Here is a 72,089-nt window from a genome sequence, read left to right as displayed (position 1 = left end):
AAGTTTAAAAAATAAAATAGATATCCATTTTATTTTTTATACATTGTTATATAGTGTCGGGTTGTGGTCCCGTGGTTAGTGTCGCGGACTCTTAAGTCAGAGTTTCTCAATTCAAACCCACTCTTTCACAATTTGATACCTATTTCTAATAATGATCCGCTTAGGCTCACCACAGAAATAATATGAAATTGAAATATTTGTGTTAATGATAATAACACAAATATTTCTCTTTGAAAAAAATGTTTATACATGGAAAATTTTTTCCATTTTTTAAATATGAATATTTTTAGGAATTGTAACAACAACGCGAGTCACACATGCTTCTCCAGCTGGAGCTTATGCCCACACAGCTGCAAGGGGGTGGGAGACTGATGCTGACCTGAAGAGTGCAGGGTTCGACCCCTTGGCCTGCAGAGACATCGCACACCAGCTCATCCACGGAGATCCAGGAAGCAAGTTCAAGGTCATCCTCGGAGGTGGTAGAAGAACGATGTTGACAACTACAACTCTGGACGAAGAAGGAAAATATGGAAGACGCACTGATGGTAGAAATTTGATCACCGAATGGCAAACCCAGAAGGCTGCTACCAATCGACCTTACCAGTATGTGTGGAACAGGAATCAGCTGTTGAACATTAGTGCCAATACTGAATACTTGATGGGTTTGTTTGAATCAGACCACTGCCTGTACAACCTGGATGTCAAAGATGATAAAGAGCCTTCTTTCGCAGAAATGGTAGAGGGAGCAATTAAGGTTTTGTCTAAAGACACCAATGGTTACTTCCTCTTTGCAGAAGGTATGTGTACAAATATGAAATTTTGAGGCTTAATTATTAATTTTTGTTTAAAATCAATTATTTTTTACACTCACTGTATTTATTTGGAAAGCATAATCATTAAATTGTAGAACAATATTCTCTGCATTTTCATGACATTCTTTGTGGTTGAGCAATATTATTAAAACTGATCTGATATTGATTGATAATGTGTAAGAAAAACTTATTCCTTTTAATAGTTTCGTATTTTTTAAACACGAAAAAAAACCACTATTTTTGAGTACGTCCAATCATTATTCAAAAATATTTGTTTACGAGCTATCTCAATTAAGATGAATTATTGACAAATTAATATAGAATTCTGGGTCTGTGCATAAAGTTATTACTTCAATAAGCCCGTGGAAGATCTTAAACAAATGCCCAGATTTTCTATGTTTCGATATTAATAAAAAGTCCTTGATCTATTTGGATTATTTTGCAGGAGGTAGAATCGACCATGCTCACCACTCTACGTATGTTAAAATATCCCTCGATGAAACAGTCGAGTTTGCCAAAGGGGTAACCAAGGCTCTGTCCATGGTCAACCTTACGGAAACATTGATAGTGGTGACGTCAGATCATGCGCATACCATGTCTCTGAATGGATACGCCAGCAGAGGAAACCAGATCAATGGAGCGAGCACAGGATCAGCGTCTGATGGACTCAAGTACATGACTCTCAGTTATGCTAATGGACCAGGATACAGGAAGGAAGTCAATGGGAATAGAGTGGATGTCGCAAAAGAGAACTTTAGTAAGTTATGGGTTTAATGCGAGTATAATAAGTGTCTCAATTGAAATGAAACATATATTGTTCTTTTCATATGAAATAAGGTATCACAGGGCTAAGGAAATAACATTTGGCTGGCTTCTGGCAAGTGATCACCATCATATTCTTTTGTAAAGTTCACCATTCGTACGCTTTGGCGAAAGCTTTAAAAAATTGTACGAGTATGGATTTCTTCTTCTTTCACAGGATGTTTCTTCCCAATGTCCTTTCTCATATACTCGTACGAGTAATGTCACTTACCATGATTTCCTTCGATTATGCCATTTGTGTCGAAGCTGCATCTTAAAAGCTTTTTTTGAATGGGTGTGTTGCATTTAGTATTTACCTTGCATATTATGTACAGTGTTTATAGATCATCAATTGATTTTTTTTATTCTATTTAAAACATAAATATTTTATTTTTATCTGTGTCGGGAACAGGATGGATAATCTAGTGTGGGCTAATCAGATACTTATCAGCATTTGCTCATTGCTGGGAGGAAACAACGTAAAACTCCTCAGGAGAAGCCGGACTGCTGACTGTCGTCAACAGACCTTCCATTCCACTAGAAGAGGGTTCCGCATTTTGTGTCCTAGCTTGTTTTATGGTACCAATGTTCTTCACTATTTTTATCATGTATGATACCATCTCTCTTGAGAATTCCTTATGAACTATCATGGATCTGATGGTAGGTCCTCACTCGGGCTCTTGCAACGCGCTTATTTCAAAGGCTAAGAATGAAATAAAAGATTTTTGAAATTTTTGCAGACGCCGATAGGTTCCGATCGCCAGGACTAGTACCACTGAGTTCAGAAACCCATGGAGGGGACGACGTAGCCGTGTTCGCCAAGGGTCCTTGGGAGCACCTCTTCTCTGGAGTGTACGAGCAGTCGTCCATTCCACACATGATCACTTATGCCACATGTCTTGACAAATCTCTGAGCCATTGTGACTAAGAACAAAAAGAAAATGGTATATTTCACAGTTGCTATGTTTTTCTGAAAATGTGTTTTGTTTTAACTACTTTTATGTTAAATACAATTTATTCTGGTGGTTTTGTGAAATTATTAATTTTATACTTATGAATATTAAAAAAAAAAGTATTTAACCTTTTTTAACCACTTTTTTAATTTTACTTTTCTCCAACCTTGTCTTCTTCAGTTCACACTTTATAAAATCATACATAGAACCATAAGATCGAAAACATAGAAACACATCTAACTTAATGAAACAAATACCGAGTTGAGTCAAAGGATTCATTATACATAAAGTCATTAAATGCCGAAACTATGAGTGAAATAAAATAAATTTTAGAATGAAGAAGAAATTAGTATAAACGTATGAAAATCGTTGGTAATGAGAGGTTAGTACATCCCACAAATGTGTACGATTGAGTGCAATACTTTTTATAAACGACTGCTATGTCATAGATTTCGTAACGCGAGATTTATTTGTGTAAGATTACTAGTAATGCTTTTATCGCAATATAGATATTTAGCGTGTGTGTATTAAAATGATGTAAGTATAATTAAATATTATGTGTGATAAGATTGATCAACTACTTTTTTTTATAAATATACTATTTTTTTTTTTGTATGTATATAACGTGGTAATATTTTCCTTCGTAAATTGGGTGTAAATAATATGTAAAGTGAGTGTTTCATAATAAAATAAACAATGTGTTGCTTTGTAATTAAAGTTTATAATTAAAGTTTATTCTTAATTTATCTTTATAATATTTTTCTATCTATCTATCTGATTCTGACAATTCAGAATATTATATTTTTTCTATCTGATGTCTTTTGTTTTATTCAGTGCGACGCATGCGACACCTGGTGGTAGAGCTGTTTTATGTAGGTACTATTTGTAAGTAGGTACCTACTCAATAAAGTGTATAGGTAGGTACCTAGGTATTTTATTACAAGTATACATGTATATGTATGCGAGGTCTGTTCGAAAAGTATCTGACCATAATTTTTACTGGCAAAACAAATAACGATTTAAGGACGGAGCTTAGATGACCGTTTGTAGGTATACCTAATGCTCGTGTTAAATTTTTTCACGACCACAGCGCCACTCAGCCGCTGCCACGCCGTTAACGAGTAAGCACGTGTACGCTATTGTCGTCAGATTTTAGTTTTGACAGAAAAAAGATGCACAACGTTACTGCATCAAATTTTGCTTAAAGCTTGGGGATTCTCAAGTGGAATATATCCGCTAAATAAAAAAAAGTATTTGGCGATGATGCAAAGGGCACCACACAGATGAAGGAGTGGTATAACCGCTTCAAGGATGGCCGCTCATCAGTGGAGAGTGAAACACTATCCGGTAAGCACTCGACATCCACAAATGATGTTGTCATTGGTCAAGTAAGGACTCTAGCCATGTAAGATCGACAAATCACGATGAGAAAACTTGCTGATGTGGGCATTGGTGTTGGATCCATTCATTCCATTTTAACTGAAGATTTGGCCCTCATAAGGGTCTCAGCAAAATGTGTGCTAAAGTCGTTGACAATTGAGCAGAAGCAACTTCGTGTGGAGATCGTACAGGAAATGCTGGACTGCGATCAATGATCCCAACTTTCTCATTATGCTTCCTGTGATTTTTGGCTTCATCTTTAGCTAAAACTGCATTTGAAAGGGACTAGATTTCAGACCAGGGAAGACGTCATGAAAATTGCGGCGGACGACCTGCGTGCCATACCAAAAGAGGCTTTCCAGCGTTGCTTCCAGCAGTGTCAGAACCGTTGGGAACTAGTCCAAGGGGACTACTTTTAAGGGGATTAGTGTCATTTAATTGTATTTCAATTAATGTTGTTTTTATGAATAAAAGTCGGATACATTTTGAACAGCGTATGTATATATATATAAATATATATATATATATATATATATATATATATATATATATATATATATATATATATATATATATATATATATATATATATATATATATATATATATATATATATATATATATATATATATATATATATATATATATATATATATATATATATATATATATATATATATATATATATATATATATACACAAACATATAATCTTCCTTCAGAGGTAATCAAACAACAATGTATCGTAACACTTACTCAAATCTAATTTCTAACACAAAGAACCTTTTTGGAACCGCAAAATTGCCTCCCTCACAATCATCCTAAACAGAATGGTCCTAATCTAAAAACTGAATAAAGTAACCACTTGTTTTTCAGAAGTCGTCATGTGATTCGGTCTTTTAATTCGATTGCCCGTATCTACTTTCAGATATATCTGTGTTTTCATTTTATTTCCCAATCGCTGATTTATTGCGATTATTTTTATGGATGACTCTGCTCCCTTGAATATAATAAAATTGATAAAAGATAAATTAATATTTTGATAAGATTTTTTCTGAGCAAAAGCTGCTTGATTTGGAACATTGTCACAAAAGCCATGGACAAGCTAAGAGCTGTTGCTTTCTTATCGTTAATTGTTTTACTAAATGCTGGCGTCATCGAAGATGATAGTAAGTTAAATTCAAATAAATACTTTTTTCACAACATTTTGAGTGTGCCCAAATACCTGTTCACAAATCTGGATTATCTCCAACTATCGGAGTTATTATTTATTGATTTGGCGTTAAATTTGTATAACTTCATTTGAGAATACATGAGAAACGCCAGAAACTATAATTTCCATTTTTATTATTTTAGCTTATAATTTGACCAGATAATTTATTTACGACATTTTGAGAGTGTCCAAATATTTGTTCACAAATATGGATTATCTCCAATTATAGGAGTTATTTTTCATGAAAAATAACTCCTATTTATGAATTAATTTTTAAATCAAACACAGATTTTTTGAGTCTACAAAGTTGTATTTTATTAAAAATACATTACAAACTAATATTGTGCTAATTGTTTCACCTAGTTATTTTAAAACGTTCGTTTGAAAATGCCATAACTAGGAGAAAAAATTGTCACACTATTAATTTTGATGTGTTTTTAATAAAATACAACTTAGTAAACTCACCAATCTGTGTTTGGATTTAAAAACTTTTTCATTAATAGGAGTTATTTTTCATGAAAAATAACTCCTATAATTGGAGATAATCCAGATATGAGAACAAATATATGGACACTCTCAAAATGTTGTAAATAAATTATCTGGTCAAATTATAAGCAAAAATAATAAAAATTAAAATGATATTTTCTGGTGTTTCTCATGCATGTGATTATCATGTGTCAATATTCTCTAGATCTAATGAAAATTAAATTTTTAATTAATATTTTACGTAGTGAATACCACTATTTCTTAAAATCTACTGTGACACGTGTTTCGATGCATTCCGCATCATTTTCAAACACCGCGGTGTTTGAATATTGTGAAACACCGTGTTTGAATATTTTGAAACACCGCGGTGTATGTTTGATACGGTGCACCGTATCAAACATACTGTATTTGAAAATGATGCGGAATGCATCGAAACACATGTCACAGTAGATTTTAAGAAATAGTGGTATTTACTAACTAAAAAAATTATTAAAAATGGATAGATTTTACCACAAAGTGACTGCCGAATCAATTAATGGAAAAAGTAAATTACTATCAATTAGATTCATAGAAAAAATTATAAATGTAAAATTAATTATAAATACCCAAATACACGATATCATCTACCTGTTCCAAAATCTCTCCGTTTACCAATATTTCACATTCAGATCTGCATTCTTCTCTTTCAAAAACCAAATTATAAATGCGTCGTCAATCATGTGGGTAGATTGTGGATGATATTAACTAAGTTTTTCTGAAATAGATAGCATCATTCGGTATAAGCAAGTAATTAAAAAAAAAATATTATTTTCCTTAGAAAATACAAGGATGTATGGCATATTTGGTTTATATGTCTTAAAAATATAGTTCAAAATAAATAAAAAAACTTAATCTCTTAAAACAATACAAAAGATACAATTCGATACACACAATGGATTCAATATTTTATATCAATCAAGATTTGTCGCATAGCTCATTTATTTGTCATATTCGTCTTGTCATATTTCCTAAATAAGACACAAATCAATCCAACAGATGTTTAGGTCCGTCCTATTGCCTCATCAATTTTTGTCAACTGAATACATACTAATATAAGGTTTCTGCTTAATATAAAGCTTCTTTACATCTCACCAATAGATGTTTCTAGTGAAGTTCTAGTGATTTAAGAACAAAGTTTCTAAATTGGTTCATATATATAGAACTTCCAAGAATTTGAATAGTGTGGTTGTCAATAATGGGTAGAATTAGTGAATGTTACACGTGTGTAAAGTGATCATTTAAACCAGCCTATGACGGTCGTCAGCCTCGTAAATGCCCAGACTTCCATATTATTCATTATCTTTGATGAGTTATCAAAAAATAATATGAAAACCTTCATTTGCATATTCCATTTCCAATTTAATTTTTATTTAAAAAAATAGGAAATACATATTTTTTTAAATTATTTTCATTCGTCATTTAAATTTTTCTTCTCATATAGTTTTATAAATAAGTTTAGTAAAACGCGCCATCGGCACGGTAAAACCTAGTGACGACACATTTACATTGTTATTTTATTATTATTTTAACAAATACTAAGTGGTGATGCATAAGCCACGATTTTAATAATTTTAGGGATATTTTCGATAAACATGCTTAGTTCAGGTTGATTTTTTAACATACTTTATAGACGTTGCACCGAATAAAAAAATATATGCATACCTGGGTGCCTACTCAAAATATTTACATATAAATTTAACAGACTTAGTTGTGATTTATTTTTTAACATACTTAAAAGGCTTGACAATGAATAAAAAAAAATCATATATACGTAGGTACTTACGTAAAATGACTTACTAAGGTTAATTTTGAAAACTAAGTACCTACTTTATTATGTTTGATTAAGTCATGTGAGGTAATATTTGAGGACTTACAATCTACTTAGAATTAGTAGTGTGAAGTTAGATCAATTTTAGCAAGTCCAAGTTGAGTAAAGGTAACATAGGTTAAAACGTCGTACCAAAAAAAATGTAAAGAAACATAGAAAAGAGGCGAAGTTTTGATGAACTCTTTCAAAGGTATCCTCTCTTACAGTCTCTTTTAGACTTGGTACCTTCTTAGAATTAGTTATATGAAGGTACGATAAGTAAGATAAAGTCATGCGAGTCCAAGTTGAGTAAAGGTAGCAAAGTTAAAAAAGTCGTACCAAAAAAAGAAAAAAAAAAAAAAAAAAAAGTTGTTTTTTTATAAACTCTTTTAGAGGTATGGTGTCTTAAAGTCTCTTTAAGAGTTTAGAGGGTGCTCGTTATTTTATTATTTAACATGTACGATAAAAAATCAGGAGACTTCTAGAACAATATTTTTAAAAGAGTTACGTACGTACGTACCTATGTATATGCTAAGCAAAAATTTGGAAGTTCTTTGTATGTTTACAATCAATTATTGGTGATCAATCTTTAAAAATTGATAATATTATAATCTTTATTATTTAAAATATTTTGCTATTGTTATTTTGATAATATCTCATCAGTGTAGAATCCAAATATCGCATGTAAAAAAAAGATAACGTTACTTTAGTAAAATGACCTCATGGATATAAATAATTTGTATATTTGTGAAGTATGTAATCTGACGAAGATTGATAACGATATAGAAAAGAAAATGAATGCTGTGAACAGTGTACTGACATCAGTTATGTATATCAAATAAAAACCTATAAGCTGAAGCTAAATGCAACGGAGTTCTGGTATCTATTTCAATGTATGGAAGTGAAATATGAAGTTGCGGAAAGAAGGATGAAATTAGACTTAATGCAGTTGAAATGTGATCTCTCAGAAGTATGTGGAGCAAACCGATGTATGATAGATGTTAGAATGGTGAAATACGGAAAGAATACTAAGCTGATATATTCTTGATACAATAAGGATAGGTGTGTTGAGATGGTAAATATGTATGAATTATTAAGGAAATAATAGTTAAATAAATAAATTAGGTGAATAAAATGGAAATCGAAGCAGTAGATGATAAAAAAAAATCTTGGCACATTCAAGTATTTAAAATACTTAAGCGTCAGGGTTTGAAACAATTAGCGGGTATGCTCATGAGGACATGCAGGAATTTAAAAGAGGTCAGATTTAAAAAATATTTTTCCTGATCTCACCAAATGATTGCAGGTGATGAACGCATGCATCCTCGCCCGCGGCAGACGACAGTTGGACCATCGGCAGAGCTGACCCAAAAGTTTTGGATAGACAAAGCCCTCAACACGCTGAAGAACAAAGTCGAGAGAAGCGTGCAGAAGCCGAAATTGGCCAAAAACATTATCATGTTCCTTGGCGATGGGATGTCTCTAACAACTGTCGCAGCAGCAAGGATTCTCAAGGGGCAGAGGGAAAATAGGACTGGAGAAGATGAAAAACTATCTTTCGAGATGTTTCCAGCGGTTGGACTATCACACGTGAGTGAAAAATTGATTTGAATATATATTATATATTAACCCTTTCCCTTTGTGTAAAATCTTTGTGGCATCTAATATCAATGTTAAAAGTAGTACATTTTTTTTGTAATTAAAATTTTTCAATGCTTAAACTTAATTTTAAAAAAAGTTAAAAACTAGTTTTAACATTAAAAAAGAACATAGTAAATAATACTAAATGGAAAATCTTCTTCTTCTTTTTCTTCTTCATGGGCCCTCTGATTTTCACTGCTGGCTATAGGCCTCTTCCCCTTCTTTCCATCTTTCTGTGGAAAATACTGTTTTTTTAATGCCTTGCAATAATGGATTTTTAATTGAATCAATATTTTAAAGCCTTTTAATAAAAAAACTGCCTCTTTTCCAAATAACGCCAAATTAAAAACCACACCTTATGTGTCTGGCACCCTACAAAGAATAAATATATTAATTATGTATATTCATATCCATATTTTCATGTAAATACTGGATTATTCACCTTAAGCATACGTTAACATTATAAATATCTCAACTTATGAAACATTTATGATTTTTATATGAAAAATGATGGAAGTCTGGGAAACCCTGGTCTTACACCTTGGCAGAATGGTGAACGTTATACAAGTGCACAAAGTGATCGCTTAAGCCAGCCAAATGCCAGGTCACAAGCCCTGGGACTCTCAGACTTCCATCTTCTGCCGTGAACAAAATGACGAAATATGTTTCATATCAAGTTGAGATAATAACGATAAGATTACTCTTGAAATTGATGCGATTTCAGACGTACTGCGTGAACGCTCAAGTGGCTGATTCCGCGTGTTCGGCAACCGCCTATCTGGGGGGAGTTAAGGGTAACGATGGAACCATTGGAGTATCAGCATCCATCCAGTACGAGAATTGCACAGCTATGAACGACCAAGCACACCATGTGAAATCTATTGCTACCCGAGCCCTTGAAGCGGGAAAGAATGCTGGTAACACTTGTTATTTTAATTAACTCAAATTAATTTCTTGAATCGTTAATTACACGAAAGGAAGGTGATCAGCCCTGATCTTCAGGTACCAGTCCAGGGTAATATTAAATATTGACTGGAATCGAACCTGGGACCTCCAACTCAGTAGCCTAACGCGCTCACTACTACACTTTGAAGATAGACAGCATATGTGTATCATTAAACAATCTTTTTATATCTTCAATGTTTTTCGCAGATACTTTGTGGCACATTTTATAAACTTTATAAAATTAGTTAACTTTGTTTTCACCACTTTAAAAAAAAATACAATTTAACCTACCGGTTTCGACTAGAACCTTGTCATCATCAGGGTTTATTTAAATTCAAAAACATTAAAATACTCTAAAAAATAAGTAATAAAATAAATAAAATAATCTAATCCAATCCAAAAAATCTAAAAATATAAATGTTATTATTAGGATTTTTACGGAGTGTGTGGAAGCTTTTGGTGAGAGTATTTTAATGTTTTTCAATTAAAATAAACCCTGGCGATGACAAGGCTCTTGTCGAAACCGGTAGGTCAAATTGTATTATGTTTTGAATATTGAAAGCATTAACTTTGTGGATCATATTGATATATTATTTCGAGAAATAAAAATACTTTGTGTTCTGATCCACTCACATTTTTATTAACCAACTAGTTTCGGCAACAACCTGTTGCCCTCTTCAGGGTTACAATAGTAATAAATGTAACCCTGAAGAGGGCAACAGGTTGTTGCCGAAACTAGTTGGTTAATAAAAATGTGAGTGGATCAGAACACAAAGTATTTTTATTTCTCGAAATAATATAAATTGTATTCATAAATAAAGTGGTGAAAACAAAGTTAATTAATTTTATAAAACTCAAATTAAGATTAAATGAAGAGATTCTTGATTATTCTAATTCTCCTCGGATTTGGATCTTGTAAGGGTTAGCCATTTCTAATTTTCTAAGGTTAAAATAGCTATTCATTTGATTTTTTAGCTTATAGATTTACCAGTTAATTTATTTACAACATTTTGAGTGTATCCAAATATTTGTTCACAAATCTGGATTATCTCCAACTATGAGTTATTTTTGTAGAATTTTTGGGCAGCTAAACATTGATGAACAAGAATATGGAAGTCTGGACCTTTAAGACCCGTAAATGCCCTGCCTTCCATATTCTTCTTCATCTATGTTGAGATGTCAAGAAATAATATAAAAAAAACTCCTAATTGAAGATGATCCAGAATTGTGAACAAGTATTTGGACCCACTCAAAACGTTTTCAGAATGCTTTTCAACTGTCATAATTTTCAAGGAATCGTCACTACTACGAGAATTACTCACGCTTCGCCGGCAGGGGCCTATGCTCATACATCTACAAGAGGTTGGGAAAGTGACTTTGATGTTGAAAAAAATGGCGAGAATGCGACCGTGTGCAGAGACATTGCTTACCAGCTGATCAAAAATAAACCCGGGAACCAATTTCAGGTGAGCTTTGAGCAATACAAAAATAACACGTAGTATTTATTTAAGCCATGGGTGGCCAACATTTTCAGTAGCCGGGCCAGATTTTAGAAATCAGTTTTCTTTCCGGGCCGAAAAACAAAATTTCTTTTATTATTCAAAGAAAACATGAAATATATTGTTTTTTTAAAGAAGATACAAACAAAAAATGTGAATCAAACATATTAACAAGATAAGAGTAAAGCAATACAAAAAAAAAAAAAATATTTGTGAGACCTCTGATTTTGTTTGTTAGAACTAAGTGCATCAATGTTGATACGTTAAAAATTTATGTTGTTGCTACACGCAAACAGTTTTCCAAATGCTCATCAGTGATTCTTGTTCTCATTTGAGATTTGATATGCTTCATTCGACTAGTATCATGGCTATCAAGACTCAAAGTCAAAATGCTATGTAAAAGCTAGTTGTACAGTTACTGTATAACTAGCTTTTACAAAGCATTTTGACTTTGAGTCGCTCTAGCGCTCAGTTAAAGCAGCTTGTATTCTTATCAATGTGTATTTAAACGTCGATCGCAAAATGTTGTGATTGTTTGCTAGCACGAATATACTATAGAAGAAATTGTCACGATAGTGAGATACTTCTATGTTTAGGATATGATACGTACTACGCATGATAGAATGTTCTTTTGGTGGTTTTATGTACACCTAAAGAAAAAAATGTATGAAATGCTCCGCGGGCCGCTGGTTGGCCACCCTTGATTTAAACTAACTACTCAACAAACCACCATGCTGCTTGGCCGCAAGGGCAGGCAAACAAAACAAAACTCGTTGAAAAAATGACCGTTGAAAATGATGCGGAATGCATCGAAACACGTGTCACAGTAGATTTTAAGAAATAGTGGTATTTACTAAGTAAAACATCAATTAAAATGGATAGATTTTACCACAAAGCGACTGCCGAATCAATTAATAAAAAAGTAAATTAGTTTCGATTGGATTCATAGAAAAAATTATAAATGCGTCGTCAATCATGTGGGTAGATTGTGGATGATATTAACTAAGTTTTTCTGAAGTAGATAGCATCATTCGGTGTACGCAAATTTAAAAAAAAAATATTTTCCTTAGAAAATCCCCCTTGCCTATTATATACAAGGATGTATAGCATATTTAGTTTATATGTCTTAAAAATGATAGTGGATGTGTAAAATTCAATATAAATTATTAAAATTGATCCCTAAAAACAAAACAAAAGATGCGATACAATAGACACAATGGATTCAATATCTTATATCAATCAAGATTTGATATCTTATATCAATCAAATCCAAAATCTTGGTTTTTGAAAGAGATGAATGTAGATCTGAGTGTGAAATATTGGTAAATGGGGAGATTTTGGAACAGGTAGATGATTTCATATATTTGGGTAGTATGTTTTCTAGGGATGGAAAGATTGATAAAGATATAGAAAGGAGAGTGAATGCTGGGAACAGAGTGAATGGTGCACTAAAATCAGTTCTAGCAAATAAAAATCTATCAGCGGAAGCTAAACTGGCAGTACACAATGGAGTTCTGGTTCCAACCCTTATGTATGGAAGCGAAGCATGGAGTTGGCAAAAGAAGGATGAAAGCAGACTGAATGCAGTCGAAATGCAATCCCTCAGACAAATGTGTGGCAAAACGATGTTTGATAGATGTTCGAATGATGAAATAAGGAAAGAATGTAAGGCTGAGATAAGCATTATCGATAAAATTAAGAAAGGTGTGTTGAGATGGTTTGGACATGTGGAGCGTATGAGTGAAGAAAGAACGGTTAAACAAATTTATGAGGCGAATGTAGTTGGAAAAAGAAGCAGAGGACGACCGAGGAAAACTTGGCACAATCAGGTATGTCAAATACTTGAAAGCGGCCTGGTCAGGAGTCGTAATAATCGTCGGGTATGTATGAGGAGATGCATGAATGTAGAAGAGGCAAAGAATGTTTGCAAAGACAGAGTGGTGTGGCGTTCGATTCTCTCTGCCTACCCCTGCGGGGAAGCGGCGTGATGGTTTGTTAGTTAGTTAGTTAGATTTGTCACATAGCTCATTTATTTGCCATATTCGTCTTGTCATATTTCCTAATAAGACACAACTCAATTAATGATATATTTTTGTTCATAGGTGATTCTCGGAGGAGGTCGAAAAAAGTTTTTGCCGACAGCTCAAGGAGGGGAGAGGTTGGATTCAATGGACCTGATCAAGGATTGGAAGGATGACAAAGCAAACAAATCTGCAGCGTATGTGGAAAATGCCAAGGATCTCCAAGATGCCGTGGCCAAAGGGACAGAATATCTCTTTGGTCTCTTCCAAAATGACCACTTGGATTATCACCTTTTGTCGAACGACACTCAGCCGACACTAGCACAGATGACAGAAGCTGCCATTAAAGTTTTATCCAAAAACGATAAAGGATTTTTCTTGTTCGTCGAAGGTGAAGATAAAATTATCACAACCGACACGTGGAGATGTCAAAAATAATATCATTTTAACTCATTTATTTTCTTGTTTTAGGTGGAAGAATCGACCATGCACATCACGACACCAAAGCACATCTTGCGCTCGACGAAACCATCGAGTTTTCAAACGCTGTTGAGAGAGCATTAAACCTGACGAATTCCGAGGATACCCTAATCGTTGTTACATCTGATCACAGTCACGCAATGACTCTAGCTGGATACCCTAGCAGAGGAAACGATATTTTAGGAGCGTCGGATATCGATGTAGCCAAAGACAATTTGAAATACCTGACGCTTAGTTATGCCAACGGACCGGGATACAGAAAGGAAGTAGTAAATGGGAATGTAGCAGAACGGGTCGATGTGACTAAAGAGCAAATGTTTATTCAAAGTAAGTATTTTTATTCTTCTACTTGGTGTAGATCTTGTGGCCTGTTTTAAAGAGGGATTAGCCTTCTGATTCGATTTCCAGCTGTCTATCCATCTCTTCTGTGGTCTGCCTGGATGTCATCTACCTTGAAGTTAGAAGTGCAATGCAATGTGGTCTAGATGGTTCCATTCTCCGCTTATATAGAATGAATATCATAACATCCTCTTCGCAATTTTATTGTTTCTGTTATTTCTTGTAAGTTGTCGTTATTGTACATCATTTCACTTTTCTTGTGGCTCCTGCTTCTTCTTTACTTATGTGAGTTGCGACCTATGAAATTGAAGTCTTGGCTTCAGTTTCGACAGCCAGACTACCGCCTCCGGGGTCATCTCATGGATAACCTGTAGGTCACTTCCAAACCCTTGGAGTCGGCAGTCCTGAACTGTGTCTCTTAATGGTCTGCTCAGCTCCACACTACAACCAGTATTCTTCATTTTCTCCCACCTACAGAGCAAGTAGTTGCAGCACTTGCTCCATTCTTACTCTGTTCTGCTGTGCCCATGCCCATCAATTCAGCTCAAAACCCGGTACTTGAACTATTGGGTCTAGTATTGATTATTTGTTTATTTTGTGAACGGTATACCGTCTTTCTTTCCAAACTTCCTCTATGTTGTCTTTACGGTTAAAATAGGTTAAAGGGATTTGAGCCTTTTTGAAAGGGTATGAAAAATATTATAGTTTCTAGTTGAACACCAATTTAATTTAACAGAAGGGAAGCAAGATGAAAGCGGATTACTTTTAACACAAATTTATTCAGTTCTATAAAATTACAATCAAGAAATATTTAAGAATAATCGCGTGATTCTAATGTGAGAACAGTTGAAAGACGTGTCGATCGGAGGACGGGCGGTGACGAAATGTGACGGGCCGGTTTCCGCTCGCTGCGGGCTCGGTTAGGGTGTTCGGTTATGCTCGTTCATTCGATTGTCGAGTTGCCACAGATGTTGTGGGTTGCCACAATATTTATCAAACATGAACGCCAATATCTGGTACGAAAGATCATGAACGAATCATGATCATGATCATGAACGCCAATCTCTGAAAGGTAATATAAAATCAAACATGAACGCCAACTACCAAAAGCTGGTAGTTGGCGTTCATGTTTGATTTTACTTTCCTCTCTGACTGACGTGTAATCTTCGAAGGTCCGGTGGCGCGATGTAGAAAAGCACTAGTAACTATTGGGTTGGAGTTGATTTTATTGTACCTTTTCTTTATTGCATCGTTATTTTTTAGGAGACCCTAACTTCTTACACCCAGGAATGGTACCTTTGGGCTCGGAGACTCACGGAGGAGAAGACGTCGGGGTATTTGCATCAGGGCCTTGGGAGAATCTCTTCGTCGGAAGCTACGAACAGAACCTCATCCCACACATGATGGCCTACGCTTCATGCCTTGATGAAGAATTCTACGATTGTTCGTCTGCAGGATCATTGGCAATTCTGCCCATCACTGTTTTTGCAGTAATCTTTAGCATTTTAAGATTGATTTAATTTTACAATATAATTTATATGCATATTTTAACATATTAATAAAAGTCATGATATTAACTTGTGTCTTTAAATATACAAAACACGTGTTCGGTCAATAGATGAAGAGCTGATACTTCTAAAACAAAGCGTCGACTTTTACTAACTTCTGAGTTGAAAACTCTCCGATCTATTACCGGAAACAGAATAGAACCCTTCAAGGAAACCCTGAAGGACATAAACCCCCAGGCAGACCTCCAAAAAGGTGGTGACTGTCAACATCCCAAGAGCAACTATATAAGGATCTTTAAAAAGAAGATGTAAAAAAGAAGAAGAAATGCTTTTATTTCTTAATTTTTTTATTGATATCTTAGCGAGATGAAGCAGAATATTATATAATAATAAAAATATTGACAGGGCTTACGACTTACCATAGGCCGGTAAAAATAATCACTTTATCTAGCCTATAATATGTTGTAGGGCATGTTAATACCCAGACTCTAATATCTTCTCCATCTTTGTTGAGATTTAAAAATGGAAATATAACTCTTGTGTGGAGAAACCTAAATTTGTAAACAAGGATTCGGATACACTCAATATGTGAATGAAAGAGCTGTTGCTGGCATAAATGGATTAAGTGATCACTTAAACCAGCCTTTAAGACGTCGTAAGCCCTAAAAATACCCAGACTTTCATATTCTCCTTCATCTATGTTGAAATGTACAAATGGAAAAATAACTTATGTATTAATTTTAAATCAAACACAGATTTTTTGAGTCTACTTAGTAGACTACTTAGTAAACTTAGTAGACTCAAAAAATCTGTGTTTGATTTAAAATTAATACATAAATTAAAATGGAGCTCTACAAATTAAACGCCAAATCAATAAATAAAAGGAAAAATAACTCCTGTATGGAGTTAGTATGGAGTAGTTTGAATAAAATAACTGGTCAAATTATAAGCATCGAAACTTTTTTATATCATGTTCGCAGGCATCTTCCAGTGTGTACAAAAATCGGGAACAGTCTTGCATATATGAATCTATAGCTTCTTCGTTCTGAGCCTCATTATCATAAACACCACGGTACTCCACTGTGTGACAGTGGCATTGCCAACTGAAAGGAAGCTATTTCAGACAAAGCGTTTTAAGTATTCGCAAATTATACTCCGACCTAAACATTAAGTAATAACGTCACTATTTGCTCAAGCAGCTAATGAGCTAATCATGAATAATTGACAATGCACTTAACGATCTTCACCACAAATCATCCAGATGGTGCGACTATTGCGAATTATCAATAAATTTACACAAACTTGATGAAAGACGAAATGTGGTTTTGGAGGCGCACGCTCCGAATTATATGGACAGCTAGACGCATCAACGAGACCATTCGTCAGGAGTCACACTTGGATGGCTTGACTCTGGCCAATGTATATTAAAAAATTTATTGGTTGAAGCATATCAGGCAAGAGTCTTCGAGATATTGTATAATAAGAAACGCCAGGATCAGGGAAATATGCGTTTATAATAGGTATTGGGTAAATTTTTACATGAAAAAGCTTCTTCATCTCACCAATAGATGTCTCTAGTCTCTAATGAAAATTCTAATGATTGTTGTCTCTAGTGAAGTTCTAGTGATTCAAGAACAAGGTTTCTAAATTGGTTCATATATACAGAACTTCCAAGAATTTGAGTAGTGTGGTTGTCAATAATGGGTAGAATTGGTGAATGCTACACGTGTGTAAAGTGATCACTTAAACCAGCCTATGACGGTCGTCAGTCCCGTAAATGCCCAGACTTCCATATTCTTCTTCATCTTTGATGAGATGTCAATAATAATATTGTTGTACAATGTTTCGAAATTGGAACATGTATATATAGAACTTCCAAGAATTCGAGTTGTGTGGTTGTCATAACGAGTAGAATTGGTGAATGTTACACGTGTGTTAAGTCATCGTTTAAATTAGCCTATGATGGTCGTAAACCTCGTAAATGCTCAGATTTACATATTCTTCTTCATCTATGTTGAGATGTCAAAAAATAATTCCTTTTTTATGTTGAGATTAATAAAAAATGTGTGTAAAAAAAAACAAATATGTATATACACCATAAAGGCTTAAAAAAACATTGAAAAAATTATCTCGCTAATTTTACCAAAAGTACCTGCGGATGTAATGTTTGCTCTTTGGTCGTACAGACAGTTTAGTTTAGTGGATAATTAACGGTAATGCGTTTATGGCTAGATGGCAGAATTAGTATTTAGTAGACTGTAACTGAGCTGTGACAATGAAATGTTTTTCAGTCCATTTTCCTACGGCGCTCGGCGTGTTTTTATAGTGCTATTATTGATGATTGCTGTGTGCTAATATGGGCGGGTTTTTATGTCGAAGTTTCTTTTCCTGTTTTTTTTTTTCCTTTCTTAAATTGTTCCATCCTTTTCATTCATTTTGATTGTCATCCGTACCTTATCAAGAATATTTGCCTAAGGCAATCTTAATTGTCTTTGAACTCAGGTAACATTTAACGTAATAGATTTTTGTTTTCTTATATATAAACATATATATATATATATATATATATATATATATATATATATATATATATATATATATATATATATATATATATATATATATATATATATATATATATATATATATATAAATATATATATATATATATATATATATATATATATATATATATATATATATATATATATATATATATATATATATATATATATATATATATTTATATATATATATATATATATAAATATATATATATATATATATATATTTATATATATATATATATATATATATATATATATAAATATATATATATATATATATATATATATATATATATATATATATAAATATATATATATATATATATATATATATATATATATATATATATATATATATATAAATAAACATATATATATATATATATATATATATATATATATATACATATATATATATATATATATATATATATATATATATTATATATATATATATATATATATATATATATATATATATATATATATATATATATATATATATATATATATATATATATATATATATATGTATATATATATATATATATATTTATATATATATATATATATATATATATATATATATATATATATATATATATATATATATATATATACATATATATATATATATATATATATATATATATATATATATATATATATATATATATATATATATATATATATATATATATATATTTATATATATATTTATATATATATATATATATATATATATATATATATATATATATATATATATATATATATATATATATATATATATATATATATAAATATATATATATATATATTTATATATATATATATATATATATATATATATATATATATATATATATATATATATATATGTATACATATATATATATATATATATATATATATATAGTTTTGAAAAAAAAGAGTTTTGTAAAGGTAGGGAGAAAAATACACAAGAAAATATATAGAAAAATCCAATATATTATGTTTTCAAAAACAAGGTCGTAATGTAATGTCTGGCTCTCAAGTCACAGTCCATCCTACACTTTTTTAAGCATCCTTTACTAACCTTTTGAAATACGCCTCGACTCCGTTTGAGAATCCTGGCCCCGTCAGCAAACACAAGGCTTCGCGTGGAAATTCATAAAATGAAAAGAAAACTGTTTCAGTGTCGGTTTGAACGTGACTCCAGCACAATGCCTTTGTTAACGATGCTAATTTACGCAATTATTTTCATTTTTCCACATCTGCAATATGCGACAGGTAAGCCAATAGTAATCACACTTAATCAGACATTTCTTCCTCTTCTTTTAACCCAATGGTGAATAGAGTACTGCATCGTAAAGAAGCAGTGTTGTTTTAATCGTTAATTACACGAAAGGAAGGTGATCAGCCCTGATCTTCAGGGAGAAGTCCAGGGTAATATTAAATATTGACCCTCCTGGAAACAAACCCGTGACCTCCAACTCGGTAGTCTAACGCGCTCACTACTACACTATGGAGGTAGACAGCATATGTATCATTAAACAATTTTATTATATTCACAATTAAATGATATGTTTTTCATAATTTATTTTTAAAAACAAATTTAAATTTGTTTTCACAGAAAACACATTGAAAACACATTTATTTTTTTACAAAAATGTTAATAATATTAGTATATAACCACTCCCGAGATTTTTATATCTACCGGTTTCGTGACGTACCCGTCTCTTCGTCAGGACAATCACTACCACAGCATGCAAACAAAATTGCCCTTCACGGCGCTTGGCTACCGCTCTGGAGGTCCCGGGTTCGATTCCCAGGGGGGTCGAATAAATAAAAGTGATTTTTTCACTCTAATATTTATTCCATATTACCCTGGACTGGTACCTGGAGCGGAGGGCTGATCACCTTTCCTTCGTATGTTAAATATCTAGATAACACTGCTTTTATATGATGCAGTGCCCTTAACGAAAGTTGAACCCCTAATCAATAAATATATACAATAATTCATAGGGTTTTTCCGTGGACCAAACAGTGCCTAATTCCATTTCAGTTTTGATAGTTTTATCTTCACCTTCGACGAACTAGAAAAATCCTTTTTCCGAATGAATGAAATGAAATAGTATATATAAAGATGAGTGTCTTTTTTCTAGCTATTCAGACAGTCACCATAGACAGCCACGACGACGAGACGTTGGCAAAGACTTGGTCGGAGCGCGCGCACGCCACCATCTCGGAGCACGTGCTGAGCACGTGGGAACAGCAGGCCGCCAAGTCGGGCGTGCTGGTGGTGGGGGGAGGCATGTCTCTGCATACTCTGAGGGCCAGCAGGGCCTATCTCGGACAGGCCATCAGGAAGGAGACGCCTCTGTACTTCGAGAACTTTCCCATAGTGGGAATGGCCAAGGTGAGAAAAAACCATCGGACGCTACACTAATCTGACCTAACCTAACCTAACCTGTCCGCCTCCGTAGTGTAATGGTCAGCACGCTCGGCTAACGTTCTGGAGGTCCCGGGTTCGATTCTCAATGGGGGTAAAATAAATATAAGTGATTTTTTCACTGTAATATTTATTCAATGTTACCCTGGACTGGTACCTGAAGCGGAGGGCTGATCACCTTTCCTTCATGTGTAAACGATCAATTCAACACTTCGTTTATATGACGCAGTGCCCTATGCACCACTGGGTTGCGGGTAAGGGTTTTATTATTGTTATTAACCTAACCTAACCTAATCATCACGCTGCTACCCCGCAGAGGTAGGCAGAGAGAATGGAACCCCGCACTTGTCATGCTTATCTCAGTCTTGTATCCTTTCCTTATTTCACCATTCGAACGTCTACGAGGATCATACATCATTTTGCAGCACATTGTCTGAAATATGCATTTTGGTCAACTTTCAGCTCCATGCTTTATTACCATAAATTAGGGTTCGAAAATTTATTTATTTATTTATTTTTTAAGACACTACATTTTTAAGATATGTACATGTATTATAGGGGTATTTTTTTATTATTATTTTGAATGGCGTTCCATAAAGAATATATCGTAGTCATACAGGAGAAAGTGACCAAGTGCATTTTTTTACAAAAACGTGATTATTGACTATTTGATATCTTACTAGCTTAATATTGCCCTAAAGAAATCCCAAAGCGATTTTAAACTTGGAAGTATAATATATTGACTTATTAAAAGTGACTAACTGTATTGATGTTTACTTTCTTGCCAATCAAAAGTGACTTAAACGGCCCTCCTGAACATTTTACGTTTTGTTAGTTGGTCATTTTCTCCTGTACGACTACGATATTGCAAAAGCCAATGCCAAGTTAATTAAATAATATTATTTAATTTTAAATTACGTGAAACTTATTTATTACCTGTTAATTCATTCCGTTAAATTAAAAAAAATAAGTAAAATATTGTAGATAATTGGGTTCCTGCTCGCCAGGATGAGATGGGTATCTGTAGGGAGGGGAATAAGCGGGGCCAGAGTTTTAAAATATGATGGCATTTGGTCATTTATTGGGCAAACAAAGAATATATGGTTAAGGTCCTCCTGTTCAAAACGACACTCGCAAATGGGGAGTCCAAGACACCAATCTTCGCAAGGTGCTCTCTCGTACAGCAATTTCCTATCCTCATTCGACAAATGGTGGATGTATCTTTCTTGTTCATCGAAATTTTCCTAAACCAAAGACGGGATGGGACCGTCTTTGCAAACAATCTCCGCTCTTCCACATTCATGCATCTCCTCATACATATTTCTGGCTCCTGACCTGACCACGCTCAAGTATTTAAATACTTCAGCAAGCAATCAAAGCCATTCTATTTCTAACAACATTCGCCTCATAAATTTATTTCACCATTCTTTCCTTACCCAGTCGTTCCGTGTGCCAAAACCATGTCAACACACCTTTCTTAATTTTACCGATAGTGCTTATCTCAGCCTTGCATTCTTTCCTTATTTCGAACATCTACGAGTAAAATACATCGTTTTGGTATGCATTTTGACTGCATTCAATCTTCTTTCAACTCCATGCTTCATTTCCATACATTAGGGTTCGAACATTTTTTTCTTTATCAGAAACTGGGTTTTCAAGATATCGTAGTCATACAGGAGAATGTGACCAAGTGCATTTTGAAAAAAAAAGTGATTTTTGACCATTTGATATCTTACTAGCTTAATATTGCTCTGAAAAAATCCCAAAGGATTTTAAACTTAGAAGTATAATATATTTACATGTTAAAAATGGCTAACTGCATAGATGTTTATTTTCTTACCAAGCAAAAGTGACTTAAATGGTCCTCCTGAACATTTTACGTTTTTTTAGTTGGTCACTTTCTGTTGTAGACTACGATATTTATTATAGGAGTCTTTACTAATACCGACATCATTCCTACGCACAGTGTGAGAAACAGCCAATCTAGCTGTACTAAAGTCTAAAATGAATATCTTCATTTAGTATTAATTGTATGTCTAATATGATTTTGAAAGGTTGATCTATATAAAACTTAAAAATTTTGATTTGTAAAAATCTATGTGTTAGTTTGGCAGCGTCGCAAACTATGTTATGGCGGAAGTGCTGTGAGTTTTCAGTTATCAGTCAGATTTTATTAGTGCGTTCGGATGATTGTTTTATGCGTTGTGGTGATTATTTTTACGAAAACTGTCATGGAGTCTACAAAACAAGGTATATTCTCTATTATTTATATTAAAAAATGTCAAATATATAATCGATCCATTTTAAATAAAATTATAACAAAATTACAAAATCAATTTTTTTTTTAGAAACTTTTGTCAAATTGAATAGACTTTAGAAAAAAACTTCTTTGAACACCACTCTAAAAGTATCACTATATTATATTTTCATTCTTTATTTATTTAGGCCCGTAGATTTTTGCTGCCAAAAGGTGCAAACCTTAATTTTTTTCCCTTTTTTCAGTGAGCGGGTGAACTTTTATTCGGAGTGAATTGTTTAAGCTTTGGCGTGATATCGATGTAGCGTCGCGAAAAGAAAATATTTGCACTTACATAATGAACTTCTATGGTTTTTCTTTGTGCAATAAAACTACTTAAATATATTTAAATAATTTTGTGAGTGGTTTATGTTGCAAATTTTATGTTCGTTGGCAAAAAAGTAAGAAAAATATGAGTACATTCTTGAAATACAATTCTAAATGGCTCAATGTATCAGTTACTTTGCCAAAGCATATTCTTAGTACTATGCCGTCTGTTAGTCAACCGTATCGTAACACTCGCACTAGGATTAGACGACCACTGAAAAATTTCGAAGAAACATGTGAGAGGGTAAAAAAATTCAACTGAAATTAAGGTGAATGAAAATCACAAAATGTTATTTACGATGGTAGATGGACAAATTTGTAGCACTCTTTCATCATAAAAATCTTCAAACAAATGCTATATTTGTGGTGCAACTGCTCAGGAGATGAACAATGACAATTTTATGACCCAAATTCCAGATCAAAATATGTATTCATTTGGAATATCTCTCCTCCATGCGTGGATTCGATTTTTCGCATGTCTTCTGCATATTGCATATCGTTTGAATATTAAAAATGGCAAATTAGAGATAAGAGTGATGAAGAAAACCTTCAATTAAGAAAAATGGTTTTACAAGAAAAATTCAGGGAAGAAATGGGTGTTTTAGTGGACATACCTAAACATGGTACTGGCAATACAAATGACGGCAATACTGCAAGTAAATTTCTAAAAATTTCTCAAAAACAGCAGCTATTACAGGGTTAAATAAAGAATTGATCCAACGATTTAAAACTGTTTTAGAGGTTTTATCTTGTGGATATATACATAAATATTAATGCTTTTGATAAGTTTGCGTGAGAGACAAGACTAATTTTTTAAAAACATTATTCTTGGTTTTACATGCCTGCAAGTGTCCATAAAATTTTAGTACACGGTAAAAAAATTATAGACTCTTGTATTCTACCTATCGGTAAACTTTCGGAAGAAGCTAGACATAAAGATATCAAAAGATTTAGAAGGGACAATACGAGTAAAATATCAAGAATGGATACAAAACGAGATTTGCTGCACATCCTTTTTATATCTTCTGACCCTTTCATAACAAGTTTGAGGAATCTTTCACAAAAAAAGCTGTAAATTATCTTCTGATTTTCTACGTTTATTAAAAACTCCCGAAGTACCATATTCCGGTTCATCTGATAGTGAAAATAGCGAAAGTGACTGAATCACAGTGATTTATAAACATATTTTTAAATATATCCTATTTGAGTTCAAATTTTTTGGCTTTATTTTTGTTAGAGCTTTTATTGTATTTCTGTTTTCAATTACCAATATTAAAAACGTGATGTATTAATATATTATTTTAATGTATTATTTTATAAAGTGAAACAATAATTTATTTTTAAAACGATTATGTACAATGGAAGGTTCATCGAATAATATCTCGACCTTTGAATGACATACTTTTACCGTGTACTTACACATTTTAATAAAACTATTTCTAATCTCTATTCCTGGTTTAATTTCCTTTAAAATGATGTATCACACATAGTATACATAACTAAGGTTAGGGAGTTATTAATTTAGTACAGCTAGATTAGCTGATTCTCACACTGTGCTACGTACTTTTTTCAGTACCATTTTATATAATTCGAAACTACTAGCGCCATCTATGATTTTAGGTTGAAAGCAAGTTAAACGGATCATTTACAAACTAAAAAAAATGATCTGTTCAATCGAAAGATGTTTTTTAATTTTTTTCATTTCAATATACTGCTTTCTAGTTATCAGCGTTGTTGATAAAAATTAAAAAAATAAAAGAATGAGAATTTAACAAATAAAATAATCATATTTGCCAAGAAAACAAATGGTACGAAATAACGTACCATTTGTTTTCTTCACTTGTTGCTCTGATGATAAGAAATATTTTATTTTTCTTCAACACTATGTCACCTTTTATGGTTGAATTTAGTAAGTTTTCTTTTTATTACCAGAGACATTCATGAAATTTATATGTGATTCTTCCTGAATGTATGTACAAACATACTTACAATTACATGTCTTAGTGCAAGGATATGTTATGCAATTGTGATGCGTTTTTAGATCGATAATGATCAGGTATCGATAAACAATTTGGCACGTGTAAGCGTTAGGCCCGATGCAAACATTTATTATTAAGTAACATTATTTTATTTATTTATTTATTGTAAAACCAACAAAATAATTACCAAAAATAACAAAATGTAATAAAAATTAAAAATTATTTCCAATTACAGGTTTTCACTTAAAAGTAATCTAAGAAAAAACAGCCATGTTCATAAGTATAACTATATAATATTATAACTTATATTTCTTAATCGAATAATTAAATAGTCAAATAGATATCAACAATATTTCTCTTAAACGTTTTAAAAGAAACATTTTTGATGTCCATTTCATTAAGTATTACATTGCACATATCACAGGCTCGATTAAAAAAATCATTGTGATAGGACTTGGTATACATTTTAGGGATTTTAAATAACGTTTTGTCTGCCTCCGTAGTGTAATGGTCAGCCTGCTCGGCTACCGTTCTGGAGGTCCCGGGTTCGATTCCCAGGGGGGATCAAATAAATATAAGTGATTTTTTCACTCTAATATTTATTCGATATTACCCTGGACTGGTACCTAAAACGGAGGGCTGATCACCTTTCCTTCATGTGTAAACGATCAAGATAAACTGCGTTTATATGACGCAGTGCCCTATGCACCATTGGGGTGCGGATAAGGGTTTATTATTTTTTATTTTTTTGTTTCTGGTCTGTGCTACCGGGACTATAAAATTGATAAGTGATAAAAGGTCTGGACAATCTACTATAGACTACTAGGGACTGTAGATGGTACTAAAGAAGTAACATGCAAAAAATAATTTTAAATAAAAAAATCTGGGTGCTGATAAAGAAGAAAAAATCTCAATTTTACTCAACCAATTTTATTTGTTACACTTAATCAAATTACAAATTCGACTTCATAATGTTTTGAAACCAAATTTTTGTTCGTTTTTTCAGGGTTCCTCTTCATTCAGAAGTTTTATTTATATCACCATTTTCTTTTAACTTTAAACAGCTTATGACATGTCGTAAACCCTGTAAATGACCAGAGTTCCACATTCTTCTTCATCTAATAGATTTATATTATCCACTGACACTTCGTGATGGAATTGCATTTTTAATATATTATTAGATTAAAACCAATATTTTGAGCTTTTCCACTTTATTTTTATTTGACCAGTCTGATGATGTCGGTAACGACGAAACCCGGTCGCTGGTCAAATAAAAATAAAGTGGAAAAGCCAAAAATATTGGTTTTAATCTAATAATATATTACTTCTTCATCTATGTTGAAATATGTATCAATAAAAATTAGTTTTGCTTAAATTATTACGGAACTTATTTTTTACACACCTTGGGATATTCCTGTACTTTCATTTAGTTAGATCTTGAATCGATATGTTTTTCAATATATTCTGCCACATCCAAGTGATTGAATTCGATAGCTAAAGTGGCTGCTCTTTCCAGTTGACTATGAATAATTCTCGAACTTTTTTCATTTTCAATAAATTCCTTTGCAACATCCAAATTTCCCACCCTTGCCGCTATTTCGAAGGCAGTCTTGTCCTTTTTAGAAACGCGAGCCAAATCTGCTTTCTTGTCAATCAAATATTTTACAACTTCCACGTTATTTTTGAGGGCTGCAAAATGTAGGGGGGTGAATTCGGTTTTATTTTGTACATTTACGTCAGCTCCTTTTTCTACCAGAGTTTGAACTGTATCTAACAATCCGCGTCTTGAAGCGATGTGCAGGGCAGTCTCTTTATAATTTGTTTTAGCATTAACATTCGGGTTGTGATCAAGCAATATTTTAACGATATCTAAATAATTTCTCGAAATCGCGAAATGCAACGGTGTAAAGTTCTGGCTAGTCGAAGCGTTCACATCAGCTTTCTTGGCTAAGAGAAACTCCACTACTTCAGAATATCCGTTCATGGCTGCCAAGTGCAAACTTGTGAATTTATAACTCGTCTCTGTCCCGACATTTGTTCTTTCGATCAATAATTTCACCACTTCCAGATGTCCATTTCTGGCAGAAACATGAAGTGGTGTAAAATTATACTCATTTATTTTGTTGGGATTTGCCATTTTGTCAAGTAAGAATCTGACTAATCTTATGTCGCCTCTTAGAGCGGCCCTGTGCAACGCGGTGTCTCTAGCTTTGTCTGCGGAATTGATGATGGATTTTAACTTTCCCTTATTTAAAATCGAAATTTTATCAATAACTTCACAAATGACTTCAAATGTATTGCCGGTGATCATCAAATGAAAAAAACTGGTCTTGAACCCACTGTGGTCAACGCTGATAATAAATTTGTCAATTAGAGTGTTGTATTTATAGGCGTAATTCCATACAGAATTACAATGTATATTATGAGAGTCGTTGTCTCGATGGTTATCCAATAGCACAAGGCAGTCGTTCAAAACTTCTTCTTCTTTTTTTTCTTCTTGGAGGTGCAACCTAACAACTTCTTGTATTAGGCCGTGAACTTGTAGTTCTCCATCGAGAATTTTTACGATCGAGTGGACTTTTAAAAGTTGAATGATGTTTCCTAATACAATATCTTCTTTTACAAAATAGGAGAAGATTTTAGATGTGGTGCTAACAGAAAAATAGGCTAATATTCGTAATATTTGCATCGCTCGGGTTCCAAATACTTGGTTCGTGTGTATCTTATCAACGACGTACCGCATTGTCGTGTAAATGGTTTTGCGGTTATTGTCATCTTCAAAGGAGATATACGATTGTGATTTGAGAAGATCCTCGGTATTTTTATCAAACGTTTTTAAATATTCTTCTATGGTGAGATCTGGGTGCAAATTCTGAAGGGATTCTATTTCGTGAGATATTAGATCGGCTGCCTGTTGCAAGGCGAGTGGAAAGTTGTACACCTTTTTAACCAATTCCTCAACTTTATTGCTCTCTATATTTTCGATATTTAAACGACTGCAAATATATTCTTTCGCTTCGTTATCCTCGAAATCAGAAAGCACAATAAGTTCCGTTTTCTTGACTTCAAAATGTTTCCACTCCGAGTTTTTTGAGGTTATTAAAATCATGAGTGTTTTCGAGATTGATATTTGACCGATCGGTAAAAAGTCTTTTATGTCTGAGATTTTTTGGGCATCGTCAAATATACAAAGGACCCTGTTTCCTTTCAAAAAGTATTCATAAAGGTCTTCGACAATAACTTTGACTGATTTTTCATCCCCGTCATTATCCTTCAAACGAAATCCTAGTTTTACGTACAAACTTTGAAACGAATGTTTAGCTGAAGCGTGAGATTCCGCGTTGATCCACACGACGCTATCATCCTCGGTGAAATTTGAACAGGCGAACTTTACAGTCAACTCACTTTTACCGACCCCACTTAATCCGCTGATTACTACTATCGGAATATCGGAGATATTGTGTGAAGCCAATTTCTGTAAAACTCCACCTCTTCCAGTGAAGAACTGCGATGGATGCTTATCATTCATACCGAACCAGATATTTTTAAATACTTTACTTTTTCGCGTACCGTCGAAGTTTTTTATATTCGTTAAAACCATATCGGTTTTTTTCTCCACCTCTTTCAGTGATTTGTGTATATTCTCTATTTTTTTTTCACTCTCGCTTTCTTCTGGTTTTAACATTTCTTCCTTCATTTCGATCAAAGCTTCCGGGCGTAGTTTATAAACATATCTATTCTTCTTTTCGTGGCACTCACAATAAGAAGTTAAGGGATTTGCTGAATCCTCTTTTTCATATGCAAAAAGCAAGCGATAACCAAATTCTTCATTATTTCTATTTTTTTTAGTATAGTATTTATCAGCTTCATAACATTTATTTAGTGTTACTAATCCAACGTTACTGTATATTTCTGAAATTGAACACTCCTTATTCTTAAAAGAAACAGTTAGCTTTGGCATAATTGATTTCAAATATCCTTTAGATTTACCATTGACGAAACATTTGATTAACAATGTTTCCAAGGAGTTTTCCGTAATGGTTTGGAGTTTATTTTCTTTACAATTTGTTTCGTATTCTTCTATTCCATTCATGATTCTATCAACTGCGTCTTGGGCTAATTGGTTCATGGCAATCCGCCAGCCTCCTTGGTCGTTAACTTCCACAAATTGAGATTCGTAACATTGGAAAATGGACAAGCCAGCAGAAATTAATATACTTTTAAGTTCGATTTCATCTTCGTAAAGAAATTTGACAATTGTTTTCGCTCTACTTAAATGTATCTTCGTATCAACAAGGTTAAATATTTGTCCAAATATCTCCCCCCCCGTTCCACCGAGAGATTTTGCTCCCTTGCGCACAACTTTAGACGTTTGACTTGATTTTTGTAACTTTCCCATTGCTTCATCGTTGAATTTATTCATCTTTTCCGTAAAAATTTCTTCGAACCTCTCGACGAATGATTTCAGTCGTTTTTTGATGTGTGAGTCATCCCCACTGAGAAATTGAGTAGGTTCTTTTAACTTATCCATATTTTTAGAATCCATTTGGTATCACTGTGACTAAATCCGAATAAATTAAAATGGTATGATAAATGTTAAAACGACTAGTTGATCCTCATCCAAAAAATGCAGTCTATCAATTCACCTAAAACAAAAGAACAACAAAAAAACAAATTAAATTTTTTTAAATGTGTCGACATTTTGGTATACAAATTAATTTGCTCCACTTAGCAGTTAATTATATTAAGAATTCAAGACTGTTAAGTGGAGAATATGTTTACATCTTCCAATATATATATATATATATATATATATATATATATATATATATATATATATATATATATATATATATATATATATATATATATATATATGTATGTATTATTATGTCTTTGTTTTTTATTAAAAGTATAATTGTTTTTGTGATTTCTAACGATAATTTATACAAATCGTAGTTGTACAGGAGAAAGTGACCAACTGACAAAACGTAAAATGTTCAGGAGGACCATTTAAGTCAGCTTTGCTTGGCAAGAAAATAAACATCAATGCAGTTAGTCATTTTCAACAAAGTCAATATATTATATTTTTCAGGGCAATATAATATATTTTTCAGGGCAATATTAAGCTAGAAAGATATCAAATAGTCAATGATCACGTTTTTGTAAAAAATGCACTTGGTCACTTTCTCCTGTATGACTACGATACATGGAAATACGAGTATCATAATATATGTATTTTTTAATATAAAAATTTGACACATTTTTGAAGTATATATTCGATGTTTATATTCGGTGTTTCATGCATATTTTCGATAATAAAATAAATTAATATTTTTTTAGACTTACTGCGTAGATGCCCAGGTCGGGGACGAGGCTTGCACTGCTACCGCATACCTCAGGGGTGTTAAAGGAAGGGCCGGGATCATAGGGACCCCCGCCACGGGTGCGGTCCTGAGATGTGGAATACCTGACGACGTCGAAGGAGAGAAGTTCGGGACTATCGTCGAGTGGGCCCTGGAAGCAGGAAAATCAGTTGGTAATGACGACGTATCACATTTTGTACATCGAACACGGCTCCCATGTCCATACAGATATTGCAGCCAAGCGTTGTACATGGGAGTCGTGTTCAATAAAATAAGGATTCGTAGAATCCAGGATTCGGACCTCACATACTAATTAAAGAGTTTCTGATCAATAAAAAGCTTCTTTTCATCTCACCAAAAGATGTCTCTAGTGAAGTTCTAGTGATTCAAGAATAATGTTTTTTAAAGTTGTTTCATATATATAGAACTTCCAAGAATTTGAGAAGTGTGGTTTAATCTTCCATTTAATCTTCACATTCCAAACGAATGTGAAGATTAAATGAACTGACGCTCCTTAAAAAGCTATACAATTCTAGATACTTAAGTAATGGTTTTAAATTATTACTGCAAATGTTAAAACTATTACTTAAGTACCTAGAATTGTATAGCTATTTAAGGGCCGTCAGTCCATTTAATCTTCACATTCGTTTGAAAATGCCATAACTGGGCGAAACAACTATCACAATATTGATTTCAATATGTTTTTTAACAATAAAATACAATTTATTTACAACCTTTTGAGTGTGTCCAGGATTCGGACCTCACATACTAATATAAGAGTTTCTGCTGAATAAAAAAGCTTCCTTACATCTCACCAAGAGATGTCTCTAGTGAAGTTCTAGTGATTCAAGAACAAGGTTTTTAAATTGGTTCATATGTATACAGAACTTCCAAGAATTTGAGTAGTGTGGTTGTCAAGGCTTGTCTCTGGCCAATATCTGTACCCGACGGATTCTCCAGTTCTTTGGACACGTTGCGCGTGGCAACGAGGATAGCCTGGAACGCCTAGTTGTGATCGGTAGCCTGGAGGGAAAGAGAGGGAGAGGAAGATCCCCACACGATGGACCGATCAAATTAAGGCAGCAGCAGGCACCTCAGTGGTTGGAGCGCTAGGTGCAGCGCAGTCAAGGGATAACTGGAGAAGAGTCATTGCTTCTGCAAGGGTCACAACCCTCAGCAATGAGGATTAAGACGGAGAAGAAGGTTGTCAATGATGGGTAGAATTGGTGAATGTTACACGTGTGTAAAGTGATCACATAAACCAGCCTATGACGGTTGTCAGCCCCGTAAATGCCCAGACGTCCATGTTCTTCTTCATCTTTGATGAGATGTCGAAAAATAATATAAGTTCTATATGTTTTTTTGAACACACGAAATAATACATGTATTCATCTTCTTTTGTTCGTGTCATGTCAGGTCCTCCTACATTATACATTTTCATTAATAATTTGTAATATTCACTATAAAATAGATGGTTTGGACATACAAAGATACGTTTAAGTAGTATTTCAATTACTAATTACTTTAACTCAATTAACAAGGAGTAACTCCTCAAGCCTCTGTTTCAGAGGTTTGTCTGCATTAATGATAGTAAGGATCTTCCTCTGTGCGTGTCATATCAAGTCTCCCTGACGTCAACTATCACTTGAGAGTAGTTGTCCTTGCCTTGGGCAGCTCTAAACAACGCATTGACGGTCCTGATCCCCGTCCAATCTAGTATATTTCGGAGCCAGGAGATCTGTCTTCTGAGAGATTCCACATCTCGTCGACCCTCTATTTTACCTTTTAGGATTGGGTGCAATAGCTCAAACTTTTATTTTCTTAGCACATGATTCAGATAGGACACCTCCTGATATCAGTCAGCAACTGTCTCAGTTTTCTCTTTGTGAAAAAAAATACTTTTTAAATTTATATTTATTAATTTTTTGAATTAGCTTATGTTACACTATTATTTACATCATAAATATATACTTATATATATATATATATATATATATATATATATATACATATATATATATATATATATATATATATATATATATATATATATATATATATATATATATATATATATATATATATATAAATATATATATTTATAAATATATATATATATATATATATATATATATATATATATAAATATATATAAATATATATATATATATATATATATATATATATATATATATATATATATATATATATATATATATATATATATATATATATATATATATAATATATATATATATATATATATATACACAGTGGGTGGCCAAATTATTAGGGACATCTTGAATTTCCTGTAATTTTCATGATCAAATGAATTTAATGAGCAAATAATTGGGTTTTTTAACTATTTTTTTTTATTGGGGTGCTTCATTTAAAATATAGAAAAAATAAAATCATACATTTAATAAAAGTAATTTATTTTTATCAAAAAAAGCGATTATTCAAAAATTTCAGAAAAAACCTTAATATTTAGTAATAACACCCTTTGCTGCAATTACAACTTCCAAACGTCGGGGCATGCTTTCTATGCAGATTTTTGCATTGTGCCGAAGATTAAGGTTACCATGCCATACTCTGATAAGAGTTTCTATCAGTAACCGCTTGGTGGTGATGACTTTTTTTATCCATTTCCCGTTTCGTTAGCCTCCAAATGTTTTCAATGAGGTTCATATCCAGGAAATTGCCCGGGCAAGGCAAAACACATACTCAATAGACGTTTTTTTCAGCCGGGAATGCGGTAACATTTCTGGCTTTATGACACGGTACCTATTCATGCATAAACACATACTCTTCATCACCAGGGAACCATTCCTTAGCCTCGGGTGGAGCCGACTTTTCAGTTCTCACTGGTACTAGTCTTGCCTCATGGTCCCTTCCATGATATAGAATCGTCCCATACCCTTAAATGAGATCATGGACCACAACAATATGCTAACAGGGTGTTTTTAGCCTTCTTCACAAGGCAGTCCGGGTGGAATTTTTCTCCTGGGCCACGTCGGAAGAATGAAGTTTTTCCCACCAAAATTTTAAATGTTGACTCGTCTTAGAAGCAGACCTATAAAGTATTACCATGATTGCAAAAATGTGTATGTTTAATTATCTTTTTATTTTATTATACAAATAAAAGTCATAAATACTCGATTCCAGTCTGAAATAGTCATATTCCGGTGTTCTTTGGCCCATAAGAGTCGTTTTTCTTCATGCCTCAGTCAGGCCTAGTTTTTTGGTTGGACGTCGACCCATTAGATTTACTTCAACTAACCGTCTCTGAACTGTCCTTTTGAAGACATTAATTCCTTCATTGTTTATCAACAAAAATTAACAACAATTAGACAATCAACAGACATTTTACGATTTTGGAAATAGATGTCCCTGATTTTATGGGTACCACGCGGAGTTTTGATCCTTTTTCTGCCTTTTTTTCCGAAGCGGGCTGATTCCAGAGGCAGGTTTTTATCAATTTTTCTTTGTATCCGATGAACTCATGACTTCGAAACATCTGTAAGTGCTGCTATTTCTCTCTGGAAATATGTGGAATGAAGTAGTCAGGTTATAACTTCCCTACATTTTCTTAGAGATGTGTTTGAAGACTTGCCCATACTTAAATTGAGAATATTATGGTTCAGTTCAAACTAAATTGAATTTGAGTTTAAAATGAATAGAAATCAACTTGTTGAATTAGCAAAATAAATAAATTATTAAAAAATACTTACGTTTTTATGGTCTTGAACTCAAAAAACTTACACAAAAATGGTTTGAAAAAATATTAACTGAGCTCACACTAATACCATTTTTCACTAATCAACATCCAAATGAGAAAAAAACTCACTTTTTTATATTTCACAGTATTGCCACATCTTCAAAATAATAATCATGATACCAGCAACAAAAATACATTAGAAAAAATAATTACAACGAATTTATTTGACCACGAAATTCATTTAAACTTGGAAATTACAAAAAAGTACAAGTGTCCCTAATAATTTGGCCACCCACTGTATATATATATATATATATATATATGTATATATATATATATATATATATATATATATATATATATATATATATATATATATATATATATATATATATATATATATATATATATATATATATATATATATATATATATATATATATATATATATATATATATATATATATATATATATATATATATATATATATATATATATATATATATATATATATATATATATATATATATATATATATATATATATATCTTCTAACAGTAAACAAAACATTGATTTTTAAAATCTTTCAGACTCTTTTCATTCTTCATACGTTCAGGCATCTCATCATACATTTTCAAACCCTTATACTCTAAACAATTTCGTGACTCGTTTTTTTTCAACAATCGCAGTCTTATTTTATCCTTATTATTAATGGGTATTATTGGGTAATTTATAGTTTAAAAATTTATATATAAAGAACAGCATATTTAATTTTAGTCTATTGCTCTTTGAGTGGATCAAAAACGAAGTTATTTTATTTCCCCAAATAATATATTGCAATGATCCACAAAGTTAGTGCTTTAAATATTCAAAATACATATGTTCAGCAAATTTAGAAAAATATAAAACAAAGTTAATTAATTTTTTAAAGATATTATAAAATGTGCCACAAAGTATCTGCGGAAAACATTCAAGAAACAAAGCTAGTGCTTTAAATATTTAAAATACATATATGTTTTACTTGTGATAGGAATTGTAACTACAAGCGGTGTGACCCAGCCATCAGTGGCTAGTACATATGGTCACAGCAGCTTCTCTTCATGGGAAAGTGATGCAGATATAATGAAAAATGATATGGACCCTGAAGATTGTCACGATTTGGCATACCAGCTGATTCACAAAAATCCCGGATACAAATTTAAGGTAAGTACTGCCTTTAGTAAAGTAATATCACCAGTTCGCAACCAGTGCGCTTAATTTGACGAGCGTGCCTTGGCTGTTGCAGAACTGGTGGTGTGGAATGGTTTTCGACCAGGAGTTGGAAACAGTGAGACTTGATTTAAGAATGATTTGAAATCGGAAAAAACTAAAAACTCACTTTTTTGCTAAATCATTTGCACAATTCAATTTTCTTTTTCCCGATTGAATCACAATGAAGCGCGTTTGAGGTAGATTTTACAAAAAATGGCGCCATTTAAATTATTGATTCCAACACTTTAGCTTTATTAAACCTGGCATATTAACAACTATGCGCTATTATTTTGATAATAATTTATCAAAATAAATTATTATAAAAAATATTTTTAATATCACACAATACTTAAATTCACACAAATTAAATTAATTTCTCAATAAAATTATATCAAATCATGGTTATCAACTCTTGCCTTGTTTTATATATAACATAACAATTTGTATAGCCTCCCACTAGTCTGATGATGTCTGTAACGACAAAACCCAGTCGCTGGTCAAATAAAAATAATGTGGAAAAGCTAAAAATATTTGTTTTAATCTAATAATATATAGCTCATTTTATCTTTATCATTAAAAGGTTCCAGAAACGATTGACTCTATGATAATTGATATACGAAATACGATATTGACGAGTTAGTTCCATGTTTTGTGATTATTAATCTATGTTTAATAAATTGTGACATATCATTCACAATATTTTTTTTCCCCAATTTTTTTAGAATACAAAAATACTGCTAAAAAAACCTTTTATTCATTGTTTCGGCATTAACTTTGTGGTAAGACATGTTACAATGATTAAAGAAAACACTTGTTTTATGCCACTTGAGTTTTATTAAAGATTACATGTTTCAGAAGTTAAGCTTCCATCATTCAGGTCTGTGTAATAAATTTATTATATAGACCTGAATGATGGAAGTTTTTACTTCTGAAATATGTAGTCTTTAATAAAACGCAAGTGGTATAAAACAAGTGTTTTCTTTAATCATTGTAAAAAAAACCTCGTTAAAAAATGATTGAAAATTATATTTTTAGGCGTATAGTATGTAAAAAACATTCAGGTGGAATCTTGCATTCATTTCAGGAATATTTCTGCTGATAATAACTTACAAATTTCCACTGTAGATGTCACCGAAAAAAAAGCATAAGAATTATCTCTTCAAAGGCATAAATATAATTATAAGTTTCCGAAATTTCAGTAGTATGATTTTTCAGTGATGAATACAGTGAATATTACACAGTGTGTAAAGTGATCACTCAAAACAGCCGATAGTAGGTCGTTAGCGCTGTAAATTCCCAGACTTCCATATTCTTCTTATTTGATATATGAATAAAAATCTTGAAAATAACAAAAAAATCATTTCAGTTTACTGTTATATTATTTTCTGCTTTTTATTTACAAAATACACAAATCGCTAACTCCTTTCAACAACGTCACATATCAAAAATCGCTAATTGTCAGTTGTGCATGTTTTCGGAATGCCCCGAAAATTTACTACATCCCAGCAAAAGAAGCATATTTTTCACTTAATATTTACCCGCTACAAGGCAGAAAGTGTTGTTTTTGCATTTTGAAGGAAAGGTATTGTTAAATTAATTTTTTAAATATCCTAAATATTTTTGAAATGGAGAAAAAACATTCAGGTTTAACCTAAAAAGATCTGTTGCACAGTAAAAAGTTCAATAAGTGGCTTGATAATTATTTTTATGCATTTCATTATATTTTTAAAATTTAAAAACGATCTTCTAAAAAATCAAGCTTTTTGATAGGTGACGTTTTTGAAAGGTGTGAGCTAAATACTTATGGTTTTCTATCAGCGTGAAAACAATTTCGAGATTCTATGTCGTTAAAAATAATTTTTCTGTATTTACTACTTATGGTAGTACATAGTTCATATGACATTGAAAGAGTCAGCCATATATCAAGGCATGTTGGAGATCGGTAAAGAGTTAAATTGCCAAATTGTTTACTATTTTATCGTTATCACCCTTGAATGATAAGGATACTCATTTTAATCGTGGCTGATATCAGTGACAGAAGTATTAAGGAACATAACCTCTAAATAGTTCAAAGACATGTTTGCCGATGAATTTTTTTTATTTTTAACATTATTTTTGTATATTTTTTTTCTTTTTTAAGTAGTTTTTTGAAAGAATAAGAAATTAAAAAACAATTTTAAAAAAATATATAATAAATATAATAAATAATAAAACCCTTATCCGCTCCCCAATGGTACATAGGGCACTGCATCATATAAACACAGTGTTATCTTGATCGTTTACACATGAAGGAAGCCCTCCGCTTCTGGTACCAGTCCAGGGTAATATTGAATAAATATTACAGTGAAAAATTCACTAAAATTTATTTTACCCCCCTTGGGAATCGAACCCGGGACCTCCAGAACGGTAGCCTCCGTATATATATATATATATATATATATATATATATATATATATATATATATATATATATATATATATATATATATATATATATATATATATATACATATATATATATATATATACATATATATATATATATATATATATATATATATATATATATATATATATATATATATATATATATATATATATATATATATATATATATATATATATTATATATATATAAATATATATTTATATGTATATATAAATAACTAACTAAAGTAACTAACCATCACGCCGCTTCCCCGCAGGGGTAGGAAGAGAGAATCGAACGCCACACCACTCTGTCTTTACAAACATTCTTCGTCTCTTCTATTGAATTATTATTATTGAAAAAGATCGTTTTAATAATGCATTTACAATAACGATTGGAGGTGACAAAATTTCACTAAGAGATTTTTCTTAACGATTTATTGTGCGTTTAAAAAAGTTATCACAGATGAACACAATTTATTTTGCTGATCACCTTTTCTACAAGTGTTTAACGATCAAGACAACACTGCGTTTACATGATCCAGTGTCCTATGCACCATTGAGGTGCGAATAAGAGTTTGAAGATGAAGACTTAATATATAGCTTACATAGATAAATATCTTACATCGAACTGTACAAGATAAAACACATCAGACACATATATATGTAATAAAATACCTAGGTACCTACCTATACATTTTATTAAGTACTTACAAAAAGTACCTACATAAAACAGTTCTACCACCAGATGCCGCATGCGTCTCTCAGAATAAAACAAAAAGACTTCCGATAATATTATTAACTGTCAGAATCAGATAGATAGATAGATAGATAGATATAAAAATGATTATAAAGATAAATTAAGAATAAACTTTAATTACAAAGCAACACATTGTTTATTTTATTATTATACACCCACTTTACATATTATTTACACTTAATTTTCAAAAGGAAAATATTACCACGTTATAAAACGACAATTTTGTTAATCAAAAATGAAGAAACAAAATAAAAATAAAATGGATACTGCTCCTCAAACATTAGAAAACTTACTAGAAAAATTAATACAAAATGCTCAGGTAAGCAAACATCAAAATTTAAAAGATATTTCAGAGAAGTTCATCATTGAAAAATTTACAAGCAAAAATCCTAATGCAAACCAGTGGATGGATATTTTTGAAAAAGAATGTACACGTTTTGAGGTGATAACGGATGAGAAAAAAATTGAAATATTAAGATTGTTTATGGATAAAAGTTGTGAAGATTGGTACAGTTCGATGATGATAAAATTTTCCATGAACTCAGAATGGATAGTATGGAAAAACAACTTTTGTAAAACATTTACAAACAAGGGATGGAACCATGTAATGTTTGCATTATCTTTTAAATATAACGACGGTTCCTTGTTAGACTATGCCATAAGGAAGGAAAAACTTTTGTTGGAGATGAGAAGAACGATCGACATGGGTACCTTAGTAGATCTTATTGTGGCTGGTTTACCAGAATTTATAATTAATAAGATTGATAGAGAAAAATTAGAAGATACAGTCGATTTATTCAATGAAGTAAAAAAACACGAAAACATTGTAAATAAAAAAAGGTTTTCGGATCAAAGAAGATATGGAAATCTAAGAACTAGTGGTAAAATTAAAGATAAAAGTCCATGTAAGATTTGTGAAAATTTAAATAAGGGAACTCGATATCACTCTGAAGCAACGTGCTGGTTTAAAACAAAGGAGGATGATAAGATTAATAATAAAAAGGAAAATATTACCACGTTATAAAACGACAATTTTGTTAATTGGAAATGGATTATGAAACATTAGATGTATTAAAACAATTACTACAATATGTTCGGAGTGAGAGAGAAAAATTAGAAGATGATCAAAGAAAGCGATTAGAAGATAATCAAAGAAGACGTGGAAATTTAAGAACTAGTGATAAAATTAAAAATAAAAATCATGTGAAAAAAATTTCTACAAAATATAAAATAAAATATACTCCAGAAAAGAAGAATTTCGAAGCAGATTGTGTGAGCAGGAATCCAGTATTAGAATCGAAGGAAAATGCAAATGAACAATTAAAAGTTGTAAATTTGGTTAAATTAGAAGATATTTTAAAAGATCAGAATAAAAATGAAGACATACAAATAACACAGAAACAGTGCTTGAAAAGTGAAAATAAAAATAAAGTAGAAAAAACTTCTACGAAAGATAAAATAAAATATTCTCCCGGAAAGAAGAATTTAGAAGTAGATTGTCTTAGCAGGAATCCAGTATTAAACTCGAATGAAAATGCAGATGAACAATTAAAAGTTGTAAATTTGGTTAAATTAGAAGATAATTTAAAAGATCAGGATAAAAATAAAGACATACAAATAACACAGAAACAGTGCTTGAAAAATGAAAATAAAAACAAAGTAGAAAAAACTTCTACGAAAGATAAAATAAAATATTCTCCCGGAAAGAAGAATTTAGAAGTAGATTGTCTAAGCAGGAATCCAGTATTAAACTCGAATGAAAATGCAGATGAACAATTAAAAGTTGTAAATTTGGTTAGATTAGAAGATACTTTAAGAGGTCAGAATAAAAATGAAGGAATTCAAAAGATAAAAACAAATGGATTGAAAAAAAACTGTGTCTACTTTAAAAGGGTCAAGAAGAAAAAAAAATACAAAAAAAAGAAAGGAAAAAAAAGAACGGAAAAAAGAAAATAAAAAAAGAAAGAAAAAAAAACAAGAAAGAAAAAAAAAGATAAAAAAAAAGAAGGAAAAAAGAAAGAAAGAAAAAAAAAAAAAAAAAAAAAACTTTATCATATCACTAAGCTTATACCAGTCCCTACACTACAAGAAGATGATACGGAGGACGAGTGAAAATTTTACTATGAATTTTCATCCCCAAGGGGGGAGATGTAATAAAATACCTAGGTACCTACCTATACATTTTATTAAGTACTTACAAAAAGTACCTACATAAAACAGTTCTACCACCAGATGCCGCATGCGTCTCTCAGAATAAAACAAAAAGACTTCCGATAATATTATTAACTGTCAGAATCAGATAGATAGATAGATAGATAGATATAAAAATGATTATAAAGATAAATTAAGAATAAACTTTAATTACAAAGCAACACATTGTTTATTTTATTATTATACACCCACTTTACATATTATTTACACTTAATTTTCAAAAGGAAAATATTACCACGTTATATATATATATATTATTTATTGATTCGGCATTAACTTTGTGGAATGACATGATTATTTTAATTAAATTAAACACTTTAATAATCCACTGAATTGAGTTTTATTTTTATTGACGACTAGTTTTCATCTTCTGGTACAAATTTAAACTGAATTTATTTGTTTTAATTTGTACCAGAAGATGAAAACAATTGTCGTTTTCGAAACTAGTCGTAAATAAAAATAATACTCAATTCAGTGGATTATTCAAGTGTTCAATTTAATTAAAAAATCATCAAACACATACCTCTTTTGGTAAAAAAAAACTTTGTTTAGTAAGTATGCAATAAAGTTGAACAACCTGGTTCCACTATCTATAAATTCATTAAAAATAGAAACTTAATATAAAAAAAAAGATTTTACAACATTTAGAGTGTGTCCAAATACTTATCCAATCGATAATCCAAATAAAAAATCTGGATTATATCCAATAATAATAATAATAATAATAAAACCCTTATCCGCACCCCAATGGTGCATAGGGCACTGCGTCATATAAACGCAGTATTATCTTGATCGTTTTACACATGAAGGAAAGGTGATCAGCCCTCCGCTTCAGGTACCAGTCCAGGGTAATATTGAATTAATATGACAGTGAAAGAATCACTTATATTTATTTTACCCCCCTTGGGAATCGAACCCGGGACCTCCAGAACGGTAGCCGAGCGTGCTGACCATTACACTACGGAGGCGGACATCCAATAATAGGAGTTATTTTCAAATTTGACAATGACTCCTATTATTGGAGATTCATTTTTGACATCTCATCAAAGATGAATATGAGATATATATAAAAGATGATAATATGGAAATCTTGGCATTTACGGGGCTGACGACCGTCATACGTCATACGTCATACGTCACCGTAGTTTGGTATGTCACACGTGTGTAAAGTGATCACTTAAACCAGCCTATGACGGTCGTGAGCCCCGTAAACGCCCAGACTTCCATATTCTTCTTCATCTTTGATGAGATGTCAAAAATAATATAAAAAAGCTATTTATAAATGGATAAAGGAAATGGCTTGGTCGGAAATAGATCGCGTCATTCGGCCTTGAAATATTTGATTGCACGTCATAAACAATTTGTATTCATATAAGGTAAGTGTCTATAAAACTGACCTAGCCCCTATTGCTGACCTATTTCAAAGAAACAACAGATAATAAGATACTGGTTCAATTATTACTAATTTTTAATATTACCAACACTGCAGCCATGCTTGTGTTATGTGATGACAATGTTTTACAGTCAATATTTTGATTTTTCATATTTGAAATATCAATTAAAGTTTGGACATCTGGCAAGTAGCGCGCGCACACGGAAAATCCTTAACAGACAAGCCTAATCTTTCAAGTTTTATTTTAAAGGTGTATTATTTTTATATGATTGATATTTACTAATATTTTATATGTGTTAGTTAGTTTAGTGTATTGAATTTACAAAAAACAAAGTATTTGTGAAATAACCTTATGATTAATACAATACATTTATAAAATAAAAGTTGTCAGTATTACATTCACCCGAAATTTCATAAGTTTCCTTTACTGACCTATAGGTCAGTAATGAGTAAGACGAGAGCATTTTTAAAGTTTACATAAATTTGTGAAAATTCTTAAATACGTAAATTTCTTGCGTGCTTTGGATAGCATACAGTTTTTGGATTATGGGGGCCTAATTCTGACCTATATATTTTTGCTTGGTTTTATAATTATAATAAATAGTTTCAGCGGTCAGTAATAGAAACGAATCTAGATCAGTATTATAAACACATACTATTTCAGAAAAGGAGTTTCGTTCTGAGCCATCTTTTTGTGATTTTTCTTATGTTAAAATACAATTTATTTTTTCTTTTTTAACATAATATCAACAAAAAAAACTTTGTTTATTATCAAACATAAACTGATTCCACTATACTCGCATGAGTGATCACCTTGCCTTCATGTAAGTAACTATCGAGATAACGCTGCGTCAATACAACATCAGTGCAGATGCAGTGCACCATCGGGTGCGGATAAGGGTTAGTAGAATATAAATATAAATATATATATATATATATATATATATATATATATATATATATATATATATATATATGTATATACATATCAGGCGCACTACCATCATGCTCTAATGTTGCACACCCAAATGAGGTTACTCTTTGTAAACCTCCAAATCCCACGATCTTAAATGTTCTAACAACGTTTAACTGTCCCGTTCCGAAGGGGATATCAATTTCTTTACTAGCGCTGTATCTATCTCCACAGTTTAACCATCGGCGGTAGATTCCCAAATTTGCACGCGTGTGAATCGTGTTCTCGTTACGCAAGCGTTATTTGGCAAATACAGAGTGTTTTTTTTCGTTTCTAATAAGAATTATTATTAATTTAAATTATCTACTGAAATTTCTTGGTGCAATTGCATTTTCATATTTATTTTATAAATATCTACCTTTTGACACTAATTAAATTGTCATAATTTTAATATTTACTTTACCCTAACAATGAGTGGAAAACAATTGACAGATGATATGATTGAGCAACTTCTGAGCTATACGGACACTGATGTATGTATATAAGTGATGATGAATTCCATTTAGGGTTAGAAAATAAAGATTATGCTTCCGACGCCGACTCAGATAACTATATAATCCAAGAACTTGATGAATCTGACTCTAACAGCGTCAAGCCCGTACATATGGTAGACAACAGTAGAAATGAAGAAAATTTGTTCACTTCCAAATCAGGCTACAGATGGACAGATATTCCCAAACCCAAGTCCAAACTGTTCATACAACGTAATGTCATTTTTGTATTGTTTCTCGCTTTTTCTGATTTTTTTTATCATTCTTTGTTTTTTTTTTTCACCATAATATACGACAAATTAGAAACCCGCTAGTATGTACCGAGTAGTATGCTTCTCTCTCTCTCTTTCTCTCCTCACCCCCTCTCGCTTGCATCGTTTCCGGCCGAAGCGCCTAGTGTCCAGTGATGCTTAAACATTGGGCGGAATTGAATGTCATTTCCGCAGAGAACTTCTTCACAACTTTGTTTTTTTGAAAATTATTGTTTATTGCAGAAAATTCAAATTTAAATGGAAAAAATAGAATAACAATAGCATGATAAACATTTTGACATTAGTCGAATTTGTGAAAAACCTGTATTTTTAGCATTTTACTTGGGGTATTGCCAGTACCCCCTTCGGAACCCGCGGATTGTTTTTTTTTTACTCTGGACACGAAAGATTAAGCAGTCTCTGTGTGCCAGAAGATAAAGTGGCAGAAAAGAAGAAAAAAAAACTGAAAATCACCAAGGGTCTTCAAAAAATCTTCCTCGTAAAAACTAAAATAAAATGAGTCCTGTATTGTAAAGTAGGAAGGGGAATTTTTTAGGAATTGTAATAAATCCCAAAAAGGATGGTTCCGCTTTGATCAAGGTCATGGTATGCCTGAACTGGAAGTGCCAGAAAAACAGGATACTATATAGTATAGTTCAGAAGGAATCATAAAAACAATTCCAGAACCGGTGTGACTAAATGCTAGAGGAAATTATTCCATTCCAGAATTACTTATTTATAGTGAGCTTAAAACAATACATTAACAATACATTTTGTTTAACCAATATATTTTTTTTTAATAAATAATAAATTGTCACATAAGTACTTACTTTTACATTTATTTCCATTACAAATACTTATATCTTACTCCAGTTTACATATGGTAAAATATATTAAAATATGAATTTAGTTGTCTTTTTCACTCATAGTCAGTAATAGGGGCAACAGCGGTCAGTATTATGAAAAAATCCATTTCGAATAGGTCAGTATTGAATACAAAGCCTTTAACTGTTTATTGCGTGGATTTTAATATATGCACTTGACTTTTGACTATTATTTTTTTAACTTTGTAAGGATAAAACTATCCCATTAAAAAATAAAAATAAATTTAAAAAATTATCAAGCCGTTTTAATATTAAATAAATATTTTAAAAATATGGACCGGCTTAAGACAAAAACTAGGTCAGTATTATAGACACTTACCTTATGTAATTTAAAAAAAAACATTGTAAAAAGTGCCGTCGGCACGGGAAAACTCAGTTATGGCATAATATTTTAATTTGTAATTCGTAAATTGTGTGTATGATGATTTATAATTAATTCTTTTATTATTTCGGTAAAATCTATAAATTTTTAATTTATGTTTACCCAGTAAATATAATACCACAAGTTACAACATTTTGAGTATGTCCAAATACTTGTTCACAACATCTGGATTATCTCCAGTTATAAGAGTTATTTTCATATTATTTTTTGACATCTCATCAAAGATGAAAGATATTATTACTATGACGGTCGTCGGTCCCGTAAATGCCCAGACTTCTATATACTCTTTGAAGAGATGTCAAAAAATAATATATAAAAACCACAATGTTTACAGTGTTCAAAAATGATACAGAATTCATCGAAACACGTGCTTTTATTGATTTTAAGACAAAGTGATATACACTAAGTAAAACTTGTATTTAAAATGAAATAAAATAAATATAAATAAATTTCGATGCGGTTGTTTTTCATTAGGAAATGAAACGTACGAGTATAACATGTGATTTTAACTATCAATGTATGTGTTATAAAGAGACTTACCGGCTTTATTTTGTATGTGAGACTATTGAATACCACAACTACATTACTTGAATATTATAAACATATTCAAGAAGCAATTAATTTCTCCTCACTTCACTGTTTAATGCACACGACCCGGCTGTATCAACACAAAAATTATTTGCTAGCAAAACTCGTTTGCGGAGTGACTAGCGATGAGTCACTTTTCGACATGTTCGCACAATCTCTGGATTGCGAATGATTCAATTATAACTTATCGCGTCACTCGCGGTTCGCCGAAAATGTTCTATGGATTTCGTTTTTTTTAGACATTTTACAGTTGAGTAGAACAAGATTATAATTCAATTTGAATAACTTTATAAAATACTAGTAAACTTTGTTTTTAACCACTTTTATTCTTGATAATTTTCTACAACAGGATTCGACAAGCTCCTTGTATCTCCAGGGGTGGATATGTAATAAACTTAAACTGTCAAATATGCTCATTAAGTGGTAAAATCAATCCATTTTTTAATTTAAGTTTTACATTGTAAATTGTCAATGACTGATAAGAGATGTTTAAAAACAAAGAAATAAATCTAAAAAAAAAGAAGCAGCTCATACTTCCTCTTCAACTATCAACGTCCCAAGGACCCAACACAAAAATTTAGAATGTAGCTTTACATACGGTGTGAAAATTATGCGGACTGCATCGAAACACGCGTTACAATAGATTTTAAGAAATAGTGGTATTAACTAAGTAAAACTTAAATTAAAAATGTAAAATATTCATAGTAAGCGAGAAGGCAGGATAAAGAGTGTGCAATCAATTGAAAAAAGGAACTAAATATAAAAGAGATTACAACATTTTGAGTGTGTCCAAGTACTTGTTCACAAAATCTGGATTATCTCCAATTACAGGAGTTATTTTCATCACATTTTTTGACATCTCATCAAAGATGAAAAAGAATATGGAAGTCTGTGCTTATGACGGTCGTCAGCCTCGTAAATGCCCAGACTTCCATATTCTTCTTCATCTTTGATGAGATGTCAAAAAATAATATAAAAGAGGTTAAAAACAAAGTTTAATTTTATACAGTTTTGTAAAATGTGCCACAACGCATCCGCAAAAAACATATTAATACAAAATATTAATTTGATTTTTCAAACTTCTTGTAATCTCAAGTTCTCCAAATTCAACGATTCTCAAATTCCTCTAATTTCAAGACTCTCAAATTTCTTTAGATTCTGAAGCCAACTTTGACTCATTATTAAATTAATTTATAGGTCATTCTTGGCGGGGGTCGAGAAAACTTTCTTCCCAACATGACCAGCAGCCAGGGAAGAAGAAAAGACACCAGAAACCTGGTGACGGAATGGACTCATGACAAAGTCAACAAGCAAGTCATAAGTCAATATGTTAGCAACAGAGAAGAGCTGCTGAAGACGAGCAACAATACGGAATACCTCCTCGGCTTATTCAATCCCGGTCCGATGGACTTCCACATGGAAGCGAATTCTACTCAGCCGAGTCTCGAAGAGATGACGGATGCTGCTATAAAGATCCTGTCGAAAAATGAGAAGGGATTCTTTTTATTCGTTTTTGGTAACTATATCATTTATTTTGTTTATTAAAAGCATATATAACATTCTGGGATGGTAATAAAATATTATCCTTATCATTCATCGTTTACTTTGTGTAATACCACTTTTATAAATAATAAAAGTGGTATCACACAAAGTAAACGATGAATGATAATTATAGTGTTTTTAACTTTGTATGTATATCATTATTGAAGGAGTGTGAGTGAAATCAGTTAAAACAAGAATTAAAAATGGTAGTGCATCGCAACTGGTTTCAGTTTTTTTTAAAGCTGTCCCACTGCACGCCCAGATCTGATACAGAAGCATCTAGGCTTCCTAACAGATCTGGTCTTACAAAACTATTTTTTTTTGGACTAAGTTGCGAAATGTATTGAAAATGTGAAACAACTTGTAACACAAATTGTATCCCGATTATACTGTGAATTTAAGGTATGTACATATATTGTATAGGTATATTGAAAGCTTTTAAATAGTTTAAGTTTTCATTTTATGCACGTGTAACGTTCACCATTCTACCCATGATCGAAAAAATCCTTTAATTGATACCTTCTTTCACGTTTCACGGGCGCCATCTATGGTTGAGATGAGAAAGCTTTTTTTCACTTAAACCAGCCTTTCTGTACAGCTCCCCTGAGAATGATAAGGAGAGTGTAAAGTTACACTTGATCACTCTGTGATAAGACAACATCCCATGACTCTGTGTTAAGACAAGTCCATAGACTCTGTGTTAAGACAAGTCCATAGACTCTGTGTTAAGACAAGTCCATAGACTCTGTGTTAAGACAAGTCCATAGACTCTGTGTTAAGACAAGTCCATACACTCTGTGTTAAGACAAGTCCATACACTCTGTGTTAAGACAAGTCCATAGACTCTGTGTTAAGACAAGTCCATAGACTCTGTGTTAAGACAAGTCCATACACTCTGTGTTAAGACAAGTCGATAGACTCTGTGTTAAGACAAGTCCATAGACTCTGTGTTAAGACAATATCCCGTGCATTTTCCAGGAGGCAGAATAAATGACGCACACAACTTAAACAAAGCGCGTCTCGCTGTGGATGAAACGTTGGAGCTTAACAAAGCTGTCAGAAAAGTGTCTGAACTGACGAATCCATCAGAAACTCTCATGATAGTCACTGCAGACCACGCTCATTCCATGACCATATCAGGCTACGCCAGTAGGTGGAATGACATCTTCGGGGAAGTGAAACCATCGGCTGACGATGAGGGAAATGATGGCCTTCCTTACCTCAGTCTCAACTATGCCAATGGACCCGGATTCAGACCGAGAAATGAAGAAGGTCTCAGAGCTCAGGTTGTGAAGGAAGAGAAGTTTATGAGACGTAAGTCCACTTTAATCATTTGTATTTCTGACGTAGACCCCCCAGGCAGACCCCCGAAAAGGTGGAGAGATAGCTGGTAGGCGATATATCAAGAGAAACAGGTAGCAGCGTAGACAGATCCCCAGCATCTGTAGAAATATCAAAAGGACAAGAATATTTTTCTGCTTAAAACCTTATCTGAATGACACATCGTCTACTTATCACGTTGAGGTTATATGATATAGTAACTCTATGTATGTATGTATATATACATATATATATATATATATATATATATATATATGTATATTTATATATATTTATATATATATATATATATATATATATATATATATATATATATATATATATATATATATATATAAATATATATATAAATATATATATATATATATATATATATATATATATATATATATATATATATATATATATATATATATATATATATATATATATATATATATATATATATATATATATTTATATACATTTATATATATATATATATATATATATATATATATATATATATATATATATATATATATATATATATATATATATATATATATATATATATATATATATATATATATATATATATATATATATATATGTATATATATATTTATATATATATTTATATATATATATATATATATATATATATATATATATATATATATATATATATATATATATATATATATATATAATATGTATATATATTTATATATTTACATAAAAATAAGCATAAACTATTTATTTGTTTCATATGCAATGTAAATGAGGAAGATAAGAAAAACTAATGTAATATAAAACGTTGATATTTTTTTTCTCAACGTTTAAAATAACTCGTGTAAAAATAACTCACTAAGTGAACAAGGATTCGGACCACCCAAAATGTTGTTGATTAATAAAAAAAGACTTGGTAAAATTTCAGGTGATCCAAACTTCCAGTTTCCGTCGATATTTCCACTGACGTCAGGATCTTATGGTGCCGAAGACGTGGTGGTGTTCGCCAAGGGTCCTTCGCAGCATCTCTTCACTGGCGTATTTGAGCAGCACCTCATCCCGCACTTCATGGCCTACTCCCTTTGCGTCGGTCCAGGGCACACTGTCTGCAATACCGACACATCAGACGCGACGGTCGTAAATTCTAATTCCTCAGACAGCTCGGTGCATTCATCGTCAAGTGTGGTTTCATCATCACTGATATTATTTTTCTTAGCTGTATACTCTTTGTATCTCCTGGTCTAAACTAAATCATCCCTATGATTAGTTATGTGGAATATCAAACGACAGATGCCACACGATGAGGCGAACATATTTATCCTAAAATTAAGTAACTTTGAAACCAATAAGTAAATTGACAAAAAAAATGCAAACATGTAAATATAACCCAGTGGAAAAGCCCAAACTTGTGCATAAGTATTTGGACACACTCAAAATTATGTGACTTGTCATATGCGCTTAAAATTCAGATTTTAATTTATCATAAAGTTGTTTTCACCTCTGTAAAAATAATTCCTGGAGAAACTCAGATTTGTGAACAAGGATTTGGACACATCCAAAATATTGTGGAATTATTGAGAATCTCTGTAAAAACGTAATGAATCATTTTCAGCGGTCTTATTAAATATAAACTAACTAACTAACTAACTAACTAACCATCACGCCGCTTCCCCGCAGGGGTAGGCAGAGAGAATAGAGCGTCACACCACTCTGTCCTTGCAAACATTCTTCGCCTCTTCCACGTTCATGCATCTCCTCACACATACCCGCCGATTGTTACGACTCCTAACCTGACCACTTTCAAGTATTTGCTATACCTGATCGTGCCATGTTTTTTTCGGTCTTCCTCTGCTTCTTTTTGTTTCACCTCTCTTTCCTCACTCATTCGTTCTACATGTCCAAACCATATTTCTAACTATTAAATGTTACTAACTATTAAATGTTACTGAAAATATCTACTGTAAATGAACATTAATAGCTGAATCAACTCATTAAAACAACATTTTGAGTGTGTCCAAATACTTGTTCACAAAATCAGGGTTATCTCCAATTACAGGAGTTATTTTCATACTATTTTTTGACATCTCATCAAAGATGAAGAAAAATATGGAAGTCTGGGCAATCTCACCAATAGTTATCAAAGTGCAAACAAGACAAAAAAATTCAGTCAAAATGCATTACACGAGGGTTTGAAATTTCACTTCAAATACATTATAACAAAATAAATGTAGCCATTAACAAAGTTGATATTTAAAAATAAAATATTGTAGTAGAAATATATTAATGAATCGACGTTTATTTCAATTCTACCATATATTTGATAAAATTGAATCTTAGGACGGTTCAGGTACGACCGCTCAATAGTGCGCTTTGGCGCAGTCGAGTAGTCGCGGGTTAGATTCCTGCTATTTGCAAAATATTTATTTTCAATTGGTCTGGGTGTTTGTAATGTACTGTTCACATCTTCTTTCCTTTCTCTCACTATCCTGCCTGCAGACAAGCCTCTTGAATATAAGCTTTACGGGTTTTTCATTAAAAATAATTTAAGAAAATTTTCAAAATGTCATATGTTTAATTTGTTTGATATTAAGGTTGTAGAATAACATGACGATTTAAATATAAAAATAAAGCACTTGTATTATACAAGACAACAGGGCAACAGATCTTTTTAAGTTAAACCTGAAGGTTTTTTTCTCCATTTGAAAAATATTTTGTCTATTTAAAAAAAAAATAAAACATTACCTTTTCTTAAAAATGTAAAAACAACACTTTTTGCCCTGTAGCGGGTAAATATTAAGTTAAAAATATGCCTCTTTTGCTGAGATATAGTACATTTTCTGGGCATTCCGTAAACATGCAGAACTGAAAATTGTCGATTTTTGATTAATGACGTTCTTGAAAGGAGTGAGCGATTTGTATTGTACTATTTTTTGCGTTTATTTATGTAAACACATTTAGATTTGAGAACACAGATGTTTTTAATAATAAGGAAGAATACAAACTGCTATAAAATGTTTGTATTTTCAGCCAATGACGTAGTTCTCAAAACTAGTCGTGTTTATATTGATATACTCAAAATACTAATATTATAGTATCTATAAATGTTTAATTTTTTATAATTGAAATGTAACTTTGTTTCAAAATCACTATAAATATTTTATTGTAACTTAATTATAATGTCCACTGGTTTCGAAGCTATCCGCTTCTTTATAATAGTTTTAATCAGTCTTGATAAAGAAGCGGTTAGCTTCGAAACCGGTAGACATAATAATTAAGTTGTGATAAAATATTGATAGTGATTTTAAAACAAAGTTACATTTTAATTATTAAATGGATAATTAACAAGTTAGTGCTTCAAATATAAATAACATGTTTTATTTTTTATTTAATATATCGAAGAGGGGAGAGCTTCAGAAATAAAACGCATTCTCACACAGCAATGATATTTAATTTCACATCTTTAATTCTTTGAGTTTAGTAGACATATTTAATATTTTCTAACCTAACTTTCATACATAACTCACTTAAAAAATTATAGGGCAATTTTATTGTAAAAATAAAATGACTCAGATTCAGTAAATTTTTGAGAAACTAACCTAGGTAATTAATAACTTTATATTAATCATATTTATAACTGTCATCTTACTAAGTAAGTACTTTTATCTATCCCTGTGGTTATATTTTTATGTTACGATTATATTCCGTGTGTTTAAAAACGATTAAAACTCACCGATGTTCAGTAAATTTGTAAATGACAATTCACAAACGATTTCTATAAAGAAAACCATATTCATGTTTTAAACACAAATTAACCCTAGATACCTAAACATTCGTCCACGCGACGACGCCCTTCTCCGAAAAAGCCACGTGCACTTACTTCCCTGCACACTTTGTTTACGGAATGGTGATTCATTGTTAAATATCTCTTACATTCATTCCTAATAAACCAACTTTTAGTGCCATGTAACCAGTTACTATTTTTAATAACTACTTTTGATAATTTTCACGTTTTTAATTGCGTAATCCGCCTGACGAATGTTTAGTTACTATGTATCTACAAATATAGTTTAGTTATCTAGGTTTAAACATACGGACATAAATTTGGTTTGTGATAATGTATTTTTTTTATGTACCGATAATATTGAAAAATTAAACAGTATTATTAAAAATTACTCTATTTTATTGTGATAGGTTTATTTTTAGGACGTTTGATGGAAATGTTGCAAAATTATCGATATAATGTTGGTTTGATACCCTTTCTTAAAAATTATAAAAATATTTTAATGAAATCGCAAAAAAAGTACATGGAATTGGAACTAGAGTTGTCATTATTTGAATACTAAAATAACTCTGGCCAACAATGATTTTGTAGCTGAAGTTGCGATGAAGATTTGGACTAAGTTAATCGTTCTTATTCAAAGTCTATATGGTGACAAGCTTGTATCACGTCAAGTTCTGATGTTACAGTCATATTATTGTTTGTATGGACCCCATACGTTGAAACCGTAATAGTGGTTGGTATCTAGACATGTTTTAGTCTGAGGTATAAGGGATTTAAAAAAAGTGTCGATACAGTGTAGTAACAGTGGAAATATATTAGCTTATTAATATCGAATACGATAGCATTATATGTTAAAATATATTTGTACATAAATAATAAGATAAACATTATATTATTTATTGATTCGGCATTAACTTTGTGGAATGACATGATTATTTTATTAAAAATTAAACACTTGAATAATCCACTTAATTGAGTTTTATTTTATTTACGACTAGTTTCGAAAACGAAAATTGTTTTCATCTTCTGGTACAAATTAAAACTAACGAATAAAAATATATTTAGGTGTATATATAGGTTAATAAATATAGGTAGGGGGTTAAGGAACAACATTTTTTGTAAAAGGAAACATTGATAATAATGGTGACGTATTTTGAAACAGTATATTATTAATTATTATTTTATCTGAATTTAATTTTTTATGTATTTCTAAATTTTCTAAATTATTCAGGTCAAGTCATAAATAATTTAGAAAATTTAGAAAAACATAAAAATTTAAATTCAGATAAAATAATAATTAATAATATACTGTTTCAAAATACGTCACCATTATTATCAATGTTTCCTTTTACAAAAAATGTTGTTCCTTTACCCCCTACCTATATTTATTAACCTATATATATACCTAAATATATTTTTATTCGTTAGTTTTAATTTGTACCAGAAGATGAAAACAAATGTCGTTTTCGAAACTAGTCGTAAATAAAATAAAACTCAATTAAGTGGATTATTCAAGTGTTTAATTTGTAATAAAATAAAGATAAACATTAGTCAATATCAGAATTAAAAATATCCATAACTAAAAAAACTGACGAGATACATTTTTTTGCTTTCGTTTTTGAATTCAGCCATACAAAGTGCATAAAGATCAGGTATTTTCATGCAAGTTACAATATAAAAGTTGGAAATTGTTGGCCAGTGTAATCTTTGTTTATCATACGTGTTTAATAAAATAAACATATTTTTATTATTTTAGCCATAAACTTATAATAATTTTAATTAAATTAGATTAAAAAAAAATAGATTCAAAGTAATAGTAGACATTATTCATATTTACAATATGAAAAGTGGAAAATACTGTTTTTCTTTTAATAAATTGTATCTTTATTTTAAAAAATCTTTTTTTATAAATATTTTGTTCGTGAGTCAGAAGTTTATGGCAAAAAAAAAATCTGTAACAAATTTATGGAAAAATTGGTATATAATGATTTTATATTCGTGAGATATAAACGTTAATTAAATGATTGTTTTGTACTGATATTTTATAAAATAAAACAACAACTCGGTTGTTTTTTCCAGTTTTGTTTTATTTGAGCTGAATAAAGAAGAGCGATCAAATAAAATAAAAGTAGAAAAACTATAAAGTTTCTGTTTTATTATATCAATTGAATGAGAAGAAAAACCTCGTATATTACTGCTTAGTATTTCATTAAAAGTATTCAATATTTTTGGATATATATTTTTTCTTTAAAAGTCACTTTATTAAATATATTTCTCATGGGCGTTTCTTTGGCATTTATCCATAGTATGTATATTATTTAATCCAATTTGAGTGTTGAACGCCATATAAATTTAATAATAAATAAATAACAATTTTATCTGATTTTCGATCTAGTTTCATAAATAACCCAGAATTATTAGTAGGTACCAATTTATGTATAAAAAAAATTATGTTTGATTTAACAAAATTAAAATGTCATATTTGATTGTGTTTCTTATATAATTAAGTGTTTTTTTGTTGTTGTATAAATATATATTACTTATATATTGTTTTAAAATGTATTTTTATTTCTCAATATATCTAATTAACAAGAATAAAAAGTACTGTATAAATTAATAAAATAAAATTTACATTAAGTGTGTAAAACAATTATTTACTTGGTAAATACCACTTTTTTTCGAAATTTATTGTGACTCGTGTTTCAATAGATTATTTTCAAACACCGTATGTGAAGCTAAGAGTAAATATTACGGGTACCTACAATGAATGTATCGAAACACGTTCCACAACATATTTTAAGAAGTGATAGTATTCACCAAGTAATTTTAATTAAAAATGGATAGGTTTTTCCTACAAAGTAACTGTAGAATTAAAAAAAATGTTTTAAATTTAACAATGATACATATTAAATAACATTTTAATTTTTCATATACTGAAATTCGTATATTTATAAAAATAATCATCACAAAAATATAACGTAAAAATAAAACCGGGCATTGTGGAGTCAAAAAGCCTTAACAAAAAATATTTAATATTAAAAATGTTGTTTTTGTCCCTTTTTCGCACCCTGTATCACTAAATGAACACATACTCGTCAAATAGCAAATACATACAATATTCTACATTAGACAACAAACCTACATACATACATACATATACACAGAATAAAGAGATATAGAGGGTGTTAAAATTTAAATCTATAAAGCACATGAAATAATTGTTTTAAAAAAACTTAAATAATTTAAAATGTGATTTCGTATCCAAAGATGATTTAAAATAAAGGCAGAAAAAAATTAAAATCTAGAGAAAGTAAAGATAAATGTTGATCTTATTATAGCTTGAATCCTGAAAATTGAATGTGCCTTTATATTTATATATATATAATTAATATATATATATATATATATATATATATATATATATATATATATATATATATATATATATATATATATATATATATATATATATATATATATATATATATATATATATATATATATATATATATATATATATATTAATAACTTTACACCATTAGGTGCGATAATGAGGGTTAGGAGAAGACAATAAATAGTTAAAATTTTCTGAAAAATTAGACACTATTTGATTTTCATGATTCAAGTATACGGTTTGTTTTGAATTTTATTTTCTTTCATTATGCAATTAGATAAATAACTGATTTTCATTTTCATTTAATAGTTTACCTACGAAACGAATTGTTTTTCAATTATCTAAATGATATCACTGATCTTTCAAGTTTAAAAATATTTATGTATTAATTGTTGAATCAAATACAGATTTATGAGTCTACTGAGCTGTATTTTACTGTCAAAAACACATAAAAATTAATATTGTGACAATTGTTTCGCCTAGTTATGGCATTTTCAAACGAATGTGAAGATTAAATGGACTGACGCTTCTTAAATAGCTATACAATTCTAGTTACTTAAGTAATGGTTTTAAATTATTACTGCACATGTTAAAACTATTACTTAAGTACCTAGAATTGTATAGCTATATAAGGACCGTCAGTCCATTTAATCTTCACATTCGTTTGAAAATGCCATAACTAGGCGAAACAACTGTCACAATATTTATTTCAATGTGTTTTTTTAACAATAAAATACAATTTATTTACAACCTTTTGAGTGTGTCCAGGATTCGGACCTCACATACTAATATAAGAGTTTCTGCTTAATAAAAAAGCTTCCTTACATCTCAGCAATAGATGTCTCTAGTGAAGTTCTAGTGATTCAAGAACAAGGTTTCTAAATTGGTTCATATATACAGAACTTCCAAGAATTTGAGTAGTATGGTTGTCAATGATGGGTAGAATTGGTGAATGTTACACGTGTGTAGAGTGATCACTTAAACCAGCCTATGACGGTCGTCAGCCCCGTAAATGCCCAGACATCCATATTCCTCTTCATCTTTGATGAGATGTCAAAAAATAAATAAAATACAACTTTGTAGACTCGTAAAATCTGTGTTTGATTCAACAATTCATACATAAATCAAAATGGAGTTCTACAAATTAAACGTCAAATCAATAAATCAATTTTAAAATATTGCTAGAAGAAAGATCGATTCAAAATAAAAATTTGACAACGATTATTATCTTGATACATAAATGATATTAAAACGGAAGACTTGAACGCGTATTTAAAAGATTACATTTAATATTTATATGTAGCCTAAACTTGTTTATATTTAGCCTCGTCTGAATAGAATATGTAAAAACATGTGGACGTATGTGAGGCTAAAACGCCTGGCGAGTGGCATTCGGGGCGTTATCTAAATATTCTATACATATAAAATTGTTTTACAATACATTTATTTTAAAAGACATAAATATCTAACAAACATCACACATATAGCCGTTTTATATTCAAACATTTAGCCTATTTCTAACGACATAAAGTCCATTTTTTCAACTTTGTTTTTTTCTTAGTAACTCCACACTCTTTCAAAAATGTAGGAAAGTGGTGAAAGTATTTATTTTGTCAAAAGTTAATTAATTTAAAAATTCAAATTGTAAGTTTTACAAATTAAATTGGACGCCTTATAAATTAAATTGGACGTTACGTAATATTTTGTAAAAAAGTGTGAATTAATTTTTTTAATGCAACTGCTGACAGTTGGTAAAATTCTATGTTAAATTGTTGGGTAATATATCCAAAATTAAACACGGTTTTTGGATTGAATTCTACTTTTATTTACATTTATATGATAATTTGTGACGCGTTACGTTTTATAAAGACATTATGAAAAAACTCTTGAGTGTTTGATGATGTCTTAATAAGACGAAACGCGTCACATATTATCATATAAGTATATGTAAATAAAAGTAGAATTAAATCCAATAACCGTGTTTAATTTAGGATATATTACCAAACAAAAAAAATAATTATATTCACTAGTATACAAAAGTGCCTACTCGTGATTCAAAGCAGTACTGAAAATCTTATTCGACTTCAGTGCACATCGCGCGCACAGACTATGACAGCGCATAGGCTTGCCAACTTGACGACTAACGCACTTGTGAGTATTAAGAATAAAAGATGCAGGCAAGTATTCACACTGACAATAACGGTATTTGTAGTATAAATTTGAAAATATTTTTAATAATTCAAAATATAAATTAACGTACAATTTCATTTTTAAGGCGTCCAATTTGGTTTGTAAAGTGTCCAATATAAAGTGAAAAACCTGTATAGTGGTGGTGTAGAGGTGATTAAAAGTTCACACATTAATGTCAATTCCCCCTTTTCATCAAATTCAAACACGCGTCAAACAAATTTTAACAGGTTATCATTGTTTTAACATGAAATGATAAAAAATACATATTTGCAAAATGCAATATGGACGTTCAATGAAAGGTAGAGTGGTAAAGTTCACACAGGTGTGTAAAGTGATCACTTTAGCCAGTCAGGTCATAAGCTACAATTATTGGGTAATGTATCCAAAATTAAACACGGTTATTGGATTGAATTCTACTTTATTTACACAAATGATAAGTGACGCGTTTCGTCTCATTAAGACATTATCAAACACTGCTGTGTTTGATAATATCTTAAAAAGACGAAACACGTCGCTTATCATAAATGTAAATAAAGTAGAATTCAATCCAATAACCGTGTTTAATTTTGGATATATTACCCAAAAATTCAATATGGAATTCTACCAACTGTCTGCAGTTACAATAAATAAGGTATAATGCTTACACTTCTATCTTCTTTCATATAAAAACGTAATGTCATTCAATCTGAGTTGTCACTGAGTCCCATAACGTGGTAAGCGCGTTTAGCTACCATTTAGGAGGCCCCGGGATCAATTCCCAGAGAGGGTTAACATGAATATAAGTGATTTTTCACTCTAATATTTATGTAATATTACCCGGATATATAATATTTAAGTGCAGGAGTGATCACTTTGCCTTCATAACTTACGATCAATATTAAATTGTGTCAATACGATGCTGTGCCCTATGCACCAATGGGTGCAGATAAGGGTTGGAAGAAGAACGTATTTTAGAAATTGGATTGTTGTTTTGTATTTTATCTATCTGGGTAGGAGAAAAAATCAATTATATTTTTGTTAATTTTAAAGGTGAAGTTTTCACTCGGTAGCCATTTTACAGATACTGTTGAATACATTATCATTTTTTAAAAAATCAGTACGCCTTCATACATTTTGTTATATTCATCAACTCGCCATTGTATTAATTATTTCACGGATGTGTAGGAGGCGAGGAGTGTATGTTAGGACAGAAGAGTGTGGCGTTCCATACTTTCTGCCTACCCCTGCGGGGAAACGGCGTGATGGTAGTAGTAGTATTTATTTCATATTTTCGCAATGATTACGTAGTTCAAAATTTACATAACAATATTTTAGCATTTTACGATTCTATGCTAAATTTAAAATAAATAAATGATTAATATATTGAGTTTTGTATATAAAATAATTAAAATCAGTCATTGGAAATTATCGTAAAAATAAGAGTAATTTGGCGTTGTCTTTTTACTTTGATCTCACTTAATATGTTAAAAAAAAATTATGAAAATCCTACCATTTTTTTAAAAATATATATATAAATATATTACTTACTGAAAACGTTAACAATTTAAGTCCATAAAATAATTATATTATAATATATTTTCTGAGTACATTTCAATTCGAAACATTATATTAAACACAATATTTTTTCATAGGCCGTGATTACAATCACAAATTTTTATTAATAAAATTTTTATCGTATTATTTTAAAATTAATAAAATTTAATAGGAGATTAACATTTAAAAAAAATAAAAAATTAAAAACGATATTTTGTATGGGTCAATACGCAAAACGTTGACCACAGAGGACAATTAGCTAAAACCAAAAGAGTTTGTTAAAATACTGCATATATACAACTTCCGAAAATTCAGGCAATGTTGATCTTCAAAATGGTAAACATTACACAACATATAAAGTGATCGCTTAAGCCAGTCAATGACAGATCCTATGTCCTGTATATGCTTATACTTTCATATTCGCCTCGAATAAAAGGATGTTTCGTCTATTGAGACTTCTAACAAATATTTTTTGAAATCCATTATAAATTTAATAAATTGAATTTATTAATTTCTTGAATGATTTTCGCAAATACTTTGTGGCACATTTTATAAACTTTATAAAATAAAACAACACTGTTTTAACCAATTTTTATTGGTACACTTTTTCCATCTGGTTTCGACAAGAACCTTGTCATCATTAGGGTTTATGTACTAATTCTAAAACATTGAAATACTCATAAATAGGTAATAGTTAATTACCCTTCCCTTACTATACCAAAAACTTCCACGCACTCCGTACACCATATGAAAATGTGATTTAAAAAACGGGAAAAAACTCCTAAATGTTGCTTTTATTGAGCATTGCGCAGCAAATACGTATTTATTTATTTATCAAAGTATTTTATAAAGTTTTGAATTGATTGAATTTATGATGGATAACATTTAGTTGTTACTGCGAAGACTAGCCAATAAATGGCAGTCTGAGGTTGTTTTCGTACAGTTTTATGAAAAAAAAAAAAAACTCAAAGAAGTTTCACATATTAACATACATACTTATATGGATTACATAAGATTGTTTATACAAATTATATAATTAACTGTAAAAAATACTATTAATTTTACACGTTACCGAAAGTCACATCCCTAATTTAAGTTTATTATAAATAAGAATTTAATAAAAAAATGTCAAATAAAGATCACAAAAATTATACACACAACACTGTGATATAAACAGAGGTATCAAATTGTGTGGTTCAAAGTTTGAAAGAAACTACAATGCAATACAACCCGACATTAATTATATTTGCATATTTTTCATATGTTTTAATGTAAAATGTTTTATTTGATTGGATCTGTATACTTGATAAATATTTTATATTAATTTCCAAATATGAAATTCATTTGGTTGAATCGTATATATGTATATATTATGGGCTGAAGATTCGTATTTTTTGATTTATCAAAGTCTGAAACCGGGGATGCAACTTGATCAATTACAGTCACAATATTTTGAAACGTGACTGTATTCGATGACTGTATTGATGAGTGTAATTGATGTAATCCAAAAGCGGCTTAAACCATATAGAATAAAATAAATAAACTTGATCAAGATTCTTGTCTAAATTTGAGATTTTAACAAATGATAAAAATGTCTATCTTTTTGGTTGAGGTCTCGATGCAAGCCTCTCTACAGTAGTTAGTATACACGTTTATTCTGTAGTTTTATTTTAAATGTTTCAATCTTGTTTTTATCACATATTTTGACCTCTACATATGTTGATCTACCGCTTTTGTTTCTTTGACAATAGATGGCATCAGTGAGTGTACATATTTTGGTCGTGTTCATTCTCCTCTTGGAGTAGTGGGAATTCAGACTTGACAGTCCGTAGGACTCCATGGAGTAATTTGAGGTGTTATATCTTGGTGGTCCGAAGGACTCCGTGGAGTATGTTTAGGTGTAAGGTCTCGATTTTGAGGGTTTGCAGGACTCCGTGGAGTATGTCGATGTGTAGTATATCAGATTTGGTGGTTCGCAAGACTTCGTGGAGTAAGTGTCTGCGGGACTCCGTGGACTAGGTTTAGAAGTATGATTTTGGACTGGTCATCCGCAAGACTTTGCGGAGTAGGTAAAGGTGTTAAATCTTGGTTTTGATGGTTCTGCAAGACTCCGTGGAGTATTTTTAGGTGTAAAATTTTGGTTTTGGTGGTCTGCAGGACTCCCTGGAGTAAGTTGTATAGGATCCTGGTGGGCCGAGGACTCCGTAGAATATTTGTGGGTGTTGAATCTTGGTCTTGGTGGTCTACAAGACTTCGTGGAGTAAGATTATGTGTAGAATCTCAGATTGGTGATGCAGTGACTCCGTGAAGTAGGTGTTGGTGTGGGATCTTGGTCTTGGTGGTCTGCAGGACTCCGTGGAGTGGGCCAGTGATGAGGAACCTGCAGTGGATGGCTGATTTGGGGCAAACTAGTTCTTGGAGGTCAGGATCGTAACGAACTCTGCAATTTTACAAAAAAATAAGAAATATTTGAATACATTACATTAAATGATAAAAGGCCCATTAGATTGAATGGTCTGTCATAAAATTTTACATAATACTAGTACGATATATTTCTCATTTTTTTTTTCTTAAAACTTATAAACTAATCACCACTTTACTTCAGAGGTAGACAAAGAGCTAGAATACCACACCAATGTGACTTCTCAAATATTCTTCGGGTCTTCCACATTGGTAGGCTTCTTCTCGCTGTTATCTATGATCTACTTAGTTGCTATAATTACATTGACTTATATGTTTACACGTACACTTGGCACAAAACAACACAATACTATATTGTTTTTTGTTGACTGCTCTTTCTTATTAAAATTGTTATTTTTAACGATTCGAATAGACTTTGGTTCTCGTACCTTATAATTACGATTTTAATGAGTTTTTTTTTCAGTTCTTACCGTTGTAGTTGACCATGCCATCTCCATCAAGATCAGCCTCTTTGATCATGTCGTCAACCTCTTCCTCGGTCAGCCTCTCACCCAGATTGGTCATCACGTGTCGCAGCTCCACAGACGATATCATCCCATCGTTGTTTTTGTCAAAGACCCTGAAAAACAAAAGTCAAACTGAGAGCCTGGCAGATTGAGACACTGGGTGAACTAACCCTAGAGACTAAGAAAACTAAACTAAGAGATGGAGAGAATTAAACTGAAAGATTAAGATAACTAAACTAAGAAAAGTAAACTGATGTACTGGATCAATTGAACTGTTGGAATTTTTGTACAACCATAAACAGGATCATAGTTAAATTATTTCGAGAAATAAAAATACTTTGTATTCTGATCCACTCACATTTTTATTTTTCCAACTAGTTTCGGCAACAACCTGTTGCCCTCTTCAGGGTTACATTTATAACTGTATATAAGTTATAAATGTAACCCTGAAGAGGGCAACAGGTTGTTGCCGAAACTAGTTGGAAAAATAAAAATGTGAGTGGATCAGAATACAAAGTATTTTTATTTCTCGAAATAATTTATCAAGATGATCCACAAAGTTAATGCTTTCAATATTCAAAACAGGATCATAGTTAATAATATTGATATTTCTTAAATGTTTTTCGCAGATACTTTGTGGCACATTTTATAAACTTTATAAAATAAAACAACTTTGTTTTAACCACTTTTTATTGGTTCACTTTATTTCGGAGTCGACGTATTCGCTACGCAATGCACAATAAAAACAAAGTTTAGGAGTTTTTAAATCATATTTTTAAGTAATATTTTTAAAATTCTATTTTCATATGGTGCACGGAGTGCGTGGAAGTTTTTGGTAAGGAAAGGGTAATTAACTATGAGTTTTTAAATATTTTAGAATTTAGAATAAAAACCCTGATGATGACAAGGTTCTTGTCAAAACCAGTTGGATAAAGTGTACCAATAAAAAGTGGTTAAATAAAGTTGTTTTATTTTATAAATAATAATATTGTTTATTATATCGGACGCTGGATTATTGACCCTACGAATGAGATGTCAAATTCAAAGTTGTCTTAACTTGATTTGAAACATGTATCATATTTACCTTTCCTTCCAAAAAAGATGTAAGTCTGAGCATTTGACTGGCTTATGCGATAATTTTATACACTATATTCTTATATGCCGCCTGTGAAACATGGCACCTTATAAGGGACCAGAGCAGCCGCGTACTAAGCTTTGAGAATAAGTGTCTGCGAATAATTTTGGTTTTTTTTGTGAGGAATGAAGAGATAAGGCGTAGGACACGGCAAATCTGGGTCACAACTGTCGTCAAGAAAAGGCAATTCAGTTGGCTTGGCCATGTACTCCGCATGCCTCCCGAAGAGAGCCTTAGATGAAAGAAAAGCTTGGAAACATTTTGTGGACTCCATATGTTCCACATAGGGATGGGATATGGTTTAAATAAATAAAAAATGCCATACATAAGGTTAAGTATAATCTCGTTTAGGCCTGACACTTATTGAAACGTATCCTTCATGGTGTCTCACTATTATTGAACCGAGATTACGGACATTTTACTGACTCAGAAATTACAGATTCATGAATAATGGAAATATCTCCTTGACCAAGGTTTTTGGTAGTCCATGGCTCAAAAAATTTAATTTCTTTACCGAAAAGCTTCACGCAGTTCATCTTCACCATCGGCTCCTTTCATCTTTTTGGACATCATCTGAAGAAACTCGTTGAATTCTATGGTTCCGTTACCATCTTGGTCGACTTCGTTCACCATATCTCGAAGCTCCGTTTCTGCAATCATAAAAAAAGTTATGTTCCATGCTCTCTGTCTTTTTTTCTTCTTCGATTTTCTTTGCCTCATCAACATTCATGCATCCCCCCCTCATTACCCCGATTATTCCAACAACTGACCTGTGCATACCCAAGAAGTACTTGATCATGCCAAGTTTTCCTTGGCTATTCTCGGCTACTTCTTCCAATAATATTCACGCTGCATACATTTGTTTTCTACTCTTTCTTTATTCCAACCCATCTCAAAACACTTAATTTAATCAATAATGATTATTTCCACTCCTGACTCCTTACTAGTCTACTTTTAAGTATTTGGAGTATGTTACTTCATCATGCAAGTTTTCCTCGGTCTCTGCTTCTTTTTCCAACTACATTCGCCTTATATATCGCTCACTCTTTTCAACAACGCCATATATAAAAAATCGTCAATTTTCAGTTGTGCACGTTTTCGAAATGCCCATAAAATGTACTTTATATATCCCAGCAAAAGCGGCGTATTTTTAACTTAATATTTACTCGCTACAGGGCAGAAAGTGTTGTTTTTGCATTTTGAAGAAAACGTTTTGTTAAATTATTTTTTGAAATATACCAAATATTTTTCAAATGGAGAAAAAACATTCAGGTTTTATCTAAAAAGATCTGTTGCACGCTAAAAAGTTCAATAAGTGGCTTGATATTTATTTTTATGTATTTAATTATATTTTTAATCTTTAAAAACGATCTCCTGAAAAATCAAGTTTTTTGATACATATCATTGTTGAAAGGAGTGAGCGTTATTTTTAAGTGAGAGTTCTTTTCTTACTCATTCGTATTAATTTAATATATTTAAAGATACGCAGGTAATGTAAGTAAAGAAGTTCCGTGTGAAAGATTTTACTGCTGTATGGCAAAGAAAAAGCATAAATTTAAAAAGGGTGTTCCTAAAAAAAGAAAAATAAAACTTATACCTGTTGGCCGCTGTCCAAGCGACCGCATTACCACACCCAACTCAGCCATCGTGATTGTACCATCTTCATCCTTGTCAAAAAGCATGAAAGCCTCCTTGAATTCTGGAAACAGGAATTTACAAACTCATATGAAAAATTATGAATTTACATACTCAACTCGGCTTTAAACCTTAAAATAATATATTTCAACTGTAGGTTAGTAAGACGCATAGAAAAATACATATTTACATACAAGTACAAGACCTCTGCAATCAATGTGAGGTTATTTTACTTTAGAAAACGTAGCTCCTTCTTAAGGTTATATTTTTATAGCAGGAATTCATCCCAATCATGGTAAACAAGTTACAACAGAGAAAAACCAAGATGGCCACTTTACGTCAGTTTTGATATTATTTTATTTTTTTATTAACATAAATTGTATACATTTATGTCAATAACAATTTTAAACATTTTAATTTTTTTTTGCAGAGACCCACCAAGCCACATTGTGTGTCTTGTCGGTGGAGTTCTTTTTTTAATACATTTTTGTTTTCGTTTTTGTTTTTAACGATTTTAACCTGATATACACACACAAATGAGAGTAAAATTAAGAATATAAACATTTTATTATTTTCATAAAATTAAATCTTGATCATTCACCTGTTCCTTTATTTTGCCTTCGTTCCATATTTTATTTTGACCTCTTAATAAATTTAAAATGTTTGGTTCGATATATTGCAGTGATCTACTCCCATATTTATTGTTAATTCTTAAAGACTTAATATTACTTTATTATTAGATTAAAACCAATATTTTTAGCTTTTCCACTTTTTTATTTGACCAGCGACCGGGTTTCGTCGTTACCGACATCATCAGACTGGTGACTTAATATTAACTAACTAACTAACCATCACGCCGCTTCAATTGTGAATCTCATTGTTAAAATACTTATGTATTATACATTCACCGGTCTATTTTTGTGAAAAAGATTGAAATATCGGATATAGATAATATACATATGTATATTTACCTGCAACTTGATCCTCTGTGAGTCCATATTCAGACTGAAACAAAGAAAATATCAAACGTTAAAATAAAAACAAAGATGATGCTTATATAACACAAACCACATGTACAACACTTTTAGTCAACAGAATTTTGATTATTATACAGATTTACAACCTGCTTCGACTATCCATAAAGTCATTAAAAATAATAACAAAATGTAAAACGGCTATTCATAAATGGATAATAAAAGTGGGTAGATCTTTAATAGATTGCATTCTTTGAATTTTTATTTGAAAAAAAACATAAATTAAATTTTGCATTGTCCACCTCTGTAGTGTAATGGTCAGCACGCTTGGCTACCGTACTGGAGGTCCCAAGTTCGATTCCCAGAGGGGTTAAAATAAACATAAGTGATTTTTTCACTGTAATATCTATTCAATATTACCCCGGACTGGTACCCGAAGCGGAGGGCTGATCACCTTTCCTTCGTGTGTAAACGATCAAGATAACACTGCGTTTATATCACGCAGTGCCCTATGCACCATCGGGGTGCGGATAAGGGTATTATTATGCATTGACTCAAATTTTTACGGGTCATGGAGCATTTCGAGAATACTTCTTCCAAATAACATCCAAAAATACAACTTAGTACACTCAAAAAATCTGTGTTTGATTTAAAATTAATACATAAATTAAAATGGAGTTCTACAAATTAAACGCCAAGTCAATAAATAATAATACTTCTTCCGTTTTAAAATTAGACAAAACTAATTGTGAATGTGATGAGACACCATCACAAGATGTCACTCATTTAGTGTGGGTATGTCCAATTTTGAAAACGATAGACTTAAATTGGAAACATAATGTGCAAAAGAAGGTATGCAGTTAACAAAAATTTATGAGGCAATGGGACATTAAGATCTATCAGATTTTGTGGTGTCTTATTTAGAAAATATGACTAGACGAATGAGACATTTAAATGAGCTATGTGACAAATCTTGATATAAGATATTGAATCCATTGTGTCTATTGTATTGTTCATTTATTATTAAGTTTTCATATCCACTATCATTTTAAAGACATAAAAACAAAATATGGTATAAATCCTTGTACATACATAAAAGGCAAGGATAATTTTCTAAAGCAAGTAATACATATCGCTCACACCATTAAACAACGTCATAAGTATATCAAAAAACTTTATTTTTAGGAGATCGTTTTTAAAGTTTTTTTTTAAAACCCTTACCGCACCCCTATGGTGCATAGGGCACTGCTTCATACAAACGCAGTGTTATCTCGATCGTTTACACATGAAGGAAGGGTGATCAGCCCTCCGCTTCAGGTACCAGTCCAAGGTAATATTGAATAAATATTACAGTGAAAAAAAATCACTTATACATATTTATTTGACCTCCCTGGGAATCGAACCCGGGACCTCCAGAACGGTAGCCGAGCATGCTGACCATTACACTACGGAGACGGACGAAATAAATGTTAAAAAATAATATTTTTAATACATTTAATTTTATTTTTAAAGTTTAAAAATAAAATTAAATGTATTAAAAATATTATTTTTTAACATCTCATCAAAGATGAAGAAGAATATGGAAGTCTGGGCATTTACGGAGCTGACGACCGTCATAGGCTGGTTTAAGTGATCACTTTACACACGTGTAATATTCACTAATTCTACCCATTATTGACAACCAATAATATGAAAATAACTCCTGTAATTGGAGATAATCCAGATTTAGTGAACAAGTATTTGGACACACTCAAAATGTTGTATTAAAAATAAATATCAAGCCACTTATTAAACTTTTTGCAGTGCAACAGATCTTTTTAGGTAAAACCTGAAGGTTTTTTCTCCTTTTGAAAAATATTCAGTATATTTAAAAAAATAATTAAACAAAACCTTTTCTTCAAAATGCAAAAACAACACTTTCTGCCCTGTAGCGGGTAAATATTATGTTAAAAATATACTGATTTTGCTGGGATATAGTACATTTTCTAGGCTTTCCAAAAACATGCACAACTAAAAATTGACGATTTTTGATATATGACGTTGTTGAAAGGAGTGAGCAATATTTTAAAATGAAATAGATTGATTTATTATTAGATTAAAACCAATATTTTTAGCTTTTCCACTTTTTTATTTGACCAGCGACCGGGTTTCGTCGTTACCGACATCATCAGACCAGTCTGATGATGTCGGTAACGACGAAACCCGGTCGCTGGTCAAATAAAAAAGTGGAAAAGCTAAAAATATTGGTTTTAATCTAATAAAAAATTAAAAATGCAATTCCATCACGAAGTGTCAGTGGATAATATAAATCTATTGAAATAGATTGCATTTTTCGGTATTAATCATATTTTATTGCATGTAATAAACAATTTTCTTTGATTTAATTTTGTGAATAAATATTTTTAAATGTGTCCTCGGCATGGGAAAACGCAATAAAGACACATTTTTGTAATTTTTAATTATGTGTATGATGTAATAAAAAAAAAAAAATAATATACACTCCATATGAACTTCAGAGGCCTGCACACTCATACTTAGGCTTGTAATAAATAAATAAATAAATAAAACATATTCTCGGATTATTGGCACTGCTAACCCGGAACTAAAATATAATAAAATATTATGTATCAAAAATAAATGAAAGTAATAAAAAAATAATGTATAAACCCAGGGTATGTGTTTTTGGCTCGAGCGCAAAATCTTGGTGGAAATGTATAGAGACATAACGTTGGGAATTGTCATGAGAGAGTTATGGTCGTTTTTGCCTTATATTTATGCTGTTTTCATTTCAATTCTCTTTTGTACCGACAACTTTGTACAGAGAATTTAATTTACAAAGTAGGGTTTTTTTAAATATCTTAACATAGATGAACAAGTTATTTACAGGGCTTACGACCGTCATTGGCTTGTTAAGTGATATACAATGATACACGTGTAACATTCACCAATTCTACCCATGATTGACGATTTTTTCTTCTTCGAATAACATGTATTTATATATATATTATGACTTATCGCTCACTCCTTTCAAGAACGTCATAAATCAATCGTCAATTTTCAGTTGTGCATGTTTTCGGAATGCCCAAAAAATGTACTATATTACAGCAAAAGCGGCATATTTTTAACTAAATATTTACCCGCTACAGGGCACAAAGTGTTGTTTTTGCATTTTGAAGAATAGGTATTGTTTAAGTATTTTTTTAAATATACTAAATATTTTTCAAATGGAGAAAAACATTCAAGTTTTACCTAAAAAGATCTGTTGCACAGTAAAAAGTTCAATAAGTGGCTTGATATTTATTTTTAATACATTGTTTTATATTGTTAAACTTTAAAAACGGTCTACTGAAAAATCAAGTTTCTTTATTTATGACGTTCTTGAAAGGAGTGAGCGTTATGTCATTAAATATTTTTTTTTAGGATTTTAATGTCTTCATTTTTTATATCTGTAGGAAGGTTATTGAAGTATGTTCCCAAATATTTTACGTTCTGTTGGAATTGTTTGGTAATTCATTTTGGTATTGTAAAGTTTTATCCACCTCCGTAGTGTAGTGGTCAGCCCATTTATCTACCATTCTGGAGGTCCCGGGTTCGATTCCCGGGGGGGGTCAAAACAAATACGGGTGATTTTCACTCTCATATTTATTTTATATCACCCAGGAATAGTACAAGAAGCGCAGGGCTGATCACCTTGCCTTCATGCAATTAACGATCACGATATTACTGCATCGCTACGATCCAGTGCCCTATGCACTATTGGGTGCGGATAAGGGTTAAAAAATAAAGTTATTTTGGTATCTGGAAGATCAACTTTTCTTTAGATTCAAGTATTTTTCTTCCTTAAATAGTTGGAGAATTGCTGTTTTATTGAAAATGGTTTCTATTATTGGAACTTGGAATGATTAAAGAAAACACTTCGTTTTTTACCACTTGAGTTTTATTATAGACTACATGTTTCAGAAGTTAAACTTCCATCATTCAGGTCTGTTTAATAACTAAAATATAAAATATAAAATTGTTCTATAAATAAAGAGAGGGGAAAGTAAGGGGAAGGGGTTAGTCAAGGGACGGAGTTTGAAAACAAAGGAAAAATGGAAAGCAATGGTGAAGAATTTTGAAACAACTTGGAATATTGAAAATAAATAAATTTGTTGGATTTATTACATATATTAATAAATTTTATTTATATTAATAAACGTATGTACTTAATTTTTTATTCTCGCAAAATTCTCTTTGAGGTTCGTTTTACAGGTTTTGTTATGAATTCACATATTTTCGTGTGGAAAAGTTCAGAGTAAAGGAACACCCATTGGAAAACAGATATTTTGCAGCACCTGCCCTCGGGATATAGAGAGAAAATAATTGAAATGTGAAATAAAAAGATACGGCGGTCGAGTGAATGCATTTTCAAAATGTAATCTCGGCAGAATTTTTAATCCCGCAAATGCTTTTAAGCTGGAAAAATGTTGAAAGAAAATATTTTCTAAAATTTACTGCATTTTATCTGCTACGAAAAGCTGCAAGCATTTTATACATTGTTTTTATTTTTTTATGGGAGATAAACGAATGTGTACATAAAAATATGAGGTTTTAATTATTTTTTAAACACAGAGTTAGTAAAAAATGGAATATTGAAGATTAAGTTAAAAATCTTAATGTTTTTAAATTCAGATAAGAATGTCTGTTAGTCATGGAGCAGACTCCAAATAATAATATCTACTGGTCCTGGAGAAAGCTATTTTTTACATTAGAATATTTGCCAGTCCTGAAGTAAGTAGTTGTTTACATAAGAATATCTGCCAGTCCTAAAGTAAGCTGTTGTTAACTTAAGAATGTCTGCCAGTCCTGAAGTAAGCAGTTGTTTACATAAGAATATCTGCCAGTCCTGAAGTAAGTAGTTGTTAACATAAGAATGTCTGCCAGTCCTGAAGTAAGCAGTTGTTTACATAAGAATATCTGCCAGTCCTGAAGTAAGTAGTTGTTTAAATAAGAATATCTGCCAGTCCTAATGTAAGCTGTTGTTTACTTAGAATATTAGCCAGTCCTGAAGTAAGCAGTTGTTTACATAAGAATATCTGCCAGTCCTGAAGTAAGTAGTTGTTTACATAAGAATATCTGCCAGTCCTGAAGTAAGTAGTTGTTTACATAAGAATACATAAGAATGAGTTGTTTACTCAACTGGCAGTGACGTGAAGTGTTGTTTACATGCTGTTGTAGTGATTGTCCTGACGAAGAGACGGTTACGTCTCGATGCCGGTAGACTGAAATTTTGGTGAGTGGTTACATACTAAAACTACAAATTTTTTTGTTAAAATGGCTGACTTCAAAGTTAATGCTTATAATCATGATGTTAAACTAACTTACGGATACTTGTCGAATGTGCAAATCGCTCGTAAGCCTCCTCAGTCTTCTGTATTCCTTTCC

General features: G+C 31.3%; 5 protein-coding genes across 8 annotated transcripts in view; 3 read left to right on the top strand and 2 right to left on the bottom strand.

The window, feature by feature from the left end:
- LOC148300005 (membrane-bound alkaline phosphatase-like) overlaps positions 1–2,541 on the top strand; it is a 4,886-nt gene extending 2,345 nt beyond the window's left edge. The window contains exons 3-5 of the mRNA XM_088275401.1: positions 291–797; positions 1,258–1,569; positions 2,354–2,541. Coding sequence (XP_088131527.1) covers positions 291–797; positions 1,258–1,569; positions 2,354–2,541 — 1,007 coding nt within the window. The remainder of the gene's footprint in view (positions 1–290; positions 798–1,257; positions 1,570–2,353) is intronic.
- Positions 2,542–8,802: 6,261 nt separating this feature from the next.
- Positions 8,803–15,989, top strand: LOC148300004 (membrane-bound alkaline phosphatase-like). The gene is made up of 6 exons (XM_088275400.1): positions 8,803–9,080; positions 9,856–10,048; positions 11,370–11,542; positions 13,678–13,987; positions 14,068–14,403; positions 15,679–15,989. Exons 1-6 carry the CDS (start codon positions 8,808–8,810, stop codon positions 15,933–15,935), a joined length of 1,542 nt encoding a protein of 513 aa, XP_088131526.1. The 5' UTR covers positions 8,803–8,807; the 3' UTR covers positions 15,936–15,989.
- Positions 15,990–19,666: 3,677 nt separating this feature from the next.
- LOC148300002 (membrane-bound alkaline phosphatase-like) lies at positions 19,667–51,832 on the top strand. Its single transcript, XM_088275396.1, has 7 exons — positions 19,667–19,762; positions 20,638–20,891; positions 30,870–31,065; positions 35,642–35,814; positions 47,420–47,738; positions 48,743–49,078; positions 50,025–51,832. Exons 1-7 carry the CDS (start codon positions 19,696–19,698, stop codon positions 50,339–50,341), a joined length of 1,662 nt encoding a protein of 553 aa, XP_088131522.1. The 5' UTR covers positions 19,667–19,695; the 3' UTR covers positions 50,342–51,832.
- Positions 26,441–46,392, bottom strand: LOC148300003 (uncharacterized). Of its 2 annotated transcripts, XM_088275395.1 has the most exons (4): positions 46,175–46,392; positions 30,876–31,043; positions 26,929–30,172; positions 26,441–26,610 (listed from the first exon to the last, which is right to left on the bottom strand). In XM_088275395.1, exon 3 carries the CDS (start codon positions 30,070–30,072, stop codon positions 26,953–26,955), a length of 3,120 nt encoding a protein of 1,039 aa, XP_088131521.1. In that variant the 5' UTR covers positions 30,073–30,172; positions 30,876–31,043; positions 46,175–46,392; the 3' UTR covers positions 26,441–26,610; positions 26,929–26,952. The 2 variants fall into 2 exon arrangements, with proteins under 2 accessions (XP_088131521.1, XP_088131520.1); XM_088275394.1 differs by having other exon boundaries at positions 26,441–30,172.
- A 9,825-nt stretch (positions 51,833–61,657) lies between the features above and the next one.
- Positions 61,658–72,089, bottom strand: part of LOC148300000 (neo-calmodulin-like) — a 62,179-nt gene continuing 51,747 nt past the window's right edge. Inside the window, exons 2-7 of one of the 3 annotated variants that reach the window (XM_088275404.1) lie at positions 72,030–72,089; positions 66,663–66,696; positions 65,654–65,755; positions 64,571–64,706; positions 62,886–63,034; positions 61,658–62,434 (exon numbers count right to left, since the gene is read on the bottom strand). The exon at positions 72,030–72,089 is cut by the window's right edge and continues 497 nt beyond it. In XM_088275404.1, the coding sequence (XP_088131530.1) occupies positions 62,403–62,434; positions 62,886–63,034; positions 64,571–64,706; positions 65,654–65,755; positions 66,663–66,696; positions 72,030–72,089 (513 nt within the window). In that variant the 3' untranslated portion in view covers positions 61,658–62,402. The remainder of the gene's footprint in view (positions 62,435–62,885; positions 63,035–64,570; positions 64,707–65,653; positions 65,756–66,662; positions 66,697–72,029) is intronic. The other 2 variants (XM_088275405.1, XM_088275403.1) reach the window with 2 other exon arrangements.

The sequence above is a fragment of the Brachycentrus maculatus genome, unplaced genomic scaffold (genome assembly GCF_059751285.1).
Source record: "Brachycentrus maculatus isolate JH-2025_06_01 unplaced genomic scaffold, ASM5975128v1 h1tg000855l, whole genome shotgun sequence".
Lineage (NCBI taxonomy): Eukaryota > Metazoa > Arthropoda > Insecta > Trichoptera > Brachycentridae > Brachycentrus > Brachycentrus maculatus.
Note: the sequence above shows the minus strand (reverse complement) of the source record. Positions and strands in the feature narration are given on the sequence as shown.

Bases quoted from the DNA above. Each gene is read 5' to 3' on its own strand.
- LOC148300004 (XM_088275400.1), top strand. From the start codon at position 8,808: ATGCATCCTCGCCCGCGGCAGACGACAGTTGGACCATCGGCAGAGCTG. The intron at 9,081-9,855 runs GTGAGTGAAAAA...ATGCGATTTCAG, and splicing joins CAGCGGTTGGACTATCACAC to ACGTACTGCGTGAACGCTCA. The intron at 13,988-14,067 runs GTGAAGATAAAA...TTCTTGTTTTAG, and splicing joins ATTTTTCTTGTTCGTCGAAG to GTGGAAGAATCGACCATGCA.
- LOC148300002 (XM_088275396.1), top strand. From the start codon at position 19,696: ATGCCTTTGTTAACGATGCTAATTTACGCAATTATTTTCATTTTTCCA. The intron at 31,066-35,641 runs GTAATGACGACG...TACTTGTGATAG, and splicing joins GGAAGCAGGAAAATCAGTTG to GAATTGTAACTACAAGCGGT. The intron at 47,739-48,742 runs GTAACTATATCA...TGCATTTTCCAG, and splicing joins ATTCTTTTTATTCGTTTTTG to GAGGCAGAATAAATGACGCA.
- LOC148300003 (XM_088275394.1), bottom strand. From the start codon at position 30,072: ATGGATTCTAAAAATATGGATAAGTTAAAAGAACCTACTCAATTTCTC.